We start from the raw sequence: 62,355 nt of genomic DNA, 5'->3' as shown, positions 1-62,355 counted from the left end.
ACTTTGTGTTGTGGTGGTGACTATCAGGCAACAGCCTGGCCCAACAGGAAGCTCCCAGCCTCGGGGGTTCAGGTAGGCCTGAAGTGAGATCCAGGCCCTGCCATTAGCAACTCTGGGATGGGTGTGATGTTCTGAGTATACCTTGCTGGGCAAGGAAGTGTGAACAGCTGACAACAGGCTGCTGGAGCACAGAGATCTAGGAGGAGCTTGGGCTGACAGTTCTAGGCTTAGGAGTTAGTGCCCTGGGGTTGAGATTCCTCTGGGAGACTGCTGTAGGCACAGGTCGGAGCACTGGACTGGGGTCTAGACCCTGGGCTTTAGGCTTCATTCTTGAGTGAATGCACTGCAGTGACTGAGCAATGAGCTTGTGGGGGCCTTCTTTGGGCTCTTTGCCCTTGACCCCTGGGCCTTGGATGCCTATTCTCTAAAACAAGGGCATTGACCTCGAGATCAAAGCCTGCCGGGTTCCCTGTCCTCTGATTCGGTGGTGTCAGCAGGAAAGGAGTGGTGTGGAGGTTGGCACAGTGAATTGAGAGTTGGAGAGAATAGCCTTTTAAACCATACTACAAATATTTGTGGAACACTCTACTTCCATGCAGCCAAGACAGCTGGAACTCTCTGGAAAGACCTTGTGCTTGTGGGAGACCGTACAGAAAGGCCCTGACTGGAACTTTTTGCCTCCTCCCAGCCTTGCCATGTGGGGCTGCAGCTGCCTCAAGTCCTTTTCCAACAAATGGTGAAGGAATGAAGAAATCCAACTACCTGGGGCTGCACGGCCTCAGTAGCAGAGGTAATAGCAGCAGAACAAGGAAGCCGTTGGCGATGGGCTCATTCTTGTACCTGCCCTCTTCCTTCAGGTGGCCCAGGCTTTTGCTCCTGACCAGAACTGGGAGCCAGAGCACTTTCATTCCTTCACTCCACAAGTAAAACTTATGCAGTGGCATGGTGCCTGGCATGGGAACACCTCAGAGGATGAAGCCCTCAAGGAGTTCCTGGGCAGAGACAGTCAAGGCAACAAGTCATTCCAGTACAGGGCAATCAGTGCCACCAACAGGGTGTAGACAGGATGGTCCCCACCCAGTCAGAGGGCAGGGTGCATCCCAGGTTCCCCAGACCTGATGGCTGAGCAAGAGTCAACCAGATCGGAGGGGGTGGGAAGCCTTTTCATTCATTCATACATACATTAATTCACCCCAAACATATTGAACTGAGCACTGCGCTAATCACGGAGTAAGAAATACTGTCCTCGAGGAACTCAGAGTATTGGGGGTGGAGGGCACGCCCAGGCTGAGATTGGGCTGTGGAGAAGTGAGCAGGGGCAGGGCGTGGGAGCCAGATAAGAATCAGGGCTTGGGGATATGTGAATGTAGGAGGGGCAGATGTCAGGAAGGATCTTTGAGAGGAGGGGTGGGGCTATTCTGAGATCCTTGAGCTGGAGATGCTCCATGGGAACTTTGGGGGCGGTGGCATCTTTCTCCTTTTGAAACCTTGGCACACTCAGTGTTGAACAAGAAAGACTAGAACATATGCAGGGTAAGGTCAGACTGTGGGGAAAGGGTGCCTTCGAAGGTAGAAGGCCCACCGATGGATCTCCAGAGGTGGGAGTTACAGGAGGGAAGTGAATAAGGAGCTCTCTTTTCAGGCCCCTTTGTTTCCAGCTGCAGCCCTGCCCAGCTGCCCAGAATACAGGATGGCAACCCTCCTGTTCCCTCACTCATTGTTCTCCCTCCTGCTTTCTCTTTCTCCCCCTCCCCAATGGACGCCAGGGGTCTTTAAGGACTCCAGTCTACTAGGCCACATTGAGTTCCCCATGACTTCTGCTGCAGCTTCTTGGCCCCCTGCTCTCACCTCTCCCCCTGCACTAGAGGGAGCAGAGGAAGCAGTCCCAGGCCAGGAGCCGGGAGGCCTGGAGCCAAACCCCAGCTCCTTCTGTGGCAAAGTTACCTGCCTTCTCTGGGTGCCAGTAACCTGGGGAGAAATATAATCCTTGCCTCTTTCCCAAGGCCTCTGTGAGAATTCCAAGTGAAATAATGGCTGGAAAAGCAAAGGGGGCACAAATGTGAGGGGTTATTAATACTATTGTGTGTTATTTCTGAAGACACAACAGAATGTAAGAAACTGAGCCCTGCCTGGCTCCTCCCCAGGAGCCCACTTCCTCCTCACTTCCACAGTCGACCCTGGCTTTGTGAAGACACAAATCCTCTCCCCGCCCCACTTCCCACACCCGAACCCCCCTAATTAAGTCCCTTACCTTCCCAGATATCATTGTCTAATCCCTAAGCCCTTTCTCACCAGTCTCTAGTTGTCTCCCGGAGTCAAATCTCTTTAGAATGAGGTGGCCCAGTTAGCTGTGAACGAGAGGCGGGGGCAGGGAACTGGGAATTCAGGACTCCCCCAAAGGGAAAGGGAGGGGGAGGCAGTAGGGGTGCTGGAGAACCTGCCCTGGCTCTGGCACTAGCTGGCTCAAACCTTCTCTTGGGAAGAGTGGATTGTCATTTCTACCCCCACCCCCTGCATTCAAGATAGAATCCAGATTTTCAGTCAGACTTGTTCATTCGGTGTCAATGCCCTTAAGAAGCAGAATGGCACAGGGTGAGCCCACCAACTCTGCAGCAGACCACCTGAGTTCAGGTCCTGGTTCTCTCACCTACCAAGGTTACTTGACCCCTATGCCTCAATTTCCCTTTTATAGAATGGCAATGACAATCTTACTACCTCCTAAGGTTGTAAGGAGATCAAATGAGCTAATTCATGCAAAGGACCTAGAACAGTGCTTGGAACACAGTAAATGTATCAGCTGTTTTTACTTGAACTTCCTGTTTCTTCCCCCAGATATTCTTGCCAGCCAGGTCTCAACACCACCTCTCAGAGAGGCCTTAATTCTCCTGGCACGGGAACTGAAGCAGTCCCCAGACCCCAGTCACTTTCTAAAGTCATTTTGTCTCCTTCGTATGGCCCTTCCGTGGTCTGAAATAATCTTGCTTGTGGATGTGGTTATGGTTGACTATCTATTCTCAAGGGCAGGAGCCATTGCTTGTCATGGTCACTGCTTCATATCCAGTGCCTAAAACACTGCAGACACAACATCCATTTGTGGGTAGGACCCAACACTCACTCTGCCCCTTAAAGTCTGGGACCAGGGAGGGAGCGGGCCCCTGACTGCTCTTCCTCTCTGCAGCTCTTCCTCTCTCCTACACCACAGTTCTGTTGCTGCTACTCTGCACCTGCCCTGTGTGGTCTTGGGCAAGTCATTATCCCTCTCTGGGCATCTGGGTGAATGCGGGGGGAAGTGGTGACAGAACTAGGCACCCAAGGGACTGTCTAAGATTTTTTTTTTAATGTTTAAAAAATTAATTTTTTATGGCGACATTGGTTAACAAAATCTGGTAGGTTTCGGCTGTACATTTTGACAGTAAGGCATATTTACATTGTGTTCACCTCCCATAGTTAGATTTCTTTCTGTCACCACATATTTGATCCCTTTTTATAAGATTTTTTTTTTTTTTTTAAGACAACTTGTTATATGTCCTGGGGCTCATGCCTGTAAGATGAAAGGATCTCAGGGACCTCTGAATTCTGGAAATACAGCCCTCCAGACCAGACCTCTCTCGTCGTCCCTGGGCCTGAAGCCCCCACGTGGGAAGGGAGGGGTGAAGGTGGTGGTAGCGTTGTACATCCCTGTGAGCTAGGCATGGCCTTCTTCAAGTCTCTGTAAAAACAGCAGAAACCGACGCTGGGCCCCAGTGGGACCCCATTTCTGGAGGACCAGTCTGCCACCTGGTGGCCGATTAATTACATTGGCCCCTTCCATCACAAAGTGGGCCAAGGTTCAGACTCGCTACAGCAGGCACCTATTCTGAATGTGGATTTGCTTGTCCTTCATCCTTCCTCCAGCACAGCCATCCGTGGACTCGTGGAATGCATCGTCCATGTTTATGCACAGCCTGGCACCACACTGAAGGACCCGTTTCACAGCAGAAGAAGAGCAGCTGTGGACTTGTGCCCAGGGAATTCACTGGCTTTACCAGACGTCCTGTTCCTGGTACCGAATCTAAAACATTTCACTACTCTTACCCTGTTCCCACTTGAGGCAACGTACCCCGTGCCTCACGCTTTTGTTAACAGCTTCACTTTTCCCTAGGATCCCCTACAACTTTAAGGCATGAAGAGAGATAGGGGCACACAGCTCAGCCTAGGCCAGGAAACCTTGTATTCTAAGACACAAGCCACTGAGAATCACAGCATGTTTGTTGAAAAAAAAAAAACCCTAAATCTTTCAGTCTAACTCCTTTTTTTACAGTTGGGGTCACAAGCCAAGAAAAGGGAAGTGGCTTGCCTGGAGATACATGGTGAGAAAGTGACAGCTCTGTCCCTACCAGCTACCCACCCAACCTCAGAAGTAAAGCATGCTGGGACCTGAGGAGTTGGCTTTTCTGGTTGAGTGTTCTGGCCATTCAGCCCTAGGAGCCAGGTGGCCCAAGGATCGGCCCCAGGACCAGTGGCCGACCTCTTCTCCCAGCTGGGATCCCTTCCCTCCCTGAGGGGCCCTCCAGTCTCCTCTTCCTCAGGTGCTTTGCTCACAAACAGGGCCTTGCCTGGCATTCATCTCCCTGCAGTCAATCTCTGGTCCTTTGCTGTTCTGTTCCTGGGCTTATCCACCCTTCAGTGGCAACTCTGATCTTTATTGCCCTCCGACTCCACCCCACTGCATGCAACATCAGAAGACTCCGGGCTGGACTGGACTACACGCCCCCACATTGAGACTACATCCTCAAGTACTTGTCTCTTCCAGGATAACCAAGGAGGTAAGCACAGGGTAACTCTGGTTACTCACCAAGTTCACAGGGGTGCTCCGGCTCCCACTGATGGAAGGCTGGGATGTGGTTATTTGTGGAGAAGCAGAAACGTATTTTAGGTTAGGAACAGGTATGAGTAAGGATTTGTGTCTGGTCAGTGTATGTGTCGGGGAAGCAGTGAAGACCCCTTGCCTGGGTGGGTGGGCTTGGGAGTAGGGAGCAAGTAGTAGGAATAGGTATACACAGATGGTGAAGCCAACAGTCTGGCTAATTACACGGTGTGTTCTTGCAACCTGGTCATTGAGGCTAACAGATGGGCTAGGACATTCATAGAATTGGAGAAGCAAGACTCTCTGTGGAAACCAAGGGACCTCAAGAGTGATTTCATACATACAAAAGGATGTTAGTAACCCACACAAGAATACCACAATTTATGTCTTCTAGTGATGAAGAATTGGGCCATTTTCAGTTTTTTACTATTTAAATAAGGTTGTTCTGCACATGCTCAAGAAATCGTTCTCAGTCATTAGAGTCACTTGGCGTACACATTTTTTATCATTATCAGCAACCAATCTCCACCTCCAGAAATAACATTTCAGTTGATTTAGAGTACAAGTTGGGCATCAGTATTTTATAGATCCTTAGATGATTCGAATATTCAGTCTATATTGAGAAGCACTGTTCTAGAGTATATACTCAGGAGTAGAATTCCTGAGAATGTGCATATTGTTTTATTTGATACAAAATAGTTTCCGACGTGGCTTGTATTGTGCAAGTACAACCAGGCTGTACAGCCATCAGCAGTGTATAGATTCCATTGCTCCACATCCCTACTAACACTTGACATTGTCAGACTCTAAAATTTTGATCAGTTGGTCTCTCATATTATTTTAATTTGTATTTCCCTGATTAATGATTAAGTTGAGCATCTTTTCATATTTATTAACCATCCTTGTTTCCTCTTTCGTCAAGTGCCTATTTGCATCTTGTAGCCCATATCTATTTATTTGTCTATTCTGCATGTGAATTATTTGGCTGCAAATACCTTCTCCTAGTTTGTGGCTTTCCCTGCAACTTTATTACAATGTTTTGATTAACAAGCATTTTATTGTGGATGAATTTTTTCAAACTTTTCCTTTGTTCTGCTTTTATGTATTTCTCCTGGCCTTGAAGTAATCAAGATATTCTCCTATGTTTCTTTCCAAAAATATTTAAAGTGTGACTTTTCATATTTAGGTCTTTAATCCACGTGGAATTTACAGTTTGTATATGATGGTCAGTAGGGGTCCAATTTCACTTCTTTTCCTTATTGTTAACCCATTTTCTTAGCACGATTTATCAAACAGTTCATTATACTTCCTCCTCCTCTGGCCAAAACTGCACTGCTTCCTCTGACATAGCTATGTTTATGTGTATGTGGGTCTGTTTCTGGCTTCTCTGTTTGATGCCTCATTTGTATTTGGGCTGATATCAGGCTGTCTTATTCTTTCCGTTTTATTCTTCTTCTGGAGCATCATGACGATTCAATATTGGTGGTTATGTGGGTGTTCACTGTAAAATTCTTTCAAGTTTTGTGTACGTTTGATATTTTTCGTTATAAAATTTTAAGGAAAAGACTGTCGTGGCTCAAACTGCCTTTGCCCTTTTATCACAGTTCATTTCTAAAAAGGTTTTCAGACTAAGCCAGCTCCCAGTAGCCACATGCCCTGAAGAGAAGGATGAGTTTTAGGACAACACATGGAACTTTCACATTCTGGTGGGTATCAGAGATTACTTGTTGTGGGGAGGAGGTGCTGGTCATATACTGTGCCCACTTCACAGCCCAAGGAAGTTACTTCCACTAGGACTCAGCCTCTTGGCCCCACTGAGATGTGTCTGGCCTACTCTGTCCAGCCAAGCATCCCTAGCCCCTCTCTCTGCCACTCCAGGACCCTTGCCTCGATCTCCCCCTGGCTGCCTCCCACCCCAATCTCTGTTTCTCTGCCTCCTGGAGTTTGGTCTGGGGAAGAAACAGGTCCAGGGAAGACGGAGGGTTGCTATTTGGCCCAGGCCACACCGTGGGACCATGAGGTCACTCCAGCCTTCGGGACCCCAGACATCTCTCGTTCCTGCCCTTCTTCGGCCTTGATCGTGCCTCCGCCTCCCCATGGCGTCCCTTCCAACTATCTCTCTCACTCTCCTCTGCCCCGGGCCTCGGCCTTTGGCAACCCAGCAAGCTGTGAGCTTCTCCTCCCTGACTTCCCTCCTCCGCACAGTGACCTGGGCTCCACTCAATTTTAGCCTCTCCGGCCTCCCGCGCTAGGGTTCTCCGCGGCCACCAGGGGGCGCGTGCGGCCTGGTCTGGGCGCCGGAGCCGCCGAGAGCCCATCCCTCCCCCGGCGCCCCGCCCCGTCCGGCCCGAGCCCCGCCCCCTCCCAGCGCCCCGCCCCGTCCGGCCGCGGCCTCGCTAGCTCCGCTATCCCGGCGCCCAGGACCCTCGGTTCCTCTGTCTAATCTGCTCGCTGGGTCCGATCATGGGCCCCGCCGCTCGCCCCGCGCTGAGGTCGCCGCCTCCGCCGCCGCCTCCGCCGCCGCCGTCGCCGCTGTTGCTGCTGCTGCCCCTGCTGCCGCTCTGGCTGGGCCTGGCAGGGCCCGGGGCCGCAGCGGACGGCAGCGAGCCCGCAGCCGGGGCGGGACGGGGCGGGGCCCGCGCCGTGCGGGTGGACGTGAGGCTGCCGCGGCAGGACGCTCTGGTCCTGGAGGGCGTCAGGATCGGCGCTGAGGCCGACCCGGCGCCGACGCTGGGCGGTCGCCTGCTGCTGGTGAGCGCCGCCGAGCCATCTGGCTCCCGTCCCAATGTAGATCCCACACCCAGATCCGGCCTTCATCCTGGACCAACCCCTGGCAGCCCAGCGCCCCTTCCCCAGGCTGCCCAGGCTCCCGGCATTCCAGCTTCCAAAACCTGAGATCCAGATGCTCTTCCTAAACCCTGCACCCCCTGTGTGTCTGATCCTCCCTCCTCCCTCTGCCCATGGACCTTCGCCCCACAGATGGACATCGTGGACGTTGAGCAGGAGGTGCCCGGAGAAGGCTGGATTGCAGTGGCGTATGTGGGAAAGGAGCAGGCGGCCCAGTTCCACCAGGAGAGTCAGGGCAGTGGCCCGCAGTTCTATCCCAAGGCCCTGGTCCAGCAGGTGCAGGGGGTGTATGTGAGGAAGGGGACTGGAGAAGGGTGTTTCAAGGCATTTGCTAGAGCCAGATTACCAGGTGGGACCTTAAGGAGCTTCCAGAAAACTGCTTAGCCAGGGTGAGGCAAGGGGCCCCAGTTAGGAAAACTGAGTCAGTGTGGTGTGGAAACGGGAGGTGGGGGGAGGCCAGAGTCAGGAAGCTCTTCCAGGCTCTGAGAATATTCGATTGGAAGTTCTTGCTGGGGGTTGGTGGGCAGCCCTGCCGTGCTAGGACTGGGGAAGACACAGCATTGTCTGGGTTCCACAGAGCATCTGGGAAGAAGGCAGGAGGAATAAAGTTTTCTGCCCTTGACCTCAAGGAGCTTATAGAGGAAATGCTCATTGTAGTGCCAGTAGCTAAGAACAGCTGTGGTTTACAGTGTGTGGGCAGGGTGTGGGGTAAGGTGTGGGCTAGCCTCTGCTTCTGTCCTGCAGATGCGGAGGGCGCTCTTCCTGGGAGCCTCTGCCCTGCTTCTCCTCATTTTGAACCACAACGTGGTCCGAGAGGTAAATTGCATCAGGGTTTATGGGCGCATAGGCTGGGGAATAGGAGACCAAGACCAGCTGACCTTTCTGTTTCCCTATAGCTAGACATATCCCAGCTTCTGCTCAGGCCAGTGATCGTCCTCCATTATTCTTCCAATGTCACCAAGCTGTTGGAGGCACTGCTGCAGTAAGTTGGGGTTTGCGCTCCAAAGGACTGGGCCTGGGTGCCTGGGTGCTGAGGGTCCCTGGCTCTGCCATGGGCTCAGGAGTCTCGGGACCATGGCCTTTCCTGTTAGCCTTAAGACTGTAATCTCCTGGTCTGAAAAATGGGTGAGGAGACTGGAAGGAGGTCTGGAGGGCGGAGGCGGCCCTGTGGGCAGAGGAGAGTGGCTTCTGCAAGGAGGAAAACAGATTCCTGATTGATAGGCTCTTCCCTGGGATTCTAGGCTTTCCTGGCCTGGCTGGTATGAGAATTGGAAAAACCAATAGCCAGGAAAGGCCTGGAGGCCAAAGCAGAAGGGCTGCAGGGTGATACTTGGGAATATCCTTTTCCCATGAGGCTGGGGGATGGATGGTTCTGGGCCTCCCTCCTGAGAGCCCTTCTGTCTGGCTCTTTGGTGGCTTTCCCTCCCAGGAGGACCCAGGCCACGGCTGAGATCACTAGCGGAGAGTCTCTGTCAGCCAACATCGAGTGGAAGCTGACCTTGTGGACCACCTGTGGCCTCTCTAAGGATGGCTACGGAGGATGGCAGGATTTGGTGTGCCTGGGAGGCAGTCGGGCCCAGGAGCAGGTGGGTGCCCCAGGAGAGGAGGCTCAGGTGAGACCACATACATTACTTGTCTCGAATCCTGAGGCTTCTCACCTGGGTGGTGAGGACTGCCCTTCTTCCACCTCCCAGGGCTATTGTATTCAGTGACATGACAGTTACTTGGTGTGGTGCCTGACTTAAAGTCATGTGCAATCAATGTTAGGTGCTACTGTCATGTCATTCTCCTGCTCAGAAGCCTTCTTTGGCTCCGCATTGCCTGCAGAATAAGGTTCAGACTCTTCAGCTTGGCTTTCACAGCTCTCCTACTCACTTTCAAATTTTTTTTCTAGTCTTCTTACACTCCCCCACCCTATGCCATTTACTGGACTTCACACATGCCCTGGTTTCCCGCACATGCCTTGGTTTCCCGCCACTAAGCCTTGTCCATGTTTGGCTGCAGGTATGGACATCCTTTTTTGGTCCTGATATATCCTAGTCCAGCCAAAGCCCCCACAGCTCATCTTGCCTGCCTTCTTTGGAAAGCCTCCCTCATACCCTCAGCTCCCAGTCCCTCTCTCCCTCTTCTAAATCACAGCAGTGCTTTGTCAGGCCCTTCATGGGGCTCTTAGGACAGCCCATCCTGTATAAGAGTTGGAGAGAGTGATTTTTGTCTCCTGAAAGGCAGGGCTGCGTCTCATTTGTCTCTGAATTTTCCAATGCTCAGCATCAAGAGGATTCGAAGGTATCCTGTTTGCAAGCATTTCCCAACTCTGCAGAATAGGCATGCCCTAGTCTCCTGGCATGCAGCCTCTAGCAAGTGTTGGAGGTCATAAGCCACGTGAGGCAGCAGATCAGGCAGATTTGGGTTCAAATCCTGGCTCTGAAACCTTAGCTGAGTGGTCTCAGGCTGAGTGTTTAACCTCTTTGGTCTCATGTTCCTCATTGGTGAACGGGGATGGCGCACGGCCACAGGATTGTCAGGGAATTGTGTATGTAAAGCTCATGGTGGGTACTGAGCAAATGGGCAGTTGCTGCTCCTCTGAATCTTGTTACAAGTGCTTGAATAAGTCAGGAGACACCAAATAACTTTTGAGATCCTAAGATACTTGGGGCTCTACAGGAAGGGCTGTGGAGGGTATAAAAGGCAGTAAGACCTGGGCCCTCGAAAGGCTCAAAGACAAGCAGGGAAGAGGAACTCTGACCTGAAGGCAGCCTTGGCAATTCAGCCTAGACAGCACATCAAATTCCTGTGAGTAGCACAAACCACAGTTCTGTGGAAGCAGCAGACACTGAGGATGGGGGACTGGAAGGGCTTTGGAAGAGAAGGGATCCCCACTGTATCTCCCCCTGGAGAACAGCCCACACAGACTTCTGTGTGAGACGGGAATTTGGTGAGGGGCTGTCAGATGAGAGGCCAGAATGAGGTGCAGACAGAAGGGGTTCAACTACGAGAGGAGCAGGCTGGGAGACAGCCCAAGAGGCTTGGAGGCAGGAGTAACAGTCTGTAGGCTGCTCTGGCTGGTACAAAGAGCAAAGCTGAACAGCTGGATGAGGTGGGCCATGCAGGTGTTGGGTGGCCATCATAGCTGAAAGGCAGCTGACGCCAGCTCTCAGCCTGGACTCCAGGGCCCAGTCATATCAGAAAAGTCCAATGGACTATGGCCTTACTCCCAACCCTGCTTCCCTCCTCACCCGGGGGTCCCTAAGATGCACCTGGGAACACTGGGTCCCAGGCCTATAGGAGAACTCCAGGCTGGCCACGCCCTTGGCCCACCCAGTACTCACTGGTCTCTTGAAAGCACTGGAGTTCCAGGTTCTGCCCTGGAGAGCTTACACTGTAATGGCCACTCATTGAGTCCTGCTAGGTGTCAGCCTGGTTTAGCATGGCAGGGGGCACAAGGGCAAGGCAGCTCCAGCACTCACAAGGCCCCATCTGGGGAAAAGATAGGCCAGAGACACTGTCACTCTGCTGGGGTGAGCGCTGAGCTGGTGATAGGCATGGGCCCTCTGGGGCAGAGTGAAAGCACCCGAGCTTAGGGGTGTGGAGAGAGCTTCCTAGAGCAGGTGCCACCACCCCACCAGGAATGGAGAGATGATAGGGACACAGACACCAGCGGGGAGGGCGTAGGACAAAGTGGGGAGCTGGGACTCACATTCACCGCTCGGTAGTGGCCCTCAGAGTGCCTCTGCCCTGAGCAAAAGCAACATCTTATGACTCTAGCAACACCCGACCTCGTCCAGAGTGGTGGCCTCTTTAACATTTATTAATTTCTCACCCCTCTTCCCCCACCCTTGTAGTTGAACATCAGCATTGGCTGGGGAATAACATGATGGCGGAAAGCTACTAGGAATGCAGAAAACTTTTAAGCAAATGTGTTAGTCATAATATACCCACAAACCCTGTGACACAGTGCGACTGTGTGGGTGGGGTGTGCCTACGTGGTGAGCGGGCCTGGTTTTGCTTACAATGCTACATCATTTCCCGAGCCAGCTGTTTAGTAGTCAAAGCCTAGCTGCCACACTGCATATGGGAGGAGTTAGGTCAGTGCCATCCCCCACCCAGGTGCCTCTCAAAGACTAGTGAGGCATGTCGGACAGAGTTTCCTCCCTCCAGTGGGACCACTAAGGGCAGCAGCAAGGAGACACAGGTTTATAATAGGTACGAGGAGGGCTGAGCAAGGGAAGCAAGAGGGGAGCACTTGCCTAGCCCTGGTGGTCAGGAAGAGCTTCCAGAGTAAGGGGCATCCAGAGACATTAGCCAAAAGAAGGGGCAAGAAAGAAGACAGTCCCCAAGAGGGGAACAGGGTGTAGAAAGGCACAGACGTGGGAGGGAGCAAGGAGCAAGGGATGCTGAGCGGAGGGCGGGGATGGGAGATCGAGGGCCTGGAGGGTGGGCTGGGAGTTTGGGTTTTCTCCTGAAGGCAGGGATTGGGCTGGGGAAGGGGAGCATCGCAGGGAAGAATGTGAAGAAGTGGGACTGCGTGTTAAGGTTTGCCTGCGGCTGTGCTGGGGAATGGGTGGGCAAGGCTAGAGTAAGGGACCCAAAAAGCAGTAGAGGAATGGGCTGGAGAGGAGGGGACATGAGACCTGTAGGAGAGCGAGGCAACAAGGCCTGGGGACTGGCGCCTTCTCAAAGGGCATGTGAATGTTGTTCGGCCTGGATGGAGGTGGGTGGGTGATGGCTGCTAGAAAGCAGACCCCAAGTGTGGGTTAGGGATGGGAGTAAGAAGGTGACTGGGCTGGGGAATCTGTGAGGCTGCTAGGTAGCTGCTTCCATGAATGCCGAAACGGTGGGTTTGTTGCCCTGGAGAGGCCTAGGCTGAGGACATGTGGGTCGCCTCACTGTGTAGGGTGGAGCAAAGACAGCTGGGTGGACCCTGGGGTGGAAGCTTAAAAGGGAGAAGCTAGGAGTCTGGTACCAATGAACCTCACCTACCTTGTCCTTAGGATGGATTTACTGGGGGAAGAGGATGGGGTAGCCCCAGTGTCCCTGACACTCTGCTCCCCTCCCCAGAAGCCCCTGCAGCAGCTGTGGAACGCCATCCTGCTGGTGGCCATGCTTCTGTGCACAGGCCTTGTGGTCCAGGCCCAGCGGCAGGCGTCGAGACAGAGCCAGCGGGAGCCCGGAAGCCAGGTGGGAGCCAGCCTGAGGAAGTCCCGATGCCTCCTACCTTCGGGCCTGCCAAACTGTGCCTGCTCTCTCCCCACAGGTGGACCTGCTCAAGCGCCGTGTGGTGCAGAGACTGGCGTCCCTTAAGACTCGGCGCTGCCGGCTGGGCAGGGCGGCCCAGAGTCCCCCAGAGCCTGGTGCAGAGACCTGCGCTGTGTGTCTGGACTACTTCTGCAACAAGCAGGTTAGTGCCCTGGGCACAGGCCAACTATTGGCTGACGTGTGATGACCAAACTCCAACTCCTGAGACACCTCAAAACCACCCCCACCAGACCCTTCCTCTATCCCCACCAGCACCACAGAAAGCAGAATGGTGGAGGGTGGGGATGGCAGGCCACAGTGGTTTTAGTTCTCCAGCTCAGGTGAAGACACCAGGCTAGGTACTTCCACCTCGAGGTTTGCCACTGTGGCCTGAGCCCTTCCCCACTTCCTCACCCCTACCCCGCAGTGGCTCCGGGTGCTGCCCTGTAAGCATGAGTTTCACCGAGACTGCGTGGACCCTTGGCTGATGCTCCAGCAAACCTGCCCGCTGTGCAAATTCAACGTCCTGGGTGAGCACCAAGGGTGGTTGGTGGCCGATGGCTGGCTCTGCCTGGTTCCCACCTGACGCCTCCCTCCCTGTTCTTTTTCCTTCTCTCTGTAGGGAACCGCTACTCAGATGATTAGCCTCAGGAGCTGGGTCTCTGCACATGGGGATGGGATCCCTCGGCCTGGGCTCTCGGAACAGCACAGCAGGATGGACAGGACAGAAAGCCCTGTGGGTGGAAGGAAGGATGGGGCCTTCCCTGCTGAGGAGCAAGGTGCCCCCACCACATCCACACTGGGAAGGAGGGGCTACAGCCTCTAGGCCAAGGATGCAGGGCCCAGACCTGCTAGGAAGAGAGGAAGAGAGGCCCCTTTGGGGACCTTCTGTGCAATCCTGGGGTGTCTGTGTCTGCCCTTCTTACAGGCAGCTCCCAGGACCCTGAGCATGGGCCTGGGGAAAGAGGGTGTGTGGCAACGCAGCTGTTCCTGTGGCTCCAGGAGCCTTATGGCCTGCCTGTCAGGACATCCCAGGGGCCGAGGCTGCAGTGGCCAGGTTTTGTGCTTATTTATTGGGGGGGCAGGTTGGGTGAGGAGCCACCTGGCCTGACCATCTTTCAGGTCACATCTTGGTCAGGGCTGTGATGTTACACCCAGAGGTCTGCTGCCCTTGGTCTTTGGGCACTGGGAGCCACAGGTCCCACTGCCTGTCCCACCAGGCTCCCTTCCTGGACCTGGCTGGGACCAGAGACCTTAGAAACCATCTAGTCCTGTGCTTCTCGGTGGGATTACGGGTTGCTGACCAGGATACTTGAAGCTACAGAATAAATGTGGTGCATCTTCCAGAAGCATCCATCTTGTTTAGAAGATTTGGGGTAGGGAAGGTTTAATACTAAAATAAACATGGATATATTTTAACATAAGTAAAATTCGTGTGGATGTTTTAAGATAACAAACAAGTCACCTTGGGTTCTACCGCCTGTGAGAGGTGGATTCTAAGATAGCCTCCAAAATCCCCCCAGCCGCCATGAACATGCTTTGTGTAATATTGAAACTGTGACTCTTAATGAGTTTGACTCCTGTTGGATTCTGTTATATAGCACAGTGGACCTTGAGAGGGAAAGTATCCAAGTGGGCCTAACCTTATAGCCACATGAGAAATTCTGTTGCTGACTTGAAGATGGAGGGGGCCACGTGGCAAGAAAAGCAGACACTCTCTAAGAGCTAAGAGTGGCCCCGTCTGACCGGCCAGCAAGGAAACAGACCTCAGTCCTACAGCTGCAAGAATTGGAATTCTGCCAACAACTAGAATGAGCCTGGATTCTTCCCCAGAGCCATTAGAATGGAATGCAACTTGGCAGATACTTTGATTTCAGCCTTCTAAGACCCTGAGCAGAGAATCCAGCCACACAGAGCCTGGGCTTTTGACCTACAGAACTGTGAGCTAATAAATAGAAGCAGAAAGGAGCTGAACTGTGATGGGTCCTCCCCTGCACTTGGGCCCAGGCCTCCTGCCTCAGGGAGCCCCCAGCCTCAGGGCTGGCTCTCACTTGCGAGGGGCAGGGCCAGGGCATCCTCGCCTCCCTCAGGAACCCCTGTGCTCCATAAGAGCAAAAATTGGGCAGATCCTGGCCATGCCAGTTCAGCTGCACACCCGGCCCCTCTTGACCCTTCTCTTTAAGCTGAAGTGCTCTACCTGCTGGCCTCCTTACCAGGGGAAATGTCACAGGAAGCTGGGAGTACCCACTCTGAGAAGTCCTCAACAAGCTTTAGGGCCTGTCCCTCACAGACGAGGTGACCCAGGACAGACTGGAGGCTTCATGAGGAAAACGACTGCTGTGAGCCTGGTGTGGCTGGTGGTGTCAGTACCCAGGCCCCAAAGGGTAGGCCTCGGAAAGCCAGGGCTGGCTGGGGTGTCCCGCTCTCTGGTTGGGTGAGGCCTTCCCCTGTCTTCAGTGGTCTCCTGGGGTCTGTCCTTCTAGATTTACAGAAACCTTTTGTGACTCACATTTCCTGAAGGCGAGTTCCTTGGGGAAAGGAATGCTGACTTTCTTGGGTCCTTAATGTCCCCATCCCCAGATTCAGAGCCAGGGTGGGAGGCTCCAGGTTCGGACCTGAGGCTAAAGAAACATCGCCGCCCTCTGCCTGTCTCCAGGAGCCCAGAGCCGGGACCCCAGTCTTTGACTCCTTTCTTGCCTTAGATATTCTCACTGGGCCCACCTCTAACTGCTCTCCTTCCCCGGCACACCCCCTACATTGATCTTGCCTTTCATCGGTGGGGGGCGGGGGGTAACTGAGTCCATGCTACCCTTTGGCCCTTGCTATGGGGATTGAAAGGTTGCCTTTCACTTGGCCCAGGTGCTAGAAGCTTCTTTCTGCCCTCGGTGTGCCATCTTCTTCCACTGCCTCCATCAGAAAGCTCCCATTTACTGAAGATCCACGGTGTGCCATGCCTCTGCTGATGAGTGACCTGCATGGCTGGGGATTCAGTGGTACCAGCCCAGGGCAGGGAAGGAAGGGCTCTGCCCCTAGCTCAGCCAGTGCTGTGAGGCCAAGGTCGCTGTGGGCAGATGGCTGGGGCTTTATTACATTAAGTAGGTTGCCAGCCACCTGTCCTCCAGCCCCACCCCACTACAGGCTACATTGGCCGCTCCTGGGGCTGGTGTGCAGGGCCACCCTGGCTCTGGCTTGGTGACAGTCTCCTCCTTAGCCTGGCCAAGGCCCGGATGGGGTTATGGGCACAGGTAGTCGAGTGGGTCACATCTTCGAGGGAGGACTTACTGGGCCGGCCACCGGGCTGCTGAGGTGGGGATGTCCGGGGCTGGCCAGGCAGGGTCCTGCCTGCACTGGCCATCCTGCTGCCAGGTAAATGCTGCCTGCCCAGAAGCCTGAGGGGAGGACCAGATGGCAAGAGCTCCTATAAGCAAGGGAGACCAGCCCAGCCCCTGTCTGCCCCGCCTTTAGCAAAGCCTCACTTACCCTGGGGATGCTCTCTGGACCTGGGCTGGTGGTGATGCTCCCTGGATTCCCTGGCTGGGAGGGGCCCAGAGCTGGTCCTGTGGGATCAGCTGCAAAGAAAGCCAAGCTCGGAAAGGCCCAGGAATTTCTCCCCGCACCCCTGCCGGCCCCGTACTGTTCAGAGAGGGTATCATAGCCAGGAAGGGTAGGGAGGTCCCAAACCTGTATCCATGGCCCCTTTCTCTGAGGGGCAGGGTTTGGGAAGCTTCCCAGGGTTGCCTCGGCCACAGTAAGTGTGGGAAGGTTGCTTTCTGACAAGGTTCCTGGTTGTACTTGGAATGAAAGTACAAAGGGCCAGAGTAGGGGATTTGGAGCTAGAAGGCACTGTACCATCCTCACACCTTAAAACGTGGAAGGTGTCTCACAACAGTGCAGCCCAAAGCCACGTGCGATGAGACAGGCTCTCAACAGGTCCTCGGGGTGGGGTCTGAAGACCTCTGCTGAGTTGGGGGCCTCCTCCAAGTCCCCAAGGGCCAGCCCTCTCAGGTGGGGGAGTCAGGCTGCCCACCTTGAGGCCCCCCTGCTGGGCTACCTCCCGAATTTTGGACAGCATTGACCGGAGCCGTCCATTCTCTTCCTGTAGGACCCGGATGCGGATGTCGTTGGCCTGCACTTGCCTCTCCATGTCATCCGTGACGTTGCCGGAGCCTGTGGGGACACACTGTCTGGCACTCATCCCACCAGGGCTGTCTCTTATGCCCAGTGGGACAGGACCTCAGAGGGCAGGCATGCCAGCTGGGGTGTGCCTTGGGTTGGTGGCCCAGCAGGCACAGAGGGAGCTGGGAAGGGTCAGTGCACTAGGCCCCCCATCTCATTTTTCCTCTCCTGAGGCCTTTCTGCACTTCCAAGTTCCCCTGCCTGCTGGAAGGTGACCACAGCATTATAAAATTTGAGCAGTGGGTAGGACCTAGATCTTAGTAAAGACTTAGCAAATAGGCAAGAGTAAATCTCTTCCAAGGCCACCTATTTTTGGAGAGCCAGAGACAGGGAGTCATCCAAAGTCACACAGTTCTCTTGGATATGAGTCAGAAATACAGCAAGGACATTCCTTCCCACCATATGGGGGATAGATGCTTCCTTCTGGCTCTATGAGCCCGGGCAAATCTCTGCCCACTCCGGTTCTCTGCTTCCTGATTTGCAAAAAGGGGCTGCTACCTGCCAGGTGGGGCAGTTAAGAGGGCAACAGAAGGGCCTGGCATGTAGTCAGCACTCAGGAGTGATGACTTATAATGCACAGTTAAAGTGCAGTGGATCATCCCAACAGCTCTACGAATGGATTCGCCCTCAGAGCTTTAAAGGGCTGGAGGGGCTGGAATGAGAACCCAGGTGGCCTGGCATCCAGTCCTCTGTTGAGATGGGTCCCTAGAACTCCTGTGCCACAGGTTCCAGGGCATTGGACAGTTAGGGCTGTGCACCTGGAGCTGGCCACATGATGTGGTTTGGGAAGACACCAGGATGGGGGATACACGGAAGTACGGAAGTCAAGCGAAGAACTGGTATGTGACATGGTGATGTGCACAGGCTACAAAGGCAGCCAGACCTGTGTCTGGATTCAGCTGTGTGACTGTGGGAGGTCACCTTACCTATAGGCTTCCTTGTCCCCATCTACATAGAAAAGTAGACAATACATGAGGCACCTGCAGGTTGTGGAGGCTCCAAAGGGGCCGAACTGCTGGCTGCCTCCACTCTACCACCCTTGCTGCAAGCCGGAGAGGTGCAGACCCCAGTGTCCTGTCTACCTCAGGCCCCAGTGTGCCCTGTGCACCAACCCCGGGTCCCTACTTTGGATCTGGGCCTCGACAGGCCTATGCAGGTCCGGGAAAGCCACCAGTAGCCGCTCCTGCTCCCTCAGCTCCACGAGCTCCAATTCCAGCTCTGAGATGGTCAGCTGCAGATCCCTCGTCGCTTGCTCTAGGCCTTGCTTCTCCCCCTGCAGGCTTTGCAGCAGCTCCTGGGATAGAGGGAGGCTCAGACCTGGCCTGAGAAATAGTTCCTGGCTCCCCTGGGGACACTCCACCCCTTCTCCCCAGACATAGGACAGGCCCACAGGCACTCAGCTGGCTAGACAGTTCTCCAGTGAAAGGGAAGAGTCTCCCCTGAGCCCTCACCCTGCCCGCTCTCACCTGCTGGGCCCGGAGCTGGCACTGCCCCTGCTCCCTCTCGCTCTGCACTCTCTGCAGCTGCTCCTCCACGTGGGCCCGCTGGGCCTCGGCCTCATCCAGACTGCCACGAAGTTCTTCACGCTCCTGATCCAGGCTGTCCAGCTGCTGTAGCAGGGCTCGTTGTTTGGCCTGCAGGGACTGAGCCGGATGGGCGGGCAGGGAGGCCATGAGGCCCATGAGACTTGGCCTAGCCACGTGGGACTAAGGAGACTACAGTGTCTGTGACCTCCGCTCTCCAAGCCCTCCCCTTTTGTGCCACAACTGTCTGTGTAGGGGCAGCCTGTGTACACACATGGAGGGCAAAGGGCACGAGGAAGATGCAGCAGGGTGACATATACCCATCTGGTCAAGGCCAGGACCTCTGGCTTGCAGCCCCTGCGCCCTTGAAAAGCAGTTGGCTGACTTTATTGGCCTCCACCCCACTTCTCTTTGGTCAGTCTCCACTCAGAAAGGAATTCTAGGAAAAATGATTTTCTTCTCTTTAGGTCTCCAGTACCCCGTCAGGCCATGTCACATTTCCTGATACCCACTGAGGGCAAAGCAAAAAGGACCAGCCCCGGTCATCTTGAGTCCTGGGTCCACCTCTGGTTAGCTGTGCAGCCTTGGTCAATTTCCTTAAATTAATCTCACTCAGTCTGTTTTCTCATCCATAAAATGAGGATGACAAGAGTATCTGCCTCCTACTATTGTGAGGACGAAGAACGAGAGAGCTGTACAGGCTGAGCCCAGTGTTTGGCTCACAGAAGCCACCTGATGCGTGGCTCCCCACCCAACCTCTGAGGGTAAGCCCAGCCAGGACAGCCCCCAGACCTTCCCTCAGCCACTCCACTGGGGACTCCTGCAAGGCTCCATTGCCCAGGGCACAGCTCTATCCTGGGCCCCTGCTCATCCTGTGCCCTCTCTATCCTTCCTCCTGCTGATGGACTAATCACTAGCCATTGATGTCCAGTTCAAAGGCTACCTCCTCCAAGAAGCCATCCAGGATTCCCATAAGCAGATGTGACTGTCCGTCTCTGGACCCCAGCAGCACTTCCCCTGCTTCTGTCAGCCATCTGGCAGGAGACTGGGTGGTGGCACAACTGCTTGCCCTTGCCGAGTAGGGAGCTCCTCCAGAACAAGGTCTCATTTGGCCATTTCTGTCCCTGGGTCACCATTCACCCAGTGCCCGGCTCAGGGGAGAGCCCAGACCCTCCATAAAGGTGAATCAAACCAAAACCTGGGTGTGTGTTGGAGAACAAGTACCTTACACAGATCAGCCCCCATCCCGCACTAGTGGAGCCCTCTCTCCCTGTGGCCTACGTGGCAGGCACCCAGGGCACTGGCAAGGTCCCCGGCCTCACCTCTTGGTGGCGGACCATGCTGTCAACGCGGGCCTTCTCCTTGTCCAGCTCTGTGCTGGCCCAGCGGATCTGCTGGCTGGCTCCGTCCAGCCGCCCTGCCAGCAGCTGCACCTGCTCCTCTAGCTGCTGCACCTGCCTCTCAGCCTCTGCCCTGCGCTCAGCCTCCTCCTGTAGCTGCTGGGCCTTTGTCTCTGCAGGATTGAGCAGGCGTGGGAAGGGGTAGGGCAGAGGAGCCCTGGATGTGAGTCCCTGCACTGCCTCTGATCCAGGATGGGACCGCGGAGAAGGGGGGTGTCACAGCACATCTCTGGGCCTCCAGGTCATCAGCCACAAAATGCGGCTATAAATCCCACCTAAAATGGGTTCTGTAAATAGAAGGTGGCAGCCCAACTCGGGTTATTACCCAACAGTGTGGCTGCCCACCCTCCTTTGTGGTTCCCTTTATCTTTGTCCCAGAACCCCGGGGAACAGAGACAGGTGCTTGTTCTGCCATATCTAGTATAGGGTACGTGGTATGGGGCTAAATGATAGGGCTCCTCACCCATGGCCTGTGTGGACTCCTGCTGCTGCTTCAGCTCTCCTTCCAGGGTGGCCACCTTCATCTTGAGGTCACTTGTTTCTATGCAGCCAAGAAAAAGTCCCTTCAGAAGTTCCCTTGGGCCTGGCCAGTGGCCTTCATGCCCAGTGTACCCTGCAGAGTGGTGACACCCATTGCCATGTGGAGAGGCCACCTAGGCTTGTGAGTGAGCACTGGGGCGGCACCAAGAAGCCTGGACCCCCAGGCCATCCTATTTCCTATTGGCTGACGGCCATGTCTCTAGACCCCTCTGGGCCTCCATGTCCTCCACATAGGTGACAGCGAGGTTCAGAAAGAGCAGTGACTTGCCCATATCCCTCTGGCCTCACATCAGCAGGCACTGGCTGACTTCCAGTCCCAATGGCTGCATCTCTTTGCCTAACGGCTTTTGCCAAAGCCAAAGAGACTACTCTGCTGGCTGGAGGTGCCAGGAGAGCAAACTCCCCCAGGTGTCACCGTCAGTGACCAACACGAGTGAGTGGATAAATCCTCCAGCTCCCTCACCCCTCTGAAGGGATAACCCTGAGGCACATGTTCTACAACAGATCCAGTGTTCTCAGTGGAATTCAGCTCTAGTTGCCTGCAGTTGCCGGCCTGATGAGTGCACCTTTGTTTTGTTGCCTTCCCTTCCCTGCATCTCCGGCCCACTCTCCAGCCCGGGTTTCTTCCACACCAACTACTTGTACCACAGGCCCTGTCTCGGGGTCTGCTTCTGGGAGAGCCCACACTAGGGCTATAGCAGAGCCTCGGGCACTAAGGGGTAGGCCTCTGGGGCACAGACCTGTGAGCAGTTGCTGCTTGTCGTGCTCCCACTTGGCCAGGCACTTTTGGGCCTCCTCTGCCTGCCGTTGCCGCTCCCCCTGCTCCTGCTGCAGTGCCTGCTCCAGCTCGCCCACCTGCTTCCTCAGTCCATCCTTCTGCCCCTCAGCTTCCTCCAGCTGGGTCCTTAGGGGCCCAATATGCTTACTGAGGCGCATCAGGTCTTTGCTCTGCTCTGCTGCCCAGTGGCCCACAGTGGCAGCCGGCAGGGGCCTGAGCCCCATGCTGTCCTGTACCAACTGCTGGAACTGGCCCAAGGACGAAGGCAAGTTCTGGCTCTGACACAGGCTGATGACCACCTTGCCCACCTCCCGCAGGCTGCCCTGGACACTGGTACACGCATCGCAGGGCACCAGGGCCGTTTCCACAGTCTGGGAGTGGACATTCCTGGTATTCTCAGCAGTCCTGGCTGGAGACTGCAAGCCTGGCATTGGGGAGGGGGCCTTGATGAACTTGGCAGTCACAAATTCAGGGCTCTTGGCTGGCTCGCCCTTGGCTGTAGGCTTGGAAGTAGGGATCTCCCCTTGGTTTGCCCTTTTCTGCGGTCAGGAAAAGAAAAGGAAAGCAGGTGAGCAAAATGAGCCTGGGAGGTGATCACATCCCTGGGGATTTCTGTGACAGCTTTTCCTGACGCTCAGACCCTCAGATGTCATCTAACACCAATGTGAATGAGAGAGAACTTTCTTTCTTTCCACTGCCTCACGTTACCAAGCCCAGGCCTCCTCTCTGCTGCCTGCCCCACCCCCCAGGCTCAATGCAGTTAAATGCACGGTACTGGGAGAGTGACAGTGACAGACACAGCTGCCAGTTACTGGGCTCTTGCTTAGTGAACTTGCCTGCGTTTGTGTCACTTTAGTCACTCTCAGTTTTAGTTTCCTCCCCGTCATGATGATGGTGGTCTTTCCCACTGAGTGGTTGTGAGGACTATGGGATAACCCTTAACAAATGGCGCTCATATTAACACTATTGCCCAACAACGCCCTGAGAGGTAGGGAGTGCCATGACTCCATTGTGCAGATGAGCAAACCGAGGTTCAGAGTAGGTAGGATTTTCCCAAAGTCCCACGGTGTAAACAGCAGAGTCCAGTAGCCCAGACATGCCCCCGCGGCCTGTGTTGCTAACTGCCGAGATGCATGGGCCTTGGACTGGGAGGCTCCAGAGCTGACACTCTCCTTCGGGCAGCGATGAATGTGGTGCACATATGGTGTGCCAGGAAGCTGGGGCAGGGTGGACTGGCATGAGGGTGACCATAGCTGGGGGTAAATGACCCACCTGGTGGGGAGCCTGCTGGTAGAGCACACACAGCTTCAGCAGGCTATTCCAGAAGCGCCGCACTGTGAGCCCCACGGACATGCACGGCCCTGCAGCCCGGGCAGAAGGCACCGTCTGCTCTGAACCGAGGTTCTCCAAGTACCTCGCACAGCTCTGAAGTAGCAGCAGGAGCCTGCGGGCAGAAATACCAGGGTCAGCTGAGGTAGAGCCCAGTGCCAGTGTGCCCTCATGACACACGACTGGCAGCCTCAGGCTCTGGGGGACTGGGCGAGGCATCAGGAACTTGAAGCATCTTAGAATATGCTCTGCTAGGCCAGCTTCAAATTCAACCAAAGAGCCACTTCTTCCTGGAAGCCCACCTTGAAGGCTGAGCTTGGGGCTTCTTCTGAGACTCCTGGGAGAGCACTTCTGCCTGGCTGTTCCCCACTGGATCAGGATGGTCTGGGAGGCTGGGCCTTGCCTCGGTTGTATCTTAGTGTTCATAAAATACTGGGTGAGTGGCTGCCTTACATGTGGCTCAAAGCCTTCACCTTACAGAGGACAGAACTGAGACCCAGAGGGGAGGAGCTTGTCCATAGCCTCAGGGTGAGCATGTGGGTCACTGGGCTCCCTACAGTTTCCTAATTCTCGTCGGGAGGCTTCTCCTGCACGGGTGCTTCTGTGGCAACCACACATGGAGCGACTCTTCATTAGGTCTCTATCTTAACCTTGGAGTCCCAAATTAAAGCCAGAGGCTAAATTTAAGGAAAAGGGGTACTGGAAAAGTAAGTTTGTATTTGCATGGGAAGCAGGCGTTTTTAAAGGAAGACATATTGTGTATACAAAACATACAAGGCAGATAAGTGACCTTCTCTTCTTTCAGGTGCAGGGCGCTCATCCTAAACCCACTTGGTCTGAGGCAGAGGGCCTCAGGGAGGAAATGCCAACTGCCTCCAGGCTCAGCCCTTCTCTCAGTCAAGGTATCCTCCTCTATAAATAGGGACAACCGTGCCTGCTGCAGTACTGAGTAGCACTGTGGAGTGGGAAAGCACCTGGAAAGAAGATAAAGCTTGGCCTTGACAGAGCGATCTATCTGCTCAGACAGGCAAACCCTCTCAGTGGGAGGCTGCTGTGCCGTCTGCATTATCTTCATCCTTAGCCATAATCCCACCCCTGACATGAACTGAGCATCTCCAAAAGCTAGAGCCAGTGACCATGACCCTGTCTTCCAGGGTTCCCAGGCTAGTCTAGGTCTCAGACCCAGTGGTCTCTGCCAGGAGTTATGTACGCACATAGAAGCCCAGGGGAAGCTCTAACTCAGCCACGGATGGGCAGAGGGGTCAGGTAGGGGTAGAAATACATGTCAGCAACAGCTTCACACAAGGGGGATAAGTAAACTGTGCCTTGACAGATGAGTAGGGCTTGGCCAGACCAAGAAGGGGTGAGCAGGTTGTTCCTAGCAAAGGGCTCAGTGTGTGCAAAGCCACTGAGGAAGAAGGGTGTGTTCTGTGTTTACATGTTCAACCCTCACGGGTTCCAAATGGTGCTTTTACAGAGAAGGCTCTTCCAGGCCTCTAAGTAATTACCCTGCCTTCTTTGACTCCAGGCAGGTTATTCCCAAGCTTCTGGGGTCCCTGCCTGTTGTGCCCCCATGACTCCACAACCTCATTAGTATGAAAGGTTTTGGAGCACAGGGAATCTGGGATCCCCAGGAAGTGGAAGGCTAACGACCATGTTAACGTTGATGATAGCACAGACATGGTAGGGGTGTGAGAGACTCTACTGGCCCCTTCCCAGCAGGGCTGGGATTTGGAAAAACACAACCCGTGTCTGGCCCCATGACACACAGTGGGCATAACACAGCCTACAAGATGCCAGGAAAAAGAGACTGGGATGGAAACTCTGAACAGCAGCTGTAGTGTCTCCAATACACAGAAACCCTGAGGAGGGAGCTGGAAGCAGCTGGAGAGGTGGTGATCAGAGCTGGGGTGCCGCAGAGACCAATAGGGTGGCCAGCAACTCCCTGATGATGGATAGGATAGGAGATGGAGAGGAGAGGAGAGGAGAGGATAGCACAGCACAGCACAGCACAGCACACAGCACAAGGTACGATCATTGTGAAGGCCCTGAGCGGACCTGGCCCCGAAAGTACTCAGTCAGAGGTGATTATTGTTAATGTTATCGCCACCACTGGAAGGGGATCCCAAGGCTGCTACTGGTCTAAGGGGAGGGTGACAGCATCCCAAGATCACCAGGTTTGGTCGCGGCCCTTACCTGTCGATGACCAGCTCCAACAGTACAGCATGGGACAGCTGTGTGAATTCAGGGTCACCTGGCACATGGTCATAGTGCTCTAGCAGGGCCACCATGTCCAGGTCACAGGCCACGCGGTCAGGAAACTTCCAGGAGGGAAAGCGCACGGGTCCAGCACGGGAAAAGACGTCTACAATGGCGCCTTGCAGGTCGGTGAGGTCCTTGCGCAGGCTGTCCATACAAGCCTGGCTGCCCAGCAGGTGAGCCATCCTCACAGCTCCTGGGTGAGCGGAGATGAGCCCCATTAGCCAGAGCCATGAGGCGACTGCTGGAGGAAACTTCTAAGATCCCTATCTGGCCCAATGCTCCTAGGCTCAAGTCCGTCTTAGACCCTGGGGAGAAGTCTGTTTACCAGGCCCAGGTCACCAGGCCCTTTGGAAGCTGGTTATGGGTGACTTTACTAGCCTCGCTCCCACTGACCCTACCCCATGCCTACACTGCCAATTGCATTGTTCCACAAGTACCTCCAAGGGCCTGTGTATGCCAGGACCCTGCTTAATGCTGGACAGATACATCTGTGAATGAAAATGTACTTACCGTGCTTCCCTCCTAGAGTGAACCATTGAACAGGCAACTGACAACTAAAAGAGAGTTGTAGCTACAGCATGACTGGGAGTACTGAGCCACACCAGGCTACTGTCATCTCCTACCTACAGCACTGCAGCAGCTTCCGGGCGGGCCACACGACTGCCTGCCCCAATCTGATCACTTTGGCCCCAGAGATCTGGCCAAACCTTATCTGATCACTTCACACTGGCCAACAACCCCTCAAGACTCCTGTGACCCTTGGGAAAAAGGCCTCCTCTGGCTATGTCTCTCACCCCACTCCAGTCTTCCCCCTCTCTGCTCCATATTCCCCATTCCAACTACTATCAACAACAGGGCAACTCATTCATAGGAACTTGCTTCTAGATCTATGTCCATCTGTTTGCTCTATCCGAATTATGCTTCCTCCATACAATTCCCATCACCTGGCTAATTCCATCCTTCAGGGTTCCCGGACTTCACCTGTTACAGGAAGCCTTTCCTGAGCACCCTCCAGGCTAGTTAGATAACCCCTCTGGGCTTCCTCATTTTTGCCCTGATTGCTCTGCTGAACAGCTTTCCTCTCCAGGCCAGGTCCTCAGTCCACCTGAGTCACTGGTATACCCAGTGTGACCAGCCTGGAGCCTGGCCCATTATAGATGCTTACTGGCAAGTGAATGACTTAGTAATTGAATGGAAAAAAGAAAAAAAAAATCCACAAAGAAATTTTAAAATATATTGATTTAGGGTGGAGGGAGGGGGACAAGTCATAGGTGTAAGAGAGGAAAACCTAAAAATTTATATGATACTTATCCTACAGGAGGCCCATTATATGTTGATACAGAGAGTCTCAGACCTGCCCCATCCTGGCTTTGTGGCCTCAGGCAAATCACTGCCCTCCTTTAAGCCTCAGCTGCTTCAGTTGTAAGATGGGTACACAACCTCCAACCAGGCTGGGTGGTTGTGTGAGGCCTTATATGGTGTTCACAAATAAAGTGCTTGGTCCAAGGTAAGGCATCAGTAAAAGTTCTCCAGCAATAGTACAGATTATTATTGTGATTATTATTATTAGCAGCAAAAGCAGCAAAGATCATCCTTGTCTGGAGCCGCTGCCTACACTTTCCCTTTTCCCCTATGGCCCACACAGCCTGTTTCTTATCCATCTTTGGCGTCTGTGGACATCTGAAGATAATGATTTAGATGAATCACCATGGCCCTTGGCTCAGAAGGTGGAAAAGTGACACTGTCATGTGGCCCCTCCTGTGGCTCATTGTATGCCTTGGGGATTCTACCCTCTGGCACCTGGTGTCAGAGCCAGCACTCTGTTCAGAGCTAGGCAGCCCTGTAGACGCTGAGCACTGGTCTTTCTCCACTCTGCAGAAGGGCCCCTAGTCCTTTGTGAATTTCTCAGCAGCAGAAAGTGCTTCCTTGCACCACAGCCCCTCCCAGCAATTCAAGGGCTACTTGGGCATTATTTAGGCCATGGCCCCTCTGGTCCCCCAGTAAGTCCAAGTCTGGCTGTGAAACTTCGTTTCCTCCAACCTATTTCCAACCCCCAATCTCCCTTTCCTCAGAAAATGGCACCCCCACTGAGTGCACCTGGGCACGTCCTTGAGTCCCCTTCCTTCACTCCCACTTCCAGGCCCAAGTGCTGCCAATCCTATGTCCAAACCACACTGAGAACACACCATTTCTGTCCACCAACACTGCTCTGCACTCCACCATCTCCCCAGACCACTGCCACGGCCTCCCTGAGAGGTTACTCTCTCCCCTCTGCCCAGCATCACCTCTCCCATTCTATATATGGCAGCCAGAATGATTATTTAAAAAAGCAACTCACACCCCTGACAGAAACCCTGAATGGCTTTCTATAACATAAAGACTAGACTGCTTCCCCGGGCTCCAGCCTTAGGTGGTCTGCCCTTACTTCAGTGTCTCACAACCCAGAATGCACCTTCTCCCATTTCTTCTAGCTAAGACACCTCCCTCAGGTCCTCAGGCCAAGTGAGGTTCTGTTATATATTCACACACCACACTGGCACTGAATCATTATTTGAGTAATTACTTGTGGGTGGCAAGCACATAGACTGTCTTTTGAGTTTACTGGGGTATCACCTATGCCTACAGGTGCTGGGAAGCTCGGAGGCACCCAGGGGTAGTCCCCGAGAGCTGAGCCAGCCTCTCCGGCCTCCCAGAGTAGTGCCCTGTTCTCACCTCTGTGCAGGTGCCCGCTTATAGAGCAGGATATCTGCACAGGCACCTGTCCGACTCTTGAACTAGCCTGAGGCTCAGGGTCAGAGGCTCATCCAGGTATCTGGCTTCCTGTCTCCAGTGCAGGGTTGGCCCCAAGCAGCTTGTCATCCAGCCCTGGGAATGGATGAAGGCAAAAAAGAGTGAGTGGGCACTCAGGGAGGACTTTCTGAGGGGCAGGGAAGAGGCTGTCCCAGAAGAGGAAGGTGTTCCGGGCTGGAAGAATGGAGTGAGAGAAAAGGCAGGTGGGGTCACTTGAGTTGAGCTGAGCATAGATGACATGCTTCAACAGTACTATCTCTGACCACAGGACCTACTGTGTGTCACTTCCTGAGTCCTGCTCCTTTATACAGATGAGGAAACTGAGGCTATCAAAAGTTAAGGGGTTAGTCTAAGGCCATTCGGGAAGCTGAGATTCTTGGGTCCAACATCTCAGCTCTGTCCTCAGGCCATGCTGCTTCTAGAGCAGCACTGTCCAAAAGAAAAACAATGCGAGCCACATATGGGATTTTTAATTTTCTACTAGCTACATAAAAAAAAAAAAAGAAACAACTAAAATAATTTTAATAATATATTTTATTTAACCCAATATACCCAAAATATTATCACTTCGACATGACATCAATATAAAATCATTAAGATTTTTTTTAACAACCTTTTTTGCATTAAGTCTCAAAATTCAGTGTCCATTTGACACAGTGCATCTCAGTTTGAACCACCATGTGGACTGGTAGCTACTGTATTGGACAGTGCAGATGCAGTAGGTCAGGTCCTGTGTGTTCATTCAGCAAATGGTGACTGAGTACCTACTACATGCTGGCACTGTGTCAGGAACAGGGACAGAGCAGGGCACACAGGAACCACCATCTGTATCTGAGGGTCTCCGCAGGGGGCAAGTCTTGGGTGTGTCAGCTCTGTCAGTCCCACCCACAGGGCCATGAGTATGCACCCCACCACACACACACACACACGTCCACAACCGACACAAATATGTTGCTTTGGTGACTGCCTCTTGTGAGATATTGCTACCCACGAGATTTTATGTCCCCAAGGAAGAAGCAGAAACAAACAGAAGAAACAGACGGAAACATCCTGGGTTTCCATTCTGGAAAGGGAGGATGGAAATAAATAAAACAATCAAGAAACCCCACCCTGGGAAGAAGCCCTGGAACTCAGAAGCTTGCTTCAGAGGACACCAAGAAACATTGATCATTCACCCTCAAATAACTACAGCTGCCATCTGGGGTCATCTGAGATACGAACTCCTGTTAGATTCTGATTCTGATAAGCACCAGCAAATGCCAAAGAAGCCAAAAATATAAGAGGAAAATGCAACATTGAAAAATAGCCAAGTTTACCTTATGTTGGTTCTTCTGAACACTGAGGATTTGCAGATATCAGCATGGTTTGAAAACCACTTAGGTGTGTCAAGTGAAGAAGCATTTGACACAGGCTTTCTAATTCCTGGGTCTTCAGTAGAACCCTCAGCCTGAAGCTGCCAGACCTGCATGGTTCCTGAGACCATATAGGTGATGGCACTAATTGAGACAATATTGCCCTGGGGTAGGAGGGGCAGTTAACTTTGCCTCTCCTCAGTTCTCTCAAGTTCAAGGTGGACTGCTGACTCACAGAGAACGAAGGGAACCTTTACGCCATTCCCAGGCAACATTCAAGCCCTGTCCCTCTCTGAGCTCTAGGACCCAACTCCTCTGGTAAAGATTATGTCTACTTCCCTGCCAGTGCGACGGTTGAGATTCGAGGTCACCACCAAGAAAATACTTTGGAAACTCTAAAACCATGTATATGAATGGCAGTTGTGAGTTGACTCAGATTGCTAATTGCCTGGATCCCTGGGGTCACTGAAGACTTGAAGTGAATTCAGAATAAGTAACCGCGTTAGTAAAGGAGTTAAGAATGGCCTGGGTTTGGGTTCCCACTCCACCAGCTCTGAACTTAACTGTCCTCATCTGTAAATAAGTTGCTATAAGAAATAAATGATGTAATGCATGTAGTGTTTGGCACAGGGTCTGGCTCATGATAAAGGTTTAATAAATCCTAGCTGTCGTTATTATTCTACATTAATAATAACAACTATGACATAAACCACCTATGGGGGTTGTGTGTATGAGAGAGACGAAGAGGAAGGAGACTTGGGAGGACATCTCTTTCTACCACGCCCCCATTTCACACGTGAGGAAACTGAAGTCCAGGCAAGGGATCAGAGCCGGCCCACATTCAGAAGTTGGGAAGGAGAGAAGAGAGAACAGGGAGGAGAGGATCTCGAGAGAGGAAAAGAAAAGGCAAGATTCGAGGAGTGTCTCGAGAATGAAGGAAGTAGCCTGCATAGAGGTTCCAGTGGCAGTGAGGGGCGGAGCCTAAACCAGCCGCCCCAATTTGATCTGGTCCTTGGGGCTTGCGGGCGGGACTATGGAAGGCAGAGGGGTGGAACCTAGAAAAGGCAGGTTCAAGGGAAAAGAGACCAGTGGTAATTAGGGTTTGGGACTTGGGAAAGGGACCTGGAGGAGTTGGGCCTGAAGTGAGGGGAGGCAGAGGGGGTAAGGAGGTGGGGTTTTGAAAAGGAGAGACCGAGAGGAGGGGGCTCTCCAAAGCGAGGACGAATGGGAGGGAGCTGGTGCCTTGGAAGGCAGTGTCGGAGGGAGCGAGGAAATGGCCAGGGGAGTAAAGGGGCGGGAGGTAGGGCCTTGGGGTACGTACGGGTGATATAGAACGTCTCACCAGTCTCTGGTGTCGTAGCCTTAGCCCCAGTGTCTGGTCGACTCATGGAAATGACTCCAGCTCACCTGCAGCTCCTAGGAACCCAAGCAAACTCTAGCCAAATGCCCAGACGGTTTCCATGGCAACGGCGTGTCACGTGGGCCGCTCCCGTGGAAATTACGTCACGGAGGAGGGGCGTGTCCGGAAGTACGTCAGACGGGCCTCCTCGGCGACGACTCGCTCAGCTGCCGCCATCTTGCGAGCTCGTCGTACCATCGCTGCGGGGAAACTGCTTTAACGCAGCACTGCTCACCTACACCTAGGCGGACTGGCAGCCCTGAGCGTCGCAGTCATGCCGGCCGGACCTGTGCAGGCGGTGCCTCCGCCGCCGCCGGTGGCCACCGAGCCCAAACAGGTACCGTGCCCCCCTCACCTCGACCAGCAGCCCGAGCCTAGGCCTGGGCGCTCCTTTTGCAGGAAGAAGCGGCCAATTAGCTGGGCTTAAAGGGACTACAAGTCCCAGGAGGCAGCGCGCTGCCTTCCGGTAACGAACTGAGCTCTCTGGAACAGTGGTTCTCAAAGTGTGTTCTGCGGACCAGCAGCATCAGCATCACTTGGGAGTTTATTAGAAATGCGGAGTCTCCACCACAGATCTTCTAATAGGAATCTGCATTTTATCAAGTTCCCAAAGTGATTCATTAAAGTTTGAGAAACACTGATCCAGCCCATCAGCATCTATGCGATGATTAGTATAACCAAACCCCGTTCCAGGCTCTTACGTTACTGAAGTAAATGAGGCACAACTCCTGCCTTAGGGAGTTCACAGACTAGTCGGGGAGACAGATGTATTTTATTATTCCACAAATGTTTATTGGCCCATCACTGTAAAGAACACAGATCTCAATTAGCGGAAGGGGAAAGGCGTATATAAATATTTGCATTACAATGTGATTTGCTCTATTATAGAAGTAATCAGGTACAAAAGAGTAACCCAATCACCATTGCTTTGATGGAGTGGAGGGGAGATTAAAGTAGGTGAAGCCCACTGGAGTGAGAGGTAAATTGCTTTTAGAAGGGCGAATGGGAGTTCATCAAGTTGGTGATTAGGAAAGGGATATAGCATTCTTTATTCGTTCAGCAAACATTTATTGAGCACATGTTGTATGCCGACCACTGTTTTGGGTTCAGAATACAGCAGGGAACATGACAGAAGAAGTCCATACCCTTTCCACAAATACTCAATTAATTGCCTATGTGTCCCAGCATTTTCCCAGTCAATAGGGAAAAATAAGGTAATACCAGATAGTAAGTGCAAAGGCACCAAAATAGAATCAGATGGTGCTTCTGGTCAAGGGTAAATAGGTGTGGTTGAAGCATAGTGCTGGCAAAGCAGTTGCAAGAGATTCAGTTCTGAGTATTTGAACTACTAGTAGACAATGGAGAGAAAAGAAAGGATTTTAAGCAGGGTAGTGACACATTCGTGTTTCAGAATTTCAGGTTTGTAGGCAGTGACATGGAGAATTACTATGAGGACGAAGGATTAGTCACTTTTTCTAAAGATGCCGAGGACCTGGCTGGATTGGGGGTGACAGTAGACAGAGGGTCTGGGCAAGCTCATGTCACAAAAGGGCTGATAGTACAGGCACTATAGCCAGAGTGATGTGTTAGAAATCTGGTTCTGCTTTCTTTTGAGCCAGTTAAGCTCTCCATTCCTCAGTTTTATCATCTGGAAAATGAGGATGATCAAAGTACTTACCTCAGGGCTCTCATAAAGGTTATGAGTTAATATATTTATAGTATTTAGAAAAGTATATGACACCTACTCACTCTCCACATTCAGTGATAATAACATTGTTATTATCATGGAATATGGAGACTGAGGAAGCGGGAGGAGGCCCAAGTTTCTGGCCTGGTTGACCAGGGGTGTGGTTGGCTATTCATGAAGAAAGGGAATAGAAATGAAAGTACCTAGAAGTTAACTGGATCTGCAGCTCTGGAGCACAAAGTGATTTGGGATATCAGTTTGGGCAGCGTTGTTCAGCCTAGAGGTGGTAAGGGAAACGGAGGATGTGGTTGTGAGTTCCTGACAGAGGACAGTATGAATACTATGAAAAGAACCAAGAACAGAAATTTGGAGATGCTCGTTATAGGGTAGGAGGTGAAACAGAAGCCTGGAAGGACTTGGATGGAATGGTGAGCAAGAAGGAAAAGCAAGTGAGAAAGGGCCTGGGAGTAGAGAAGTGGAGAGTTTTATAAAGGAGTGGTCATTGATCATACAGCCAGATAACTGCTGTAGTTGGATGTAGGTAGTTGTTTTTGACTTTGGCAAGAGCACTTGAAGTAGATGAGGACCAAATGGGAGGTAAGGAAGTGGGAACGCCAGGGCTGAAAGAACTCAGGATGTTTAGCTAGCAGAGGAAGGGGTGGGAGGTCAGGCAGCAGCAGAAAGGAACATGAGGGAGGGGAGAAACTTTATTTTTCTAAGATGAGAGACTTGACCCTTTGTTTACTTAAGGAAGACTGGTGAGGAAAGAATATTAGAACATATGGGCAGTTAGGGTTGAATATTCCAGTAGAGTTTCACAAAACATTTGAGCATTGAGTGGTGGTTAAAACTAGGAATGGATGCAGAGGGAAAGGGCATTCAAGGCAGAAGGAGCAGCCAACAAGGAGTTTCCTGCTTCTTTATTCAGCAAACAATCACTAACTATCCTATGCCAGGCACATCCCTTGGTGTGGGTGTCTTCTGGATTCTGGAACATGGTTTCTCAGATTGTGATCAGAGCCCCTCTGCATCTGAATCCCCTGAGCACTTGGGAAAATGCAGAAGGCAGCCAGGGAAGCTGCTTTTTTTTTTTTACTAGTTACCCCAGAGGGTCCCATGCAAACACAATGCAGTTAAGAGAACCATTCTTCTGGAGCAGAGGTTTCTAACTCAAGGGAAATTTGCGGGAGAAATTCTAATGCTCTCAGTAATATCCTAGAAGGGTATTACTAACTTGCGGGGACAGGGTCCAGCCCCAGACCAGGAACTTCAAGACCTTATTTCCTTTTTCTTTTTTCATAGCCCATGGAAGAAGAAGCATCTTCAAAGGATGATTCTACCCCTTCCAAGCCAGTGGTGGGGATTATTTACCCTCCTCCAGAGGTCAGGAATATTGTTGACAAGACTGCCAGCTTTGTTGCCAGGTAACGTAGTTAGTTCTGCTTGTGTGGTTCACAAGTGGATTTTAGCACCAAGAGTTCCTGAATCTGCACGGGGCAACACTGGGCTTTTAGGGAGGCGTTGGCGGCGTAGGCCCATTAGCTCATCTAAAACCACAACATGGTGGTGAGGTAGGCAACTGACAGGACTGGCATCTCTAACAGCATGGCAGTGGTAGAGTGCGAGTGACACCCAGCCCAAGAGTCACCAGGAATCTGTCCTTTCAAAATGAGCCTGAAGAAATGCCTGGAAAACTATTTCGTAATGGGTACTCTGTGTCCATGTCTGAGCCGCTGGCCTGAGGAAGACAAAAAAGGGAGCTGATCATTCCCATTATGCAAGGACTGCATTCCTCAGAGCCTCAAATGACCCATTTATAAAAGGGAATACAATGCTACTTCAGGTTGTTGTGAGGCAGGAGTGAGGTAATGGGATTAAATGTAATCCAGGTACATTGTGGAAGTGTTAGCCATCTTCTCAGGTGGCATGGAAATCAGTCTGAGTTCCTCTTGTCCCTCTCCTTCATACTTACACGTACACACGTCCTCAGATGGAATCTTCTTGATGGCCACTTAACTCCGAGGGTTAGTACATACCCTAGTTGAGGGTATTTAAAGCATTCTTTTGGCAGCCAACAGGCCACATTCAGCCTACAGGTCTTTTGTTTGTCCTTATAGTATATTTTTTAACTCGAATTAGTGGCTACTTTTTAAAAATGAGACGATTACACAATAAATCTGGATTTCTGGCTTCTTGATGAACTGGACATCTCTGCATGAAAGCAGTAGCTGGCCCTGAGCAGACTGCTGCCCTCAGGGCATTTGCTCTCCTGGAGGCCTCGCCTTGACTCCTGAGGCACCATCCCCATCATAACACATCAAAAGAGGATTCCTTCCTTTCCTAACTAACTAAAATAAAACCTAGTAAGAGGTTACTCTGGTTGATATCTTTCGCTGTGTCAGGTGTCATGAGAGTATCCTCATCTCGTTTCAAGGGCTTTGATTAACCTAGGTATTGGATTAAAACTGTTCTCTGCTTTATTGAACATTATAAGGCCATATCAGATTTAGGGCAGCTGGTGTTGTATTTATGATAAATACTTAATGTCTCATACCAATGCTCATGCTTCCCCTTTCTACCAATATTTTTAAAACAACAAATAGGAAAAGGGTGTTGGACGAAGAATTACCACAATCTCACTACCGGAATAATTTTTGCCAGCTGTTTTCACTTTTTCCTGTTCCTTCTGGCCATCGGCATCCTTTTTTAGATCCTTTTAATACTAGCAGAGAACTTTCACATCCTGCTTTTCCCGTTCGCACTGTGTTGTAACCATTTTCTCATGTTGCTTCATGGTCTCCTAATGCTGCATAGTCTTCTCTGGAGAGGCTGCACCATGTCGAGGTGATGGGCCTTAACTTGGCCATCTCCTCTATCTTTTACTTTGAGATCGTTTCCAATACTTCAGTTTGGCAAATTAAACTGTGGGGGAAGTCTCTGAGCATTTTCTTTCCCTTTTAGATTGTTTGTTAGTTTGTTTTCTTTATTTTTTAAAGAAAATTCTACGTGTCATCTTGCTGGCTGAAATAGCATTTAAAAAGATTCCTTAAACATTTGCCAAGGAGCTTTCCAGTAATTTTGTGCCAACTTCTGATACCACAGAAATAAGAATCTTTCCAAATTCCTTTAAAAATAAATCTGTACATCTGCATCTCTACATCTATTTTTGACGATGATGATTGCCTTGTAGGCATTTCTAAAATTTGTGAACTTGCTTTTATTTATGTTGCAATGAAGGGACAGATCAGCATCTTACGCTAGGATAAAGCAAACATGCAGGACCCTCAGCTTCACTTCTGCTGGGTTCCCATGTATTGACTGATGGAGCAAACAGTAAAAATCACGAACCAAGTATGGTTTTCCAAAAGTTTTTTGTCAATTAGGTTTCCCCTTCCCTGCATTTTCCTGTCAAGAAATGGAAGTGGAAATTACCCTTAAAAGTCTCACCAGCTGGATTGAGTCAGTCATGTCTTTTTCTGTTAAAATGTATTTCTTGTGTTAGAGAATACAATTCTAAAATTAACAGTAAGCTAATTGAAAGCAACAAAAGAGCTGGGAATGAATATGGCTGCCTTCTTGTTTTATTTTTCAGATTGTTCCCACATGTGGTAAAGTTATGGCTTAGGAGGCAGTGATAGAGGAGACAACCAGAGTCCCTCTTTCTAACAGCCCTTCATCTGCCCTGGGCATTTGCTGGGTGTGGTGGCCGAGTTTAGCAGTATTTATGTTTGCATTCATTCTCCATGTGTGTGGTTTGCATTATTTAAGGAGGGGGACGAAAGCCTCTTGCCCAAACATGAGATTCCAGTTCAACTAGTGCACTGTCAAATTGAGACCTTATGGTGTTAGTCATACCACAGAGTGTGATCAGAATTTGCGGAGGAGCTAGGCTAGCCTGGTGTTGATGACCACCACCATGGCACAGATTGTCAGAGTGGCTAATCTGGGGGACAGCATTTCCTGCACCCTGTCTCCCACCCTCTCTTCAACTGACAGGGCCAGGTCGTGAAAGTCCGAAGAGAGTGGAGCACCCTGGCTTCCACCTAGCCCCTGGAGCTTTTTCTTGGTGTGTTTGGGGTGTCTCCGAGCGCTGGGCTCTGGGAGTGATAGAAGCCCCACAGATAATACCTAGATCATCTCTATTGTTTATGAAACGGCCTCTTCTAACCTTATAGAAGTAACAGCCCTTGCATTTGCAGGCCACTATGATTCAAAAAGACTTTGGCATCTTCTTAACTAATTTGATTTTCTCAGTACTTCAAGGAAGAGAGAGAAGGTGATATTAGCTATATTTTTACACATGGGAAATTGAGTCAAAGAGAAATTCGTAACTTGGTGAGTCAGTAGTGAACCCAAAACTTGAACATGTCCATATCTTGTATCTTTAAGGTTAATGCACTTTCTGACTGACACAGGTATAATTTATACTTGACACCTTGAAATATTACAAATGGGACTCTTAAAAAAATCATGGTTCCCTAAACCTTATGAGAGACTTTTGTTTAATTATTATTAATTCTGAGGTTTTAAAGGCATTCAAACTGGGAACATGGGGTATATGTGAGAAACTGTCCTAAGTACAGAGAGAGATGGGAGACCTCCCTGCTAATCTTACTGCTCCCCTGACATCTGAATGTGCCTTACTCAACAGCACAGGTCCAGGCCCACAGAGAGCAGTATTTCCTGTGTGGGCCTTACCCAGTAGTAAATGTGGTGGTTTTAGGCAATACTTAGATAAAGCATTCAGTTTAATTGTCCACATTTTCAGGTTTTTTTCAGTCCTTCTCATTAACCAAAGGACAAAGTCTTCGTTTAGTGCTAGTATATCTTTAACATCTCTCCAGCGCTCAGTAATCCCTTTTCTTAATTAAAAGATCTGGCTTTGGTTGCAGGAAACTTCAAGCTAAACTTTAACAATATTACTTCGTTTTCATTGTGTTTAAATTTATGACTGCCTTTTATTAGTAAAGCCATAATGATTTTTATTTGAAGTAGTAATATATGCCTTCCTTTGTAAGTACATTTTTAAAAGTAAATAAATTTTATTAAAAGAAAAAAGCAGTAGTCCAGATGATTTCTGGAAATGGCAAGACTGGCAGAGGAAGTGCGGGAATGATGGAGGTCTGGGAGACCCTGTGGTAGTGGAGGCCTGGGCCAAGCTGAAGGAGAGCAGATGGATGGCACTGGCCACTGAAGGCGTCTCGAGGAGGACCTCTGCCGTGCTGAGAGACAGAATAGTTTGATGGATGGGACGTAGGAGAGGGCTTGAATGGGCGGTGTTCTGGGTCCCAGCAGTTGTAAGCATTCCTGTGTTAATTCTTTTTTCCTCCTTCTAGAAACGGACCTGAATTTGAAGCTAGGATACGACAGAACGAAATCAACAACCCCAAGTTCAACTTTCTGAACCCCAATGACCCTTACCATGCTTACTACCGTCACAAGGTCAGCGAGTTCAAAGAGGGGAAGGCACAGGAGCCCTCAGCCGCCATCCCCAAGGTCATGCAGCAGCAGCAGCAAGCCACCCAGCAACAGCTTCCCCAGAAGGTTGGAGCCAGTCCTTCCCCTCACTTCCCCAGGGCTGAGAGGAAGGCCAGGATAGGGAGGGGAGGATAATGAACTCTGCTCTCCAAACCACACAACCACCCAGGGAGAAGATGTGAGATTTTAGCCTCATCTTACAGAGGCAGATGCTGAGACTTAGACAGCAAAGTCCGGCTGACAATTGTCATTTCCTGAGCACTGCTTATCCTGCTCTGTGCTCAGTGCTTTAGGGGCCTAGTCTCATTGGCACCTCATAGGGGCTCTATGAGGAGGCCAGCAAAGTGACCATTTTACAGATGAGGAATCTGAGGCCCAAGGAAGTATATATACCCAAAGTCACAAAGCTGAAGATGCTCTTAGCCCTTTCTCTTTGCCTTGATCACAGCGTGAGGGCAGTGCTGTGATATGGCTTGTAGGCTCCTTCTTGGACCATTCTTCTCTTCTGTCTCACCTTCCCAGGGCTTCTACATCTGGCCTGCCCTAATACTCCCCTCAGCACTAGGCCCAGCACTAGGGACAATTAGGATTGTCAACGAGGACAGGAAGGGCTGGCACATTTTGCCTCCTGTGTAGACCCGGGTGGTTCATTCTCTTTGATTCGCTCTCGAACCTTGGTGTCAAAGGCTGGTCCTTGTTTTACAGTGGGGAGTAAATTTTGAAGGTTTCGAGACCTTGCTTTGCAATTTACTACTCCTAGGGCCTCAGGCTACCTCAGTTTCCTCATCTATAAGGATTTACAGTACCTGTTCTCTGCCTCATGGTTCGTGTGGAGGCCAGTGAGGTAACAAACATGGAAATCCTTTGTCCATTGGGTCCTCTGCACACATACATGCAGGGCCTATTGTGTCCTCTGTCCCTGTTGATTGGGCTTGGTGAGCCATGTTCTTGTCAGATCTTCTGGCACCCAGTTTCAGCCTTTGATTTCAGGGCAGCAGCAGGGGCATGGTTCTCACTGGAAGCCATTCAGGTTGTTGAGGACACAGTTGGCCAAGAAATTGGTGCTTTTGTGAGTTAGATTTCTCTCACACCATGTACCAGTGGTGTGCACATCATTAATAGAAGTGTAGAGCGCTCCCCTCCCTCCCCCGCACCAGATCCAGTCCACCCATGTGCCTCTTGCCTCATATTGCCTCTACATCTTAGGTCCAAGCCCAGGTGATCCAAGAGACCATCGTGCCCAAAGAGCCCCCTCCCGAGTTTGAGTTCATCGCAGACCCCCCCTCCATCTCGGCCTTCGACCTGGACGTGGTGAAGCTGACGGCTCAGTTTGTGGCCAGGAATGGGCGCCAGTTTCTGACCCAGCTGATGCAGAAAGAGCAGCGCAACTACCAGTTTGACTTCCTCCGTCCACAGCACAGCCTCTTCAACTATTTCACGAAGCTGGTGGAACAGTATACCAAGGTGCTTGGTCAGGGCAGGGGCCGGGGTGCTGGGCCCAGGGAAGGAGTGCATCTTACCATAAGTACTCTGTCCACTCACTGTCTGCAAGGACAGTGCCCCTCTGTGGAGCCCCTGGGCAGATGTTAAAAATTTCAGTTCAGTGTGAAATCTTGATTTCTATTCAGTTTTTCCTTTTAAATGCAACATAGTCTTGTTTGTAAACAGATATGGAATGCATGATTGATAACTGCTGTTAGGCGAGTGTCTGCTATGTCACAAGGCCATATAGTATTAGCTGCTTTTAAGTGCATTTAAATTTTCAGGTGCCTAGCACAGGGCCTGAGAAGGAAGCCAGCCCTTAATAATTATCTCCTATTACCTAATTTAATCCTCATAAGAACCCATAAGTGTCCCCCCTCCCTTTTTCAAAAGCAGAAATAGGCTCAGAGAAGTGAAGTCACTTAGCTATTAAGTAGCTACAGTGAGACTTAATCCAAATCTGTGTTGTTTTTTACTAAAAAGTACTTGCATTAGAAATATCATTTAAATAGACATTGGGGAAACAATTTAACATAAGTAAGTATAGCCAGTATTTACGTACTTAACATATGCAGCATCTTCAGATATAATCTCAAATAACCTATAAGATAGCCACTGTTATTATATTCGTTTTATAGAAGAAGAAACTGAGACACAAAGAAGTTAACTTGGCCAGGGTCACAAAGCTAAAGATCTAAAGTCTGGCATTTTTACTTCAGACCCAAAGATCTTAGTTATGCTACAGTCAGGAATCTGGGCAAGTTAATAGTGGTATTTAAAATAATCATCATTAATATATTGTAAAGTACACTGGTATAGATTTGTCTATGGTATATTTTTCTTGCTACAAATGTGGAAATTGTCTTCCTTTTAGGGACCTGGTCTGCACATCTGTTCTTGATATCTAGAAACAATATGTTAAAGTTCTGACTTGATAGGACTCATAATGCTTTCCTGTAACTTTTTATTCACTCTAAGTATATAAGTAGAAAGAATTATAAAAATGTGTATTTATAAAATGACCAAATCCAGAAGCTAGTAGCTGAACTATTAATCATCGAAGGTCAAAGGGTTACTGTAATCACATAGTATTAGTTTTAAGTTGAACCCTAAATTTTCCCACTGGATTGCTTTTGGGGTTAAAGGTCACCATATTTCTTCTTGTTCTGTTACTTGCCTGTTCCTTCTCTTTCAGAACTGAGGTGTTGATACTCAGTACTCTAACTTGAGGGCACTAGTGTCTGTCTCTAGCCATGGGCACTCTAGGAGCAGATCGATTCTGGGGGTAGAAGTACAGGGAGAATGAGGTGGAGCTGAGCCACTTTGCCAATGTTATTAGATACTGTTGGGGCAGTTGGAATGACTGGTTGTTTTGAACAAAGCCAGCATTTGTTATTTTGGCAAATATACATTGAGTGTCAGACACTATTCCAGGTGCTGGAGATAGAGTGAAAAAAGAGAGAAATCCTTGTCTTCATGGAGTTTCTGGTCTAGTGAGGGAGTGACAGACAAATGCAATGTCAGTGAATATCAGATGGTGATAAATACCATGGAGAAAAAGTAGATGGAAATTTAGGGAAGTAGGGCCAGTGGGCTGCAGTCTTAAATAGGATAGTCAGGGGAGGCCTGGGAGAGTGCAAAACAGAAGGAGCAGATACATCCCCTGAAAACAGCCATTGCATACTGGCCATCTGCTGGGTGAGCTGCCTGTGGTTTTGCATACTTTTTTGCTAATCCTTGCAGCAGCCTTTTAAGTTGATGGTGCCAACTTTTAAGTGGTGGTGTCACCCTTTCGTAGAAGGAAACCAAATGACAGAGGTTAAGTAACTTGTCCAGAGTCACACTCAGCGGTCCCTAACCTTTTTGGCACCAAAGACCGGTGTTCCTATGAGAATCTAATGCCTAATGATCTGAGGTGGAGCTGAGGTGGTGATGCTAGCATGGGGAGCAGCTGCAAATACAGATGAAGCTTTGCTTGCTCGCAGGCTGCTCACCTCCTGCTGGGCGGCCCGGTTCCTAACAGGCCACAGACCAGTATCGGTCCTCGGTCTGGGGGGTTGGAAAACCCTGACACAGCCAATTGTAGCTGGGATTAGGACCCAGAATCCCACGTTTTCCTTTCTATGCCTTTCCATGGGCCCAGGAAAGCCACCTTTTTGTCCCATGTTGTACAGCATTGACAGTTGCTTTAATGATTCTTCCATGTTTCAGATCTTGATTCCGCCTAAAGGCTTATTTACAAAGCTCAAGAAAGAAGCTGAGAACCCCCGAGAAGTTTTGGACCAGGTAAACCCAGTTCCTTATAACCAGTTACTGATGGTGCAAGTTTGTGTAGGTTCTGTTTCACATTTGGAAATTGTCTCTGAGGCAGTACCTTGTTATGTTCCAGGCACAGGAGTGGTGGGAAGAAAGGCCTTGTGGCTACAAAGGTCAAAGAAACCTGGACTCTCTGCTCCCCAGCTTTCTGCTTTGCTCCTAGCTTCACTAGGTCTTCTTTTTCACTGTCACTAGAAACCCACTCCTGAACAGAATTTTTGGTGACAGATGCCTTTCAAGGGCTTAAGTTTTTAGAGTAGAGGAAAGGAGGCAGGAGGCATATCGGTACTGGCTGTTTTGAGTGGCCACATGAAGTCTTCTCTTGTGGGCACTTGGTTGTTACACAGACTTCCCGGGAGGGAGTTAGCTACCCTCTGAACCCAGAGCCCTTTGTTAATTCAAATAGAAATCTCTGAGGTTATAACAAAACAGTTGCCCTTGGGACCTAGACAGAAGGTTTCTGTGGCATTTAGAATGTTCATCCTGTCCAAATTCTGGGTCTGGCTGAAACCACATGCAAATACCATAGTTTGCTCCATGAAGTTTCCCTCCTGCTCTGAAGGAGATGTTGGCTTTGGTGACATCCGCGTTGGGAGCAGACCCTGATTCAGCTCAGCATCATGCTGTTTCCCATCCCTTCAGGTGTGTTACCGAGTGGAGTGGGCCAAGTTCCAGGAGCGTGAGAGGAAGAAAGAAGAGGAGGAAAAGGAGAAGGAACGGGTGGCCTATGCGCAGATCGACTGGCATGATTTTGTGGTAGTGGAAACAGTGGACTTCCAACCCAATGAGCAAGGTAGGTATGTGACTCCAGATAGGGAGCCAGGAGCTCAGAGCCGTGCTGGGACAACTCATACAGAGAGCATCAGAATCCCTGAGAGGGCTTTATCAGTGTCTGTTTCATCTCTGCTCCCAGAAGATGTCAGTTCTACTGCATTGCACCATTTAAACCTAATTCAACAAATACTTATTGTATAAGACTCTGGGTGGGCCTCTGGAGATAGGAGAGAAATCGGACAGCTCCACTCCTGGGCTCACTGTGTGAAGAGAGCAGATAGTTGGACCTTTGATAAGGAACATCTGTGGAGGCCACCCTTTGACTCTAGCTCACTTTCTCCCAGGGAACTTCCCTCCCCCCACCACCCCAGAGGAGCTGGGGGCCCGAATCCTCATTCAGGAGCGCTATGAAAAGTTTGGGGAGAGTGAAGAGGTTGAGATGGAGGTCGAATCTGATGAAGAAGACGAGAAGCAGGAGAAAGCAGAGGAGCCTCCTTCCCAGCTGGACCAGGATACCCAAGTACAAGACATGGATGAGGTATGCCATTTTCCCCTGGAGCCCAAGGAGATGGGGGTGCTCTCCACCAAAGTCATATCCAGCTCCTTTGTGAACCTTGAAAGGAGGCATGGATCTTGTATCAGACGTCCTGGCTGAGCAGCTGTCCAGGCCGCACAGAGCCACTTTCCAGCTTGGGCAACAAAGATTCATTCATAGGCAAGGATCTGAAAGCTTTCCTGGCCCTGTTCTATGACCTTCCCCCTTTGTAGAGGCCCTGCTCCTCACCACCCCCATGCTAGCTCTTAGTTAGGGAGTCCTACACCATGAGCTTTGGTGCATTAACGCTTAGGCCCAAATGATCAGCATTTCCCAAAGCTTTTCTGAGTGTAGCCTGTGTTTCCTTTCAGCCACCTCTATCCTCTTTGAGCCTGGCCCTCTGAGCAGGCAGAGGCTCCAGAGCCAAACTGCTCTCCTCCCCTCGGAAAGAATTTGTGTGTAGCCTGAGAATAAAGGGCCCTATGTCTGTGGGAATTGACTTTTTCTCTCCCTCCCAGCATTGCTCCATGAGCAGCTACCATTGAGCGCCAAGTTGCTCCCCGCACCCCTCCCCAGCATATTAAGTGCCTTTGGCCTCTTGGGACTGCCTGGTGCCAGCTGCTGGAAATGCCTGGGCGGAGTGTTAGCACCGTGGCCCCCAACGCTCCCATTCACGCTGTGAGGAAGCAGCTTGGCTGGCTGCCTGCTGGCCTCAGCTGCCTGGGGAGGCTTAGCACATGGACGCTGGCTGGCAGGAGCCTAGGCTCCTTGCCACCCTGAGAGCCACCAGGCTCAGCTGCAGAGAAGTGGCTTCTTGGCCCCTCTCTCAGTCATGCCACTGCTTCACTTTGCAGGGTTCAGATGATGAAGAAGAAGGGCAGAAAGTGCCCCCACCCCCAGAGACACCCATGCCACCTCCTCTGCCCCCAACTCCAGACCAGGTCATTGTCCGGAAAGACTACGACCCCAAAGGTAGGGCCTGCTTTCCTGCCCTCACGTGTTCCGTTTCTAGGATGGCATGTTTCTAGGTGTCTTATAAAGGCATTGTTAACCCTCTGTCCGAGGCCTTGCAGTGGGGAAGAGGGCTTAGTCATTTCTGGTGTCCTGGTAACTTGCATAGTACTAGATGCAGTGTGGCACTGAATGGATGTGTCTTGAATGAATGATATGTGCATGAAACAACACCCTCTTAACCCAGGCTGCCATCCATTGTTCTTACTCACGCATTTCTGTTTCCTTTTAGCTTCTAAGCCCCTGCCTCCAGCCCCTGCTCCAGATGAGTATCTTGTGTCTCCCATTACGGGGGAGAAGATCCCTGCCAGCAAAATGCAGGAACACATGCGCATCGGGCTTCTCGACCCTCGCTGGCTGGAGCAGCGGGATCGCTCTATCCGTGAGAAGCAGAGTGACGATGAGGTGTATGCTCCAGGTGAGGTGGGAATTCCCCCACCCAGTCCACACTTCTCTGACTCAGCCCTGACTCACTTTGGCCCATGGGAATCTCTAAACTACAGTCAACTTGCTTTAAGCAAACATAGAAAGCAACAGTTGAAGTAAACAAAAGCCTTCGAGGATAGGTGCAGCCTGTGCTGCTACAAAAGAACTCCCAATTTTTCAGAGTAACTCTCCATAGGACACTTCCAAAGGCAGGCAGGCACCTGACGTGGATGGCATGTGCCCATGGACATTGTAGAGCAAGATCTGACTATAGCTGGGAATGATATTCATTCTCGAGACTATCTTAGAATTAGGGCCCTGATGGCTGGAGTACCCTGAGCACCTGGAAATGAGACATGATGTCTTGTGACAGCCAATAGGGAGAAAACTGTCCCAGAGGTGGGAGACCAGGCTTTTAGTACGGACTCTGCTACTTTTTACTCATGTGACCCCATCCTCTCAGTATCTTTCATAAGGCAAGGAGTGGACAAACTCTGATTTATAGCCTTATTTAGTGCTGATTGGGCAGCTTTCCCCAGTCTCAGGACAGGTATGCTAGGTTAGGACCCAGAGTCAGCCTCTTCCCACAGCACCAGCCTCCACCTTGTACCAGGAGAGCTGCTGCCTTCTTGGTAGGGCACCTGCTTTATTTTCCCTCTCTGTCCCCTGTCTCCATTCTGTGACTGTGTCCAGGTCTGGATATCGAGAGCAGCTTGAAACAGTTGGCTGAGCGGCGTACCGACATCTTCGGTGTAGAGGAAACAGCCATCGGCAAGAAGATTGGTGAGGAGGAGATCCAGAAGCCAGAGGAGAAGGTGCAGTTTGGTGGATCTTAGTGTTTTCCCTAACCTCAGACTCCCACATTGGGCTTAGTTCTAGGATCCCTGACAAGCTGTGGCTTTGTTTTCCCTTCCCTTGTAGGTGACCTGGGATGGCCACTCAGGCAGCATGGCCCGGACCCAGCAGGCTGCCCAGGCCAATATCACTCTCCAGGAACAGATTGAGGCCATCCACAAGGCCAAGGGCCTGGTACCAGAAGACGATACCAAAGAGAAGATCGGCCCCAGCAAGCCCAATGAAATCCCTCAGCAACCACCACCTCCGTCTTCAGCCACCAATATCCCCAGCTCTGCCCCACCCATCACCTCAGTGCCCCGGCCACCTGCAGTAAGCCAGCAGCCACCTTGTCAATGATCTTTTAGAACTTTGTTCTTGGGGTTGCACACTATTGAGTGAGAAGAGCAACTACTTTATAGCAGCGTCTGAGTGCTGAGTGGCTCAGGTAGAAAGAAAGAACACTTTAATTGGAAGTGAGAACCTCTAGCCTGGACTTCTATCAGTGTGGGAAGATTGGAACAGGGAGGGAAGCAAGTGGCAGATGTGAGAAGCAGAGAAGGGCCGAAGGACTTGATGGTTCTTTGAGGATTGCTGACTTGTCTCCAGGAGGCTAAGTCCAGGTCATCCTCTTTAGTGGCTCTCTCAGTGTCTGCCATGAGCAGCTGGTTGAGTCCCAAGTAGAAAGAGTGTCGCCATGGGCCTTTCCCAGTGTAGTTCCTATCAGCCTGAGGTGAGGCTGCAGTCTCAGCCCCAGGGTGCTAAGTCAGAGATGTCTAGACTCATCCTTAAAGGCTGCAAGTGACCAGTTGCCAGCTGTGTGTGCTCTGGGAATCTAGCCTTCGCTTCCTGTGACCTATGGGTCCTTTCTCCCCCACAGATGCCGCCCCCTGTCCGTACCACAGTTGTGTCTGCAGTACCCGTCATGCCCCGGCCCCCAATGGCATCAGTTGTTCGACTGCCCCCAGGCTCTGTGATCGCCCCCATGCCGCCTATCATCCATGCACCCAGGATCAACGTGGTGCCTATGCCTCCCTCAGCCCCTCCTATCATGGCACCCCGCCCACCCCCCATGATTGTGCCAACAGGTCAGTGTTTCACGTTGATTTCCAGGCCATTGGGTCAGGGCTATAGGCCAAGCACTGTGAGCAGAGCAGTAGCTGACGGTAGTGCTAGCTGTTCTAGCTGGGGGACTAGAGGAGAGCCATGGCTTCCCTGCGTGAAAGAGCCCTGAGCTGGGGAGCTGTGGCTCTTGGGGGAGATAGGGTGATGGTGGCAGAGCTGGGGTTTGTATACCCAGAGGGGTCAAGCCTCAGACAGGCACATAGACCTGACAGTGCTCCCTGTCAGCAGGCACCCACTCTATCCATCAGTCCAACCCCTCTAGTCCCCTGCTGCCCAGTCTAGGCAGCCTCCCAGGTCCCCTTGCCAGGGAGCCAGCTGGCTGCCAGACTCAGCAAGGAGTGGCCCTTCACACCTCTGACTGGGAGAAACAGGAAGTCTTTGCAGTCTCCACTCTCACTTCTTACCAGCCCTGAGTCCTAGGCCCCTTCCCTCAACTCACACAGCTGCTTACTCCTGTCCTTGCAGCCTTTGTGCCCGCTCCACCTGTGGCACCCGTCCCAGCTCCAGCTCCAATGCCCCCTGTCCACCCTCCACCTCCCATGGAAGATGAACCTGCCTCCAAGAAACTGAAGACAGAGGACAGCCTCATGCCTGAGGAGGAGTTCCTTCGCAGAAATAAGGTATGTGATCCCAGGGTGCTGCCTATGGCTTGGGGTGTCTAGGCGGGGTGGGTGGGTGGAGAAGGGTGTTCAGTCCTGCCCCAGTTACACACTCCCTGGCCTACCCTATTCTGCTCCCATGGTTTTGGCTTCCGAGGCCTAGGTTAGCCATTGGAGGCCTGTGAGAGCTTCTGAGCACACACTAGTTGTGGGGTCAGCAGTCAGAGGATCAGACAGTGTCAGTGGTCTCTAGGTGTTAACTATTGTAGAGGCAAACAGGGAGACCCAGCTGCACAGGCAGTAGGACTCAAATATGAAAGGGGCCCTGAAGAAAAGCCTGGGTGCAGTTCTTAATTTCTTTATGGCCTTCTCCAGTTTCAGCCCTTAGGATATCTGCCTGTTCTGAGGATCCTTTTGGGGTGCTAGAAATAAGGAGAGGTTGGAATCTTGGCACTGCTGGTCCCTAGGGAAGCTGTTAGGCTCCAGTGAGGAAGCAGAAACAGTTCCAGCCCCATTCTCCCAATGAATTTGACCAAATCTTTTTTTTTTTTTTCCTTTCTTTCTGATAGTGTTTCTCATCTCTTAAGTACTCAAGTGCCAGGGTAGAGCTACATGTTTTATGGGTCTTGTCCATTTAGTACCATGCAGCGGTTGTGATCACCTGCTTTATAGACATGGTGTTGAGGCTCAGAGAGACCTAATTATCAGGGAAACTGAGTTGAGAACCCAGATCTTCTGCACTCACAGTTCATATTCTTTCCTCCTGTGGTACTTCTTGAGGTTCATAGAGCATTTTCATGTTACCAGGAAGCAGGACAGAGATTGTTTTAAAGAAAAGAAACCATATTTTGAAAAGAGTGATTTGTGTCATGTCACAAGTGGCATCATCAGAAGTCCAGATGGAGAGGTGACATTGTCTAGACTGGTCCACGAATAAGAGAGCATAGTTCCTTATTTGCTCATGGCTCCACAGCATAATGGCCACTTCCTGTCCTGCAGGGTCCAGTGTCCATCAAAGTCCAAGTGCCCAATATGCAGGATAAGACAGAATGGAAACTGAACGGACAGGTGCTGGTCTTCACCCTCCCACTCACAGACCAGGTACGAGTTGCTCCAGGGGAAGCAAGGGTTTGGGGGCAGCTTCCTCCAGCTGACTTTAGTAAGGGGGTGAGTGACCTCTCCTTCCTTGGTCCCACAGGTCTCTGTCATCAAGGTGAAGATTCACGAAGCCACAGGCATGCCTGCAGGTAAACAGAAGCTACAGTATGAGGTAAGTTGGTTGTCTGGCCCTGCCTTCTTGGGTCCCAACACCTCTGCTGTCCCAGAAGCTAAATCCCCTGTGGAACGAAAGGAGTGGGGAGACATCTGGGTGTGGCCATCTGAGTCCATCCTAGAAGTGACGATGCCGGCTGGAAGTGCCAGGGCAGGTTAACTTGAAAGGACAAGGCTCTGGCAGGGTCACAGTGCAGTCTTGTGTGGAGTCCAGAAAACCCTCTGCCTCAGCGATGGGGGTAGATATTTAGGTACAAGACTTGAGGGTGCTCTGGTGGTTTTCTGGCTCAGTGGAGTGGCCATCCCAGCCAGTGTGGTCTCAGGTAACCTGGCTTTGTGCAAGGACACGGAGGTGATAGTCCAGCTAAGCCTGGTGCTGAGGTCACACGGGGCTGCTGTGTTCTCCCATTTTGGATGTTGACAAATTCCTACTCTGGGCCTCAGTTTCTTGCTCTGTAGATAAAGCTGTAGGACTAGTTGATCTCTAAAGGTCTTGTGATTTAAGAGGCACAATTCTGTGGAGTTGGTCAAGGCCAGCTTCTTGAGGAGTCGACAGAAGGGAAGATAATGGCTTGGTATGGAAGGAAGGAAAAGCAAAGCATTCTGGGAGGAACCAGAGAGTTTTGGTTTTGCCTTGTGCCTGGTTTCCCGCCTTCCTTCAAGCCCCTGTACATGTGAATGGACATTAGGAGTTGTGAGACTACAGTGTGCTCGAGGCCATATTGCCCCTTGCTAACGCACTTTCTGTTTTCCAGGGTATCTTCATCAAGGATTCCAATTCACTGGCTTACTATAACATGGCCAATGGTGCCGTCATCCACCTGGCTCTCAAGGAGAGAGGTGGGAGGAAGAAGTAGAAGAGAAAAACCTCCTCTCAGGTTCCAGCCACTGCCGTTTTGCCTCTCCTGTCCCCCACCCCTTCCCTCAGACCCAGAGGACCCTGCCTTGTACATTTATTTCCCTACTAAGTTTGGAAATTCATATTGTCAAGCAGAGTTTCCTCCTCCCACTCCTTCCTCACATTGACAAGAGGGCTTTCTATGCTGCTCTTCTCCCTAGTGGTGTCCAGAATTCCTTTGTGTTCAGGTCTTGATTTGAGGGGATTCATTTCTTCAGGCAGCCCATTAGGAAATGTGAATCCAGAGATGTCCCGCAAGATAGTGTTGTAGTGCAAAGTGGCACTTGGCTGATAGAATATGCTTACTGTCGTCATTAATCATTTTGTGTCTTGCCATGAGCTGTCTAATAAACCTCTTGGACCTTTCTTGTGAAATCAGTGTCTTTAAGAGTTGTCCCTCGGCCACCTGCACCCTGTCCAGACTCAAGGCAGGGAGAGCATGGCACAGTGCCTTGTGGCTCCTCTTCTGCTCTGAAGAATGCTGGGCTTTTAACTACTTAATACCATCAAGTCTTTCATGAGTCTTTCTTTGATAGATTTTTATTGCCCTTTTAAAACATTTGGGCTCTCCAAAGGCGTAGCCCCGTGTATTTAACAGACTAATACAGATGTCTGCAACATGCCAGGACCACAGAACAATGACAGATGGGATGCAGGTCCTGCATAAAGAAGGTAGAGGTTTCCTGTAATCATCCACCACCTGATTGGCTCTGTGACCTTGGGCAGGTGGCTTGCCCTGAGTGAGCACAAGGACATGATGAGGGTTTTTTAAAATGCATTTATTTTTAAAATATTTAATTGTGCCAAGGCCTTGAACTATTCTAAGGACTAAAGCTTAACCAATTTACCTTTATTGTCTTAAGCACTTTGTCAGTTTTAACTCATAATTCTGATGTGAGTATTCCTATTTTATACTGAGGCACAGAGAGGGTGAGTCCCATGTCCACAATCACACAATAAGAAAATGAAAAGAGAATGTGTGCAAAATACTTATTACAGTTCTTGCCCCCTAGTAAGAGCCAGACACAGGCTGCTATATTTGGAATTGTGCTATCACAGGGAGGTAGATGCTGCTGTAGGTGATCCGAGGGAGAAAGGTGAGAGCCTGTTGATAAGTGTTTTCTGGTTTTAAACCTAAAGCTGATTTCATTCTGGATATCTTGTGTGTTTTTCCTGAGAGTACTACCTAGTGCCTTTTCTTTGCAGTTCCTCCCATTTGATCCTACTAGCTGCCCCCTGAGGTCATCTCCAGGGTTTAGAGGGGTGAGGCCATTCCCGAGGTCACAGAACCAGTATTCTATTTACCACCCTACCCTACCCCACCCCCTGCCAAGCTCAGAGCTTGCAACTCCAGACCTAGGGCTTAGGTGGCCCTTCTATAGTGCCAGTTGTTTGGCTGCTTTACAAACTGCTGGACCAAGTTTTTAACTTGGTCTATGGAATGTTATTCCTCACCCTTTTTGAAATTTGCCTTCTACCTGGTTACTGGAAGTTTCCTCCAGGGGCCAGGGCTGAAATTTTCCTTCCTGAAGTAGTCTCCATGGTTTGGGTGCCTAAAGTAAGCCCACTGCTAATTGCTTCTCCATGTGCAACACCAAAAATCCCTCTGAACACCATCTGGATCTTGCTCCAAGAGGGAAGGGGTCAGGAGACCTGGGCTAGACCTACACTCCTAGCTCTTCTTTCTTCCTGGGATTGGTTCTGGAGGTGGGGACAGAGCACTGGCAGATCCTACAAGCCCTCTGTGACTGAGGTTGTGACTGGAGGCCAAGAATGCTGCTGGGTGGAATGTGAGTGAATGGGTCCTTTGAGCAGCCTTCTGGGGCCCGAACCCAGTTTCCCGGAGCTCTTGAATGAACATCTGTCCTGGCTCACTCAGTCGCAGAAGGCCCATTGACCACAAGATGGCCTTGTGACTGTCAGTGGCCACAGGCCCAGCTTGCAGCACAGCACTCTGCATGCATTTCTTAGGGTTTGCAGCATGTAGGCAGCATTTTGCACAGCTTTTCTCATTCTCACTGCAATCCTCTGAGGATTATCTACCCTATTGTTTCGATGAGGTGGATTCCCAAGGTTACATAGCCAGTGAGGGCTCTGGAAGGCCAAAGCAACTCTTCTGTTCCTGGTGGCCACACAGTCCTCACCGTTTCACCAGACCAGAATGTGAAATAGGGAGAATTGTTCCTGTTGTGGCACTGCTGGGAAAATTGGGCATAAGTTGATGCTTTCAGAATCACTGTAATTTTAAAGACTTGCTCAAAATGAGTTCCAGGGATTGTAGACATTAAAGAATTTCAATTTCAGTTCTTGAAATGAGCACTTGTCATGTAGCCCAGAGGAGGTCACTAATGATTAGACCCATTGCAATAAAATACAATAAAATTATATGTTGTATTAGAGAATATATATGAAGATTACATTAGGTCGTTATGCTATATACTTGAAATGTGTGGTGTACTATAATTATAGCAATCTTTATATGTACTATTTCATCTATCCCTGTAATTCAAAAATCAAAAAAGTACAATATAGCTCATATCTAGGAGTATACATACTAATAAGATTTTTAGAAGTTTACTTTTTAGAAATGAAAGTAAAATGTAAGATCTTGAAGTTAGATTATTAACTATCTGATTTGGGAATTTGCTCTATTCTACATTGTTATATTTAATAAAAAAAAAAAAAATTCTAGGTACCCCTGAGCCATACAATCCATGAAACAAGACAAAATACATTTCTATTCCTTATCATTACAGAGAAGGTACTATCTTTCTAAGCTGAGTTCAGTTAAGCCAGTCAGTGTTCCCTAACATGCCACCCCCCGCCCCAACCAGTGGTTGTGATTAGATTAGGAATAGACGTGTTGTATGAACAGGTGATAGAGGAAGGAATGCAGCCTCCTCCCCATTGAGCAGAAGCTACCAGAAGAGTCATTTGTTGTATGGATGTGTGGAGGAAGGATGTGAGTGAGCCTGGAGCTGCTGCCATGAGTGGCTGTAGCTTGAGGATGCGGCAACCACAGGAAGAGGGACAAAGAGAAAAGGAGTAAAAAGGAAAATGAGGTTGATATCCCTGGTGATAACCTCTGGATCAAACTGCTTCTGAAGCTTATATACCGTTGAATATTTTTAAGGTATGGGACCCACTAAAGACAGTTTTGAGTTAAGCCCATTTGAGTTGTGTTCTCCGCCACTTGGACCAAAAGCTTCTTAACTGTTATTGTCAGTGTAGGAATAAAGAAGCTTTATAGTTTGCCTACTCATCATAGACTGCTGGGTACCAGCTGTCCACTTTGAACCACTGATCTCATTACAAATAAAGGCTATGATTTCTAGCTATCTGCTTGTGGCCATTGCTGACAGGTTTCCTGAGCATATGCGAGCTCCACATGCCAGGGGCCCGTGTGAGCATCTCAAGCTAAACTTGCAGGAATGACCCCAGTGATGAGACTCCAAGTTATCAATATATATTCTTGTAGCCCTAGCCAAGCATCTCTCATCCTCAAAAGAATATCTACAGCAGTCTATGAGAATGTTTTACGGCATTGCCAAAGGCCTCTCATTTTGTTGAGCCATATGATTCTGCAGGGCATTCCTTTGAATCATTCATTTATTTGCTCCTACTTTCTCACACCAGTTTACCCATACCATCATCTGAGCCTCCTTCTCTCAAGGGCTTTGCACTTGCTGCCCTGCTTCCTGCACACTATTCTCCCAGGGCCCCACAGAGAGCCTTCTTCATTTCCATCTACTCCTCTCCCAAGCCATACCTTTGCCCCCAGCATTCTCTATACCTTGCCCTACTTTATTTTCCTTTTCACATTACCTTACGAATGTTCTGTGCTTGTTCATGTTCTCCCATGGGCCAGGACTTCATCTCTTTTGTTCACTAGAGTAATATCAAATAAGGTAAAGATCTTTGGAGTTTGAAGTAAAGAAACCTAACATTTATCAAGTGTCTACTGTGTTCTGGAGGCTTCAGAGGGGCGCAGCCATGAAACGACTTCCAAGCCATGTGCCATTGGTTAAATTAGGTAAACTTCACTGCTGCAGCCACAGGCTGTTGTGGGAAACACATAAGACAGTAATGAATTTGCAATCGCTTTGCAAACTACAAATGCCACTACTCCTGGCTTCCATTTACTGGGTATCTCCATGTGTTAGATGCTTAGCCCATATTATCACACTGAAGTCTCAGAACAATTCCTCCAAGGAGGTATTTTTTCAGTATTTCCATTTTGCAGATGAAGAAATGAGCTCAGAGAAAAGTGATTCGTTCAAAGTCACGCAGCGACAGAGCAGAGATTTGAATCCTAGGTAGTCTTTTGTAAAAAAAAAAAAAAAAAAAAATAGAATAGAAGGGGAATCAAGGCCTTAATTCCCAGAAATATCTATCCAGTCTCCCCCAAAAAGATGGGATTTCTGTCCTCTAACCTGCCCCCAACCTCACTCCCCCCCTCCAAACACCCCTATTTGTAGGTGAACATCAATGTATATGTGCTCTTACAGAGCTGAATGTGTTTGGGTTATGACTCTAGGACCAGAATTATGGAGTCGAAGATGTTGATACTGCCAGATTTTGGGGCTTCATATCTGTTCCAGGTGTGTCTGGCTCCCTTTCTTGGGATAGGCCTACATCTCAATATGAGGCCCACTCTGTCCCTCCTAGGAAATGGGACTAAGAGCCCATCACTCTGTCTAGTGCCACTGGAAAGGAGAAAACATCCTTCTAGACTGAGAGTTTAAGACCAAAATAGCCTGTGCCCACTCCCATGTATTTCATTGCCCTGTTTATGGAAAAACAGAAGCCTATGGAATGTAAATATTACATAGTGAAGTCTTCAAGAATGTCTGGGCCACATGGCATCAAGGAAATGGCTGTTGCTGAAATCACTGAAACCTCTTCTTTACTTGGAGCTTGCTTTGGGCCCATTAGCATCCTGTGCCAGGCCCTGCAGCTCAGGCCTGGCTCTTTCAGTCCCTTCCCCTCTCTGGTCCTGTCTCCCCCACAGGTCTATAGGAGAATGTCAAATGACAACATGGTTGTGACTTATAAATTGTAAAGTATTAGACTTAAGTGAGGAGCTATTGTTATGTCTTCAAGTGTTGACAATCTCTGGGGTCAGAAGTAGGCTGCTGGGAGCTAAGTCTATGTAGATACAATTGGCCCATGCCTCCCAATATAAGCTGTTGATAAGAGCTAGGTTCACATTCTAGCTCTGCTACAAGCTGGTTCAGGGACTCTATGCAGCTAACTTCACTTCCCTGCACCTCAGTTTCCTTAACTATAAAAGGGAATTAATAATAGTATCTATCTTATTGCTAAAAGATTATAAGAGATGGTGTGACCAGTTTGGAAAACAGCTTGCCAGTTCCTCAAAAGGCTTTAACAGAGTTACCAAGTGACCTGGAAATTCCCACTCCTAGGTATTTACCCAAGAGAGACGAAAAATATATGTTCACATAAGAGCTTGTACCTGAATGTTCATAGCAGCATTATTCAAAATAGCTGCAAAGTGGAAACAACACAAATAACCATCACTGACAAATGGGTAAACAAAATGTGGCCTATCCATAAAATGGAATATTATTCAGCAATAAAAAGGAATGAAGTATTGATACATGCTACAACATGAATGAACCTTGAAAACACTATGCTAAATGAAATAAGCTAGATACACAAACACACGTATTATATGATTCCATTTATGTGGTTTCAGAAAAGGCAAATCTACAGAGACAGAAAGCAGATTAGTGGTTGCTAGGCCCTGGGGAGGAAGGTTGGTGAGTGACAGCTGATGGATAGGAATTTCTTTCTGGGGTGATGAAAATGTTCCAAAATGAGATTATGGTGATAGTTGTACAACTCTATGCTTAAAATAATTGAATTATACACTTTAAATGGGTGATTTTTCTGTTATGTTGATTATATATCTCAAAGCTATTGGGGACAAAAAAAATAAGAGAAAATAGGTGGAACTTGAGGCAGTGCATGGCTCAATAAACGTTGGTTGTTATTCTTATTAATTACTCCCTCGAGCTAACTTAAGGCCCCAGAAGCAGTAAGCAGGGGAAGGGGCGGCTGAACTTCTAACCCAGCCTGGGTCTTTAAGCCGCTGTATGCCTGGGCGAGTCCCGGAACCATCCTGAGTCTCCTTAGAGCTCCTCATAAATGAATGGATGAAATAATTCCCACCAACGTCCTTGGGGTCTCAAGAGGAGCAGGGGATCAGGAGAAAGATGCAGAATCCTTGGTGGACGCCCCCCTCCCTTGCCTGCTTGGCGCTGCAAGTGACAGGCCGGGCTCGAGCCAACCCGGAAAAGCCAGAGCTCTTTCAGGTGAGCTCTTGTGATTGGCAGCCCGGGAGGCGGGGGAGGGCTCCGGGTGACGGCTGCCCCGCCCCCTCACGTCGGGCCGGTTGGCGCCATCCTGGGGGAGGTGGGCGGGCCCCAGGGTCCGCGGCGCTCATTGGGCGTGGGGGGGAAACTCCCGGGACGGCCTGGGGCCCCGCCCCTGACTTTGCAGCGGCCAATGGGCGCGGTGCGTGGGCGGGGCGTCGGCGGTGGCTGGGTGGCTGAGGAGGCTGAGGTGGCTGAGGTGGCCGCTGAGGCTGAGGCGGCGGGCGCGGCCGGGATGGCGAAGAGCCCTGGAGAGAACGGGCCACGCGCGCCCGCGGCCGGGGGCAGCCTTTCTGGGACCCGAGAAAGCCTGGCCCCGGGCCCCGACGCCGCAACAGCCGACGAGCTCAGCTCTCTCGGCTCCGACTCAGAGGCCAACGGCTTTGCCGAGCGCCGTATCGACAAGTTCGGCTTCATCGTGGGCTCGCAGGGCGCCGAGGGCGCGTGAGTAGCGCCGAGGCACTGGGCCAGGGGCTGGGGCAGAGCGCGGGACCCGCAGGGGTGGGGGCTCGATGGGAACAGAGCTCCCTCAGGAAGGACCGACATACCCCCAGCCCACCCAGGGACAGCCGATTCCTTCTCTCCCCTGCCCCACCCCCACTTCCCCCTCAAGCTGACTGACCCGAGAGCCCACTTCCGACTGGGGGGCAGACAGGCCAACCCCACTTCCCCTGCCCACCATACAGACAGACCGACCCACCCGCCAGGAAGAGCCGATAGTGCCCTCCTCCCAACTGTGGGAAAGACACTTGTCCCAACATCACTGCTGCCACACGGCCTTAGAGCTGATTGACTTTGCCACCTCTGACAGGCTCACAGATGGCTGCCCCTCCCCCAACAGGCAGATATTCTCTATACCGCCCCCTTAAGACTCACAGACACCCTTGTATTACCACCCCACTACCCCCACACCAGGTGGCACCTTAGACAGACTTCAAAGGGACAGACTATCATGCCTCCATCCCACTCCAGGACAGACTGACCCTTACCTCAAGACACATAGACCTCTGGATGGACTGACATTGGTTGTCAAAGGTACAGACAGTCCCAACCTGGGACAGACAGTCCTTTCTCCTCATAGAAGGGTCAGAGAGTGCTTCTCTCCCACCTCGGTGACAGATTTCTCCCTGTCACTGGCAACAGGTGGGCAGACACTCCCCCTTCTCAGTACCCACAGGGTGACAGTGACTCACCTTCAGGGCAGACTATCTGCTGTCTCCCAGTATGCTACGGAAACATGCACCTCCTTCCAAAACACTGAATGGGGAGGGGGAGCCAGGCAGGGAGACAGCAGGATCCAAATCCTTCCCCCCAGAGCATGTAGGCACCCATCTGGCAGGCAGAGAAATGTGAGGCAGTAGAGTAGCACTTTCCCTCCAAGCTGGGTAAACTGGGCAGCCACACTTGGTCCCTAAGAACCCCCTGAGGCCAGTCCTCACAGAGATCATATATATGGGCTAGTAGTCCCCTTAGGAAAGATGGACTGCAGACCTTACTCCCACCCCAGCTGTCCTGTCACATGAGACCAGTGTTCTGCACAGAACTTAGCATCCTCCCTAGTGAGGTGCCTCCCCTTCAACAGAGTTAGGCCCACACAATCACCTGTGGGATCCCACAGGACTCAACCATAACCTTACTCCAGAAGGTCCTTCCTCCCTTTCTCTGACCAGTTGTGACCGTCCAAGGGTCTTCCAGCCTCTCTTGTGACTTATGAAGTGTAAGAATCCCAGCCACACAGGCAGCCCCATCAAGGTCACTTCCGGGATTTTCCTCAGTCCCAAAGACTCGTATTTACCTCCTCCTCCTCTGGAGAAATGTAGGTCTTTTGCCTAAGGAGAGTTCTCTTTCTCCTATCCACTGGATTTGTCTCCTCCATCCTCTCCCCACTTGCTCACGGCAGGCTAAGCCTAGGCCAGTCCAGGACTCAGAGAGTACCTCTTATTCTGATCCCTCATCCCTACTCAATACTTTGTCACAGTTCCCTAGGGATTAGCTTGTCAGAACCCAAAGTAGTTTTAAGGTATATTTTTTAATTGAAGAGCACTCATCAGAGACTAGGGCCCTAGAAGAGATAGGGTCTTAAGAAGTGGGAAAGGAGTTCACAGTTGCATTTGTGGGTTCTTGGAACAGTGAGCTCAGATTTGCTGGTGAATTCTAGGAGATAAGAATTCCCACTACATGTTTATCTGACAGTTAACCAGATTTCAGGGTATAGAGCAGTGTGATATAGTGAGAAAAGGCCAGACTTAGGAAGAACTCACACTCGCTGGCTGCGTGACCCTGGGCAAGATCCAGAATCTTTGTTTATTCACAGTAAAGGGCAACACCTACTTCCAAGATTACTGTGGGGATTAAACGAGATCAGGTATGCAAAACTGCCTTGCATAGTGCCTGGCATGTAGTGGCCCTGAAAATGTTAGCTTCATTTCTTTTCTTTCTAAGGGTTTGAAAATTGAGGAGAAAAATGAGGGCATACCTCTGGTATTTGTGGACAGAGAGCCCCAGTGGGAGCACCTCCCTTTGGCTGTAGTCCCCAGCCAGGCTGCCAGACATCTGTCTTCTCTACCCCCTAACCACAAACCCGGGCTTTGCAGACACCCTCTGCATCACTGGTGTCTGGAGATGAAGTGGGATCCCAGTTTCCCTTCTCTTTCCATGCCTCACTTTCTTGACCCTATTGGTCAACCTAAAAATCTCTGGTGTCAGAAAGCTTTGATGTTCCCTACTTAGTTTATATTGTGGTTCCAAAAAAGCCAAAAGTAAGTCCCTGCCCACAGCTATAGGAGGGGAAGTTATGGGAAGTTTCAGGGTGACCGCCCTGAACCCAGTCTCGTGGTTGACAGCTAGGAGTCCATGTGCTATCCCAGAAAGTGAAACATTAGCACTGATGGCTGCAGTAGAGATGGTGAGGACTCTGGCTCTAGATTAAAGGTCCATTTCAGCCATCCTGGGCCAAAGGTTGTCCAAGACAGTCAGTTTTGGCAGTTGCTGAGAGCTGGGGAGATGGGGAAGAAAGCAGGTCAGAGGCTACCTACTCAGGTGACTGTTCAGTGTCTGGCATGAGGAAACTGAAGCCCAGAGAGGAGAATAACTTGTTTAATGTCACACAACAGGCTAAGCATGGTCCAGCAGAATAAAGACTTGAACCCAGGGTTTCTGACTCCCAGGTCAGAACAGTTTTCACTGCCTTCACCATCTATTACTTAATATGGCCTATGGTCCCAGCAGAAAATTAGGTGCCAGACAGGAGGACAAAAGGTTCCTAGCAGGAACCTGCCTACCTCACCTTTCCTGGCTTAGCTCAGCATTTTTGACTCCTTCAGCAGTGTAAGAGGCTCACAAGGACAGCCCAGCAAAAGTAAAAGTGTATTGTCATTACCAGTTCATTAGACTGATGAACTTCAGGGCTGAACCAGACTTTTCACCTTTTCTTCTCAGACCTGCATCAAAGTAAATGCTCAGTTAATACTTACTTACTGAATGACATTTACTGACAGACATTTCAAGTCAGAAAGCTGAATGTGACCTTAGAGAAGATGGCCATCATCTTACAGATAGGTAAACCGAGACCTGAGAGAAGTGATTAAACTTACCACTTTAGTCTTTTAGGAGCAGTGTCAGGAATTGAACCCAGAACTCTTGATTCCCAGCCCTAGGCCCTTTCTACTTCTTCACTTTGTCTGTCTTTTGGGCCTGCTCTGCAGAGAACATTTGATAGGACTGAGATGGTTGCTACCTGCTGTTGAGCAGTAGCCAGTAAGTGAGAAAAGGCAAGAAAGCAGCCAGCCAGTGAAGGGCCCTGTAGGTGGCATGGGCACAGACAGCGGTGCTGGCAACATTAATTCTTTTGGCTTGGCTGGGAAATGAGCTGGTTGTTGAAGCCCAGGAAAGATCAGAGGAGGAGAAAAGTGAGGGCTAGGAGTCCAGCAGGGAAGGGTATGAGGAGTGATGTTACCATTCCTATCACTTTGGGGGTAGGAAGAGCAAATCTGTTTGAGGAAGGTCCCTTCCGTAGCATAGAGGAATTAGTCAGGAAGGGAAAGAAGGATATCAATTAGATACCAAGTCTCCTGGCCTGAAGGAGATGGCCTGAGAGAGGTGGGTCCCTGACCTCCCTTTCCTTTTCCCATGTAATTGCCAGGACTAGCCTCCTGAGCCTGGAGCTTCCCACCTAGCTTCAGTCTGCTCAGTGCAACAGGCCACATGAGGTGAGGAGCTATGCTCTCTGGGATCTTGTGGGTGTTGGCTTCCTGTTAGGGGAAAGAGGGATCTGAGTTGAGCCCAGGGAGAAACATCTGGAATAGCAGTGTTGTCTTCTGCTGATACAGTTCCCCTGTCCCCTGGGCCCTCCACTACTCCTAGCCAACTATGGCAGGCCTATGACTTTGGACATCGTAGAACTGGCTTAACTGGCATCCTTATAGTTTGGTCTATGCCAGTTTTTGTTGGGGTAGGGCCAGGGCCCTCCTAGCAGACCAGAGCCTGCCCTGCCTTCCCACCACCTCCTCCAGTTTGCTCAGAGCATCCTCTTTTTTTGAACTATTATAGTTCCCAAGAGAGCATGGAGCTGGCAATGGAATGGTCCCTGGGTGGCCCATCTGGAAGGAGGCAACTGCACATGTGTGGCCCTGGTCTGTGACTCTAGACCACAGGCCCTCCATTTTCTCTCCTCCTTCCCTTCCTCCACCTTCAAAAGAAAATCCAGTTTGGTGGCCCAGGGGATGTTCTAGAGCCTCAGACAAGACTTGACTTGGTAAAGAAGGGAGCCAGCTTACCAGCTGCTGCCCTGGGAAGGTGCCTGTCTGTCCGCCTGTTAGGAAATCCTAAGCTGTGGGAAAGAGATAAGGTGGTGGGGCCTGCTTGATGTTTTGTCCTCCCAGCATCTGAGTCTGAAACAGGACCTCCAGAAGGTCAGTGAGGGCTGGCTCTGGTCCAGCCACCCAATCTGTTTACACTGGGGTGGAGGAAAGAAGGTACTCTCTGCTTCTTCCTCACACAAGCTCTGGAGTCTGTCCCTGTGACATTGGACATGTTGCTTCACTTTTCTGAGCCTGTTTTTCACTGTGAAATGGTTATGATGATAATACTGACTTTGCAGGGTTATTGTGAGATTTAAATGAACTGATGTTTGAAAAGAGCCTGGCATGTAGTAGGTAACCAATGACTGTTCTTCCTCCTCTTCAAGACTGGAGTAGCTAGTGGTCCTGTGTTTCATTTTCTCCTTTTCATCTCTGGTTGTGATGATGAGTGTCAGTGAGGTCCATACCCTGTGGGCAGGAGTGAACCCTAACCATTGGTGAACTCTCACTTTACTCTAAAAGGCGTGGTTACCCCCATTCTGTAGTTGAGCACTCTGAAGTTTGGAGAAGTACCCGAGGTTTGCCAGCTAGTGAATGGCAGAACTGGGACTAGAACCTGTTTTTCAATCCTGAATCCAGTGACTAAGATTTGCTAAGGTAGCAATAGGCAATGTGCCAGGTGCTCACCAGTCCCTGAGGCCTCCACACCCAGAACAGGAGTTAGCAGGAACCTGGCTACCTCCCTATCGTAGTGTGGAGGGCAAGGCAGGTCTCAGTACAGTTAAAGTCCATGGACAGCCAAGTCAGAGAAGACTCAGTGAAAAAAGATTCTTGGGGAGGCCCTGGAAGCATATCCAGATCAGGCCTGGTCTAGCCTTCACATAGTCAGAGTCCATACTGCATTTCTCTTGATCCCAAAATACTGCATAATGGCTTTCAGACTTTAATATCCAGTCTACCATTTGGAAGAAGCATTTCTGTGTAGGTAAGGGAGGGATTTTGCTCTGTGTACAGGTGAGGAACCCAAGGTGTGAAGAAGCCTTACAGTTAGTTAACTGTGGAACCAGGTTAGGGAGAGGGAGATCCCAGATCTAACTCAGCCCATTGCTACTCCAGCTATATGGTACTGCCTGTCCTCCAAGCCAATTGAACCTCTTAGCCAGGATACATTACCCACCAGAGCAGAACCCTCCCATCATCTACCCATTGCCAGTGCGTTAGTTGATCACTTTCTTTATCTTGCCGGCACCACATCTGATGAGGAGGAGGCCTCCTTTAGCTGATTTGTCTGCCCCTGGCAAATATGCTGCTATCCTAGGCCCAGGGACCCTCCCTGGCAGGGAGATAACTGTCTTGGCTGCTCCACTGACAGAGCAACTGATGCTTCTGATGCTTCACTGGCTTAGAAGCCCCCCGTCCAGGATTTCAGGGCAGCTGCCAACTTTAGATTTATTTCATCTTTCTCTCCCTTTTCCATCCCACCCTACTTTACTTCATTCCATGCCCCGTTCAGCTTCTCAGAGGTTGTCACAGTTTAGCTCTTTGCTGATTTTCAGGTATGGAAGTAGGCAGCAGACTCAGGAGGCTGGGAGAGAAAGCCAAGGCTTACTTTTGCCAGTTTATCCATCTTAGCAGAAAGCTTATTTACCAAACACTTATTGAGCACCTACTCTGCCAGCCCCTGTGATTGTGACAAGGGATACAAAATCAAACAAGACATCTGTGTCTTGTTGCCCTCAGTGTTTCATAGATTTGTTGGAAAATAGAACCACACACAAATCATTATGATGTTGAGCAATAAAGGCTATAATTGAGGTATGTGGTTGTCTTGGAAATATATGTAAGAAGCAGCCAGCTCCACCTATAGGAGCCCAGAAAAAACAAGTGGCATTTGATCCAGGCCTCAGAAGGAGCAAAGAAAGGCATTCTATTGGATGGGAGGGAACCCCTGTACAAAGTCCTCCCAGAAGCCAGCTGTTTGAGAAATGTGGTATGCAGAGGTTACAAGTAGAGCAGGAGGCAGAAGGATGATGTAAAGCAAGGGTAGACTAGGAAAGTAGGTTGGGCAGACTGTGCCTAGCCTTGAATGTCAGACAGACTTTCTGTGTTTCGTCGAGATCATTCTGGTGCTGGAATGGGAGATGGCATAAAGAGGAGCCAGACCACAAGCAATGAAACTAGTTGAGAGAGTTTGGAATAGCCCAGAAAGGCTATGGAGAGGCCTGGAAGAGGTCTGAAGAGTTA

The 62,355-nt window shown here is 50.5% G+C and overlaps 4 protein-coding genes across 16 annotated transcripts in view; 3 read left to right on the top strand and 1 right to left on the bottom strand.

The window, feature by feature from the left end:
* The first annotated feature begins 7,203 nt into the window (after window positions 1-7,203).
* On the top strand, window positions 7,204-14,358 carry RNF215 (ring finger protein 215). Of its 6 annotated transcripts, none has more exons than XM_039861991.1 (9): window positions 7,206-7,597; window positions 7,826-7,969; window positions 8,438-8,509; window positions 8,590-8,675; window positions 9,123-9,306; window positions 12,752-12,871; window positions 12,948-13,091; window positions 13,356-13,458; window positions 13,551-14,358. In XM_039861991.1, exons 1-9 carry the CDS (start codon window positions 7,310-7,312, stop codon window positions 13,571-13,573), a joined length of 1,164 nt encoding a protein of 387 aa, XP_039717925.1. In that variant the 5' UTR covers window positions 7,206-7,309; the 3' UTR covers window positions 13,574-14,358. The 6 variants fall into 6 exon arrangements, 5 of the variants coding, with proteins under 5 accessions (XP_039717923.1, XP_039717922.1, XP_039717925.1 ...); XM_039861992.1 differs by having other exon boundaries at window positions 7,207-7,597; window positions 9,123-9,279; XR_005652611.1 differs by lacking the exon at window positions 13,551-14,358 and having other exon boundaries at window positions 7,204-7,597; window positions 9,123-9,279; window positions 12,685-12,871.
* Window positions 14,299-30,625, bottom strand: CCDC157 (coiled-coil domain containing 157). Of its 8 annotated transcripts, none has more exons than XM_039861985.1 (12): window positions 30,486-30,625; window positions 27,649-27,801; window positions 24,871-25,129; window positions 22,618-22,789; window positions 21,308-21,884; window positions 20,491-20,640; window positions 19,950-20,140; window positions 18,571-18,747; window positions 18,230-18,398; window positions 16,956-17,095; window positions 16,409-16,497; window positions 14,299-16,317 (listed from the first exon to the last, which is right to left on the bottom strand). In XM_039861985.1, the coding sequence occupies exons 3-12, from the start codon at window positions 25,116-25,118 to the stop codon at window positions 16,068-16,070; spliced, it is 2,163 nt and encodes a 720-aa protein (XP_039717919.1). In that variant the 5' UTR covers window positions 25,119-25,129; window positions 27,649-27,801; window positions 30,486-30,625; the 3' UTR covers window positions 14,299-16,067. The 8 variants fall into 8 exon arrangements, with proteins under 8 accessions (XP_039717919.1, XP_039717917.1, XP_039717918.1 ...); XM_039861983.1 differs by having other exon boundaries at window positions 30,421-30,573; XM_039861984.1 differs by having other exon boundaries at window positions 30,400-30,537.
* Window positions 30,626-30,634: 9 nt separating this feature from the next.
* SF3A1 (splicing factor 3a subunit 1) lies at window positions 30,635-49,289 on the top strand. Its single transcript, XM_039861979.1, has 16 exons — window positions 30,635-30,814; window positions 33,467-33,588; window positions 37,501-37,708; window positions 38,849-39,106; window positions 41,336-41,410; window positions 42,083-42,233; window positions 42,559-42,752; window positions 43,604-43,721; window positions 43,993-44,178; window positions 44,880-45,001; window positions 45,108-45,353; window positions 45,901-46,108; window positions 46,611-46,765; window positions 47,744-47,845; window positions 47,943-48,014; window positions 48,772-49,289. Exons 1-16 carry the CDS (start codon window positions 30,752-30,754, stop codon window positions 48,871-48,873), a joined length of 2,382 nt encoding a protein of 793 aa, XP_039717913.1. The 5' UTR covers window positions 30,635-30,751; the 3' UTR covers window positions 48,874-49,289.
* A 6,180-nt stretch (window positions 49,290-55,469) lies between these two features.
* Window positions 55,470-62,355, top strand: part of TBC1D10A (TBC1 domain family member 10A) — a 29,816-nt gene continuing 22,930 nt past the window's right edge. Inside the window, exon 1 of the mRNA XM_039861794.1 lies at window positions 55,470-55,756. Coding sequence (XP_039717728.1) covers window positions 55,548-55,756 — 209 coding nt within the window. The 5' untranslated portion in view covers window positions 55,470-55,547. The remainder of the gene's footprint in view (window positions 55,757-62,355) is intronic.

Source organism: Pteropus medius, unplaced genomic scaffold, assembly GCF_902729225.1.
Source record: "Pteropus medius unplaced genomic scaffold, Ma_sr-lr_union100, whole genome shotgun sequence".
Taxonomy (NCBI): domain Eukaryota; kingdom Metazoa; phylum Chordata; class Mammalia; order Chiroptera; family Pteropodidae; genus Pteropus; species Pteropus medius.
This window is presented reverse-complemented; position numbering and strand designations above follow the sequence as displayed.

Excerpts from the sequence above, each read along its gene's own strand:
- RNF215 (XM_039861988.1), top strand. The coding sequence starts at position 7,310 with ATGGGCCCCGCCGCTCGCCCCGCGCTGAGGTCGCCGCCTCCGCCGCCG. Across the intron at positions 7,598-7,825 it reads TGGGCGGTCGCCTGCTGCTG|ATGGACATCGTGGACGTTGA; the intron begins GTGAGCGCCGCC and ends TTCGCCCCACAG. Across the intron at positions 8,510-8,589 it reads ACCACAACGTGGTCCGAGAG|CTAGACATATCCCAGCTTCT; the intron begins GTAAATTGCATC and ends GTTTCCCTATAG.
- CCDC157 (XM_039861980.1), bottom strand. The coding sequence starts at position 30,466 with ATGAGTCGACCAGACACTGGGGCTAAGGCTACGACACCAGAGACTGGT. Across the intron at positions 22,790-24,870 it reads TTGGAGCTGGTCATCGACAG|GCTCCTGCTGCTACTTCAGA; the intron begins GTAAGGGCCGCG and ends TTCTGCCCGCAG. Across the intron at positions 16,498-16,955 it reads CCCAGCAGGGGGGCCTCAAG|CTGATCCCACAGGACCAGCT; the intron begins GTGGGCAGCCTG and ends CTTTCTTTGCAG.
- SF3A1 (XM_039861979.1), top strand. The coding sequence starts at position 30,752 with ATGCCGGCCGGACCTGTGCAGGCGGTGCCTCCGCCGCCGCCGGTGGCC. Across the intron at positions 37,709-38,848 it reads AGCAACAGCTTCCCCAGAAG|GTCCAAGCCCAGGTGATCCA; the intron begins GTTGGAGCCAGT and ends TCTACATCTTAG. Across the intron at positions 46,109-46,610 it reads CCCCATGATTGTGCCAACAG|CCTTTGTGCCCGCTCCACCT; the intron begins GTCAGTGTTTCA and ends CTGTCCTTGCAG.